We start from the raw sequence: 61263 nt of genomic DNA, 5'->3' as shown, positions 1-61263 counted from the left end.
AAAAGAAATATTATCTAATTTTTTTTCACCACCTTATTTGTCTGGAATAGATTCTAGACCCTGAAAAGAAAAACAGCATGTAAATAAATTTCGTTTCTATGAACAAAAACTTAATAACTTTTGTTAAAAATAGAACTACAATTTCCATTCATTTTTTCATTTTCATTCAATATCCTCCTTTTTTAGTTGATTAAGTATCCTATCTCCTAAGTGTAACAAGCACTTTTCTGAAATCTGCATTAAAATTGGTTCGGCGAAACACAAGATAATCACAGATAAATGTACACATACAGATATATACATATACATACAGCTCAAAGTGCCATATGGTTCCCGGCACCAATACAAAAAAGAATAGGACCGCTTCATCTCTTTCCCATGGATGTCGTTTATAGTATAAATTAACTGTTTCACAATTTATACAAGTGCAAAATACATACTGCCACTTTATATGTGTCTCCAGTAATTCTGTTGTCACGCTGGTAAGCTATGCGATCCCAGCGCTGAATTAATGAGCGCCTGTAGTGCTGAAATAAGGAATTTATATTTATTGCAAGATAGATTTAATCATATTAAATTATTATTACACAAAATTGCAATAAAATGTTGATTGACAATCTTAAATAAATTATTGTTTATCTCACACATATAGGAATTGGTATACTTAATTAAAGCCTCATATTTATTGTAGTGGGTAGACTAGTATAGGTAACTGTTAATTTCTAGAGTTATTTTGTTTACATTCTGGTTATGTAAAACTTTGAAAACATTAATCTGTGGTTCTATGACATAAAAAGTTCCACAGACTACGGCTTCTTTCACTTCCAGCGATTTCTAAGTGTTACCTAATAGGTTGTGGCTGTGTACTTACATTTCCCAGGGCTAAATTGTGAATGTGATATAGTGCCCATCCAGGCAAACCTACGCCTGCAGTAATAATGAAAAAACTTGGAAGAATTTCGTACCACATTTTATGTTTTCGAATAAATTACTACAATAATTTTACACAAAACAACCTCATAAAACGGATGACAGTAAACTGCGTATTGCCAGATGTCGATGTGAAATTACTACGAGAATTCAAAGACAATGAAGGTAAAGTAATTTTAGTACTGTATCTCCTGAGTAACTATTTGTTTACCACTTTTTTATGTAATATTTATTATTTATTTAATATATGTGTATTGTTATATGTGTATTTATATATGTATGTTTATTTAATACTTAAACGAAAATAACAAAGAAATTCATCTCGTTTTCATCAAAGCACGCAAAGTTATTAATATTAAAATTTTGCAAATCAAGCATAGCTATAACGGAGATATCACTAGACTTATTTTGATATAAATATAACTAACCATTATGAGGTCAAACAAACTACTTTTATCGGAAAATTCCCGGGCAAAAGGTTAGCATGAAATAAATGATCACAACGAATCGTAAAACAAAACTACTTTACTTACATTTCCTAAAACTAAGTAGTGTATCCAATAAAGACCAGCTCCAGGAACTCCCACTGCGGCTGTTATTATAACAATCGAAGGCAATATATTAAACCACATATTTTAAACTACTTTTGTCAGTTACAACTAAGTATGCATTTGATTTTTTAAACCAAAATCTGTTTAAAGGGTAATTACAAAAGTACTCTGTGGTGTGACAGTGTAGATTTTTATTGAATAAATTATTGGCCAGTATGTATCTGTGATATTAAAATAGAAAAGGAGGATTTGTTGCTTTTGCAAAGTTTTTGTGACATAAAAATATAATGTTTTTAAATCTGTGTGATAGACCTATCTCACTTAGTCAAGTAGTAGATTAAAAATTTTTCATTCTTGCAACATTAGGTATCAAATCATCAAAAATGGCAGACGTACCGATCGACTGTGATTTCCCCGTTTGGGGATTACTGCCGAAAAAAGAAACAGGAGTGGTTTCTTTTCTGAATAAAAATCCAAGTTATGATGGCAGAGATACTGTTATTGCGATTTTTGATTCGGGGGTGGACCCTGCAGCATCAGGACTTCAGGTAAAAAAATTTGTCTTGTCACCGTTTGTTTGGTTCATAATCTTTTGCTTTTTGTACAGATTCCAATGTCTTATTATGTTGTAGGTCACAAGTACGGGCGAGACGAAAGTAATCGAGAGATTTGATTGTAGCGGGTGTGGCGATGTGGATACCAGTACGGTCATAAAAAAATTGAATGATGGATGTATCACCGGCGTTACTGGACGCAAATTGAAGGTACATGTCATGATTTGTGACTCAATTCTATTTATTTGGTTTTATTGTTTACATTTTTATTGCCTCAATCATTTTCTGTTATCGCTACCACTTAGAAATCTAAAAGGTACGGCTTTGTTTTTGCCAGCTGATGGTTTGGGGTCGTTGACTTGGGATATGTCATTTGCTTACAGCTGATTTCGTTTTGTTACTTGCTCATTGCTTTTTTGAAAGTACTTTTTCCTATGTCATTGTTCGATGTAAAATTGTGATGAAACTATGAAAGTTTTTTGTAATTTTCATCCTTATTGTTTTTTTTAAATAAATAAAATCCATAGTTGTTACCTCTAGATGTAAATTTTTAGATTTCTTTTCACTTTTACCAATGGCTTATCACTCTGTTTGGACCTTTATTCACTTGGGGTAAAAATGTGGTATAAATGTATTATATTATCCACAAATCATTCCTATTGTTACTTACTATTATGTTTGACCTGTCTCTGTAAGCACACACAAATATATTTATTGTATTTATATTTATGATAGTATATTTTATGTACCTATCTTTTATTAGTAGGTACCTAGCTATATCTCTAAATATTCTCTTACCCACACCAAATTCTCTCTCACAAAATGTTCTTGTTGTAGTTATTATGTAATAGGGCTGCCTTTTGTACATTACCTTAACATAAGCTTAGGATAAACTATTGTTATAGTTTTATGAGCAATAAAAGATATTCAATCTTTCTATCTATTTTACCCACAGATACCAGAATCATGGACCAACCCCACGGGAACCTGGAGAGTGGGGGTGCTGTACCCGTTCAGCCTCTACCCCACCAAGCTGAAGGAGCGGGTGCAGGAACATCGTAAGGAGCATTTGTGGGACATTGGCCATAAACCCGCTTTGGCTGAGGCGACTAAACTTTTACAAGACTTTGAGTCTGAAGTTGGTAAGATTCGAATGAGAGAATATATATTAATTTTTGATTTACTTGACTTTTTCTTATAATCTTTTATCGAGATCTTATTATTTATTAGATTCTTAAAATCTTTTTTGTTAATTATGTAACATTGTGGCAAGTGGAAAGAGGTAGTCTCTGCCTACCCCTCCGGGAAAGAGGCGTGATTTATGTATGTATGTAACATTTTTAAACAAACTGTTAACATTGGATTCAACATAATAATATAGCTCCTTCATGAGAAAATAGACAGGCTACAATTTATACAGCTAAGCAAGGCCTTTCAGTCTTTTCCAGACTGTTCACTCCCAGCAAGGGAGACATGATTATAATTAGGTATAATTTTCAATTTATACCCCAGTGAAGCCGCCTGTTGAAGCAAAAAAATAACTAAACTATCTTATTGTATCAATATTTAAATGATTGTGATCCCTAAAAACTTACATTTGTTTCAGTATCAAAATCATCAAACCTTAGTTTTGATGATAAATTAACGAAAGAAGAATTAGAGGCAAGAGTTGAGGTGCTGCAGAATGCTGAGAAGAAATACACAGATCTTGGGCCGGCGTATGATTGTGTGCTGTTCCATGATGGTACTGTTTGGAGGTAAACATGGCTAAGTCTTTTCTGAGAAGTTTTTTTTAATAATATTTTGACAGGTATATTACTGATACTGGCCGCAAAACCGGTACCGGCCGTAGAGATACTACATCTGCTGTCAATCACACATCACGGTCGGTCAATGGTACCATTTCCAAAAAAAACTGATAAAACAAGCATTGGTCACACGACACTCTAAAAGCAATAAGTCTGAACAGTTGAAATTTATAGAATTTTAATTATCCACATATAATCTTCTTTCTTTTTCTAGAGCTTGCATCGACACCTCAGAAACTGGTGATCTAGCATCAGGTCCATTACTTGGAGAGTATAGTATAACACACGAGCATGTCCACCTCACACCGCTGGACGAGATGACAATCAGCATCAACGTGCACGATGACGGACAGACATTGGAAGTTGTGGGCATGTGCTGTGAGTAATCTTGTACTTCTGTATACTTAGACTTACTTTTTACAAGAAAAGAATTTTTGTTTGTTGTATGTTAAGCTTGTATTGATATTGCTGTGAAGTAGTTAAAATTGCTGTATAATTGCTAGCCATTTGATTAAATACCTCCTTCTACCATGCAACTACACAACTAGTTCTTTTGAACTAGTTGTGTAGTTTTCTTAGATTATAACAATTACAAAACAGCTTACTGAGCTGTTGGTTTCGTTTTGTTTACAAGATCCCTTCAACAGCTGATGGTGAATAAACATGGCCGCCCGCAAAACTTAGAGGTGGTTTCCGATTTCCGACATCTTTAAACTTTATTTATTAAAATATTTTCTAGCGACCCACGGCACCCATGTAGCAGCAATCGCATCAGGTTACTTCCCCGAGGAGCCTGACAAGAACGGAGTGGCACCCGGAGCTAAGATAATCTCGTTAACCATAGGAGACAGTCGTCTTGGGTCCATGGAGACAGGAACAGCTTTGGTTAGAGCCTGTATTAAGGTCATGGAACTCTCGAAGAAGATGAAAATTGATGTGATTAATATGAGTTACGGCGAGCATGCGCATTGGTCGAATGCTGGGTAAGTGAATAACTTGATAGATTTTAGCCATAGACGTAGATAAAAAGGCGGACGGAGTGTGGCTAAAAAAAAGTGAAGCATCGTAGTGGCGGCGTTGTACGCATGTATGAGTGACAGAAAACTCGCTATTTCCTGAGATTATCTACCGATTACCGGCTGACTGTCACACTTGGTGGGAGTGTGTGCGTGTATACAGTGGGCCGGCTACTATTGGTGCTTCATTCTGCCCTATAGTAAAAATTCTGTCTGTTTTTTTTTCTATGTCTATGATTTAGCATATGTTTAAGCATCTTCTTCCTCATTTTTTAGATTTCACATATTTTTAATTTTATAATGTTAGTGTGATTAGTATATTTCTAGAGCTACATCCAACAGCATTTATACATACATACATATAATCATCAAAAATAAAAATCAAATCAATCTCTTTATTGCGGAAAAAGAAAAAGCAAATTAGAAAAAGAAAACAGTAATTTGCTTTAGTGTTATATATATTTTTAATAAGTGCTATTTTAATGCTGGAATCGGAGTGTTATTTTCATTATCAGTTCTGGAAGAGATCGCTTTTAGTGATACGGTCGCCTTTCGCTGCTATGTTTTTAATGCATGATTGTTAATCTCCTGTAATTTATTGCAATGCAATAAAGAGTTATTGTATTGCATTTTACGACTATTCGGTTGGATATTTATGATTGTTTGTTGTGTATACAGTCGCATCGGCGATATAATCTGCTCGGTGGTGAACCGCTACGGCGTGTCGTGGGTGGTGTCGGCCGGGAACCACGGGCCCGCGCTCTGCACCGTGGGCGCTCCGCCGGACATCGCTCAACCCGTGCTCATTGGTACGTATTATATACATACATACATACATAAAATATTATTGGTACGTATTATATACATACATACATACATAAAATATTATTGGTACGTATTATATACATACATACGTAAAATATTATTGGTACGTATTATATACATACATACGTAAAATATTATTGGTACGTATTATATACATACATACATACATAAAATATTATTGGTACGTATTATATACATACATACATACATAAAATATTATTGGTACGTATTATATACATACATACGTAAAATATTATTGGTACGTATTATATACATACATACATAAAATATTATTGGTACGTATTATATACATACATACGTAAAATATTATTGGTACGTATTATATACATACATACGTAAAATATTATTGGTACGTATTATATACATACATACGTAAAATATTATTGGTACGTATTATATACATACATACGTAAAATATTATTGGTACGTATTATATACATACATACATAAAATATTATTGGTACGTATTATATACATACATACGTAAAATATTATTGGTACGTATTATATACATACATACGTAAAATATTATTGGTACGTATTATATACATACATACGTAAAATATTATTGGTACGTATTATATACATACATACGTAAAATATTATTGGTACGTATTATATACATACATACATACATAAAATATTATTGGTACGTATTATATACATACATACGTAAAATATTATTGGTACGTATTATATACATACATACATACATAAAATATTATTGGTACGTATTATATACATACATACATACATAAAATATTATTGGTACGTATTATATACATACATACATACATAATATATTATTGGTACGTATTATATACATGCATACATACATAAAATATTATTGGTACGTATTATATACATACATACATACATAAAATATTATTGGTACGTATTATATACATGCATACATACATAAAATATTATTGGTACGTATTATATACATACATACATACATAAAATATTATTGGTACGTATTATATACATACATAAATACGTATTATATACATAAATACTCTTTCCCGGAGGGGTAGGCAGAGACTACCACTTTCCACTTGCCACGATCTCTGCACACTTCCTTCGCTTCATACACATTCATAACTCTCTTCATGCAAGCTCGGCGGTTTCGAATACTTTTGACCTGAATATACGTATTATATTGAACTTTTAAATCATAATCATTTGTAGGAAGTAGTGTAGTTACAAAGTTAGTTATTCCTACAACTGGTGACCCCGACGTGATATGAACACGCAACCTTCTAATGTGGAGTCAGTCATTTATTTCTTGAATATTGTTACAATTGGTCTTTATTATCTAGATAAAGTTTGTGTGCGCACATATTCTATCACTCAAGGTGTTATATTATATTCATATTGGAGATGCAATGAATAGTGATTTCGCCGAATATCGAATATCCGGCCGTATCCCTGGCCGAAGCGCCGAATATCTGCGAGAGAAACACCCGTAACATTAAGCGATATGTCGCGGAACGGATATATATATATAGTTAAAATAATCAAGTTTGTTAATTTTGTTAAGTCATTTTCTCGTAAAACGTAAATGGGGTTTTATATCAAAGCAATAAGATGCTATGATTTTGGGTTATTGTGGGCAAGTGAGTGTGAGTTTTGGTAAAATAATGTAAAGATGCTTCACTTTTTACTAAGTAACAATCCGTCCGCCTTTTTTTCGACATCTATATTATAAAGCTTTGTTTGTTTGTTTTAATGCGTTAATCTCAAGAACTACTGGTTCGAATTGAAAAATTCTTTTTGTACTGAATAGACCCTTTTTCGAAGAAGGCTTTAGGCTATTTATCATTACGCTGCAACTATAAGGAGCGAAGCAACTATGAGGGCTTCAATGATGGTCAAAATAATTATTCCACGGGGAGGAAGTCGCGGGCACAGCTAGTGTATGATATATAGAGACAAGAGTAGGAATTGAGATTGTGTTGTGTCAGGCGTGGGCGCGTACGTGTCGCCGGAGATGATGTCGGCGGCGTACTCGATGCGCGCGCGGCTGGGCGGCGGCGCCTTCAGCTGGAGCTCGCGCGGGCCCGCCGCCGACGGCGCGCGCGGCGTCGCCGTGTGCGCGCCCGGCGGCGCCGTCGCCTCCGTCGCCAGGTACCTGTGCTATACTCATTTATAATTTTTTGATCATCCTACTACTATTATAAAGGCGAAAGTTTGTATGGATGTATGGATGTTTGTTACTCTTTCACGCAAAAACTACTGAACCGATTACCATGAAATTTGGTATGTAGGTAGCTGAAGACCCAGAATAACACATAGGCTACTTTTTATCCCAGAGTTCCCGCGGGATTGATAGGGTTTCCATGCGGACGAAGTCGCGGGCGGCCTCTAGTATGTATTATAATATATATTTAGCTTTTTATATCGATTTAAAAAATGACGAATTTCCATACAAACTTGCACCCCCTATTTCATCCCCTTGGAATAGAATTTCAGGATGAAAAGTAGCCTATATTCTAATTCAGGTTACTAACTATGTCTGTTACTAATTTCGGTCAGATCCGTTCGGTAGATTTTGCGTGATGCGCGTACAAACATGCAGACAGATTGACATACAAAAATTAAAAAAAAAATTGATTCTAAAAAGACCCCTTATAATTTTTTTTTCTTAAGTATCTTCAGATAAAGTTCAGTTACAGTTTTATTATATGTATGAATACTTTAAACACACTAGCAGCTCATTAAGCTGATGCGTGTAAATTTTGATGCTTGGAGATTTTTAAAGTTTGTCTAGCCAATTCTTAAAACAATTGGCTGTAGGAGCAGTTATGACACTCGTCAGAAGCTTGTTCCAGTCTGTAACAACACGATTAGGGAGAAAATTTTGGAGTGGATTCTAGCCCATCGCTTACAAGATGAATCCCAAGTTTATAAGTCTTTCCCTAAATCGCCTTTTACGACATCCACAGGTTAGATATGGAGTGGTCCTATTCTATAGTGACAGGAACCACTGCTTTAAAACTTTGTCGTATAAATGCGCAAGAGTTCTACAATCCTGTTGTTTATATATTTGGTCACATAAAAAATTTTTTTTTTTTCAGATTTACACTAAGGAATAGTCAACTTATGAATGGCACTTCCATGGCTGCCCCGCACGTGGCCGGAGTCGTTGGTGAGTGCCTCTCTTTCCGTCTCTTTTGCTTCTTATCTTTGTTCCTGGTTACACATTCATATCTAGTCTTAATTTTTAACTGCGTTCAAAAAATGGAGGTTGGTAGTTTGACCTGTATGTATGTTTGTTTGTTTGTGCGTACGTATGTATGTTTGTTTGTTTGTGCGTACGTATGTATGTTTGTTTGTCCGCGATTATCTCGCGTTTCGCGGTGCCGATTTTGATGTGGTTTTTAGGGAAGTGTTTGTTGACTTCAAAAAAAGGAGGATATTGATTGGAGGCGGTTCTCTTTTTACAAATGTTCTTATCATATGTCAGTTATCCGAAGTAGAATAGAATAAGATACGTTACGTGCGCGTTTAATACCTGTACTACTGCACTGTACTGTCTATATACCTTGCGGGGTAAACCGAGCAAATAGTTTTGAAAATACTGATAGGCCACGTTCAGCTGTTTGGCTTAATGATAGAATTCAGATTCAAATAGTGACAGGTTGCTAGCACATCGCCTAAAATAAGAATCCCAAGTTTATAAGCCTTATCTTTAGTCGCCTTTTACGACATTCATGCGAAAGATATGGAGTGTCCTATACTTTTTTCTATTGGTGCTGGGAACCACACGGTATCTGTTGTATGTATAAATAATATACATGACAATCTTAATTATGATACGAATTCGTTAAAAACTAATCTATACTAATATTATAAAGCTGAAGAGTTAGTTTGTTTGAATGCGCTAATCTCAGGAACTACTGGTTTGAAATGAAAAATTCTTTTTGTGTTGAATAGACCATTTATCGAGGAAGGCTTTAGGATATATAACATCACGCTGCAACTATTAGGAGCGAAGAAATAATAGAAAATGTGAAAAAAAACGGGGGAAATTATACATCCTTGAGGGCCAAAATAACTATTCCACGCGGACGAAGTCACGGGCACAGCTAGTGCTTAATATACAATTGCAGTCTCTATAAACATTAGTCAATATATTTTGTTGCATTTTCAGCGGCGCTCATATCCGGTATGAAGGCGAAGAATCTGTCTTACTCCCCCTACTCCGTCAAAAGGGCGCTTGAGAACTCAGCCACTTATCTCAGCCACGTGGAGCCCTGGGCGCAGGGCTGTGGGCTGGTGAACATTGAGAAGGTAATGTTTGTTCAAACTTTATCACATCATCACGTCCTTGAAGGGCAAGACAGAGCAAGAGTAATCGTAAGACTGAGACTAGCGAATTTTTATAAAAAAAAATTACGTTGTTTATGACATTTTAGGTGCCGTCTCAAGGTTGTTTTTGTTGTATAGTACCTGGGTGACCGACCGAGGTGACCGGATTTTTTTTGTTAACTGTTTTAATGCACGTAGTAATAATTTGCATCAGTTACAATTATAAATAATTTTTCAATGATGGCGTGTTAAAAATGGCGAAACTGGACCCTGGGCACAAGGTCGCAGTGGATGGCGTAAAAGGCGACTTAAGGATAGGATTATTAGCTTGGGATTCTTCTTTTAGGCGATGGGCTAGCGACCTGTCACTATTTAAATCTCAATTCAATCATTAAGCCAAACAGCTGAACGTGGCCTACCATTATTTTTAAGATAGACGTGATTATATGTGTGTATGTATCTATAAATTCTAACAAACACTTTTATCTTGAGTCCCATCAGACTTTTCAACAATTTTACAATTGATTTCTCGCTTTCATTATTTCATTCTTTTTTGTATTGGTTCCCGGCACCAATACAAAAAAAAAATAGGACCTCTCCATATATTTCCCATGGATGTCGTAAAAGGCGACTAAGTTATAGGCATACTTGTGATTCTTTTTTTAGGCGATGGGCTAGCAACCTGTCACTATTTGGATCTCAATTCCCTCATTAAGCCGAGCAGCTGAACGTGGCCATTCAGCCTTTTCGGGACTATTGGCTCTATCTACAGACGTGACTATATGTATGTATGTTCTTTGTTTCAGGCATTCGACATTTTAACCCTGTACCACGGGCAGCCCGACCGCGACGTGACGTTCAACATCCAGTGCGGGCCGAGTAACGCTAAGGGCATATTCCTGCGGCCGAGACTCGACGATGTGCCCAAAGACATCGGTATCACCGTTGAACCGCAGTTCCTGCAGAATCACCACGATGCTGAGAGTGAGTTTGTGTTGTTCACTAGTTTTGGTAGCGGATTAGAATTCCTGTTTTTCACAGTCATATCTGTTTATGCGTAGAAATTTTGACATACATAACAAAGTCATTAAACATACATACATACATAAAATCACGCCTCTTTCCCGGAGGGGTAGGTAGGGACTACCTCTTTCCACTTGCCACGATCTCTGCGTACTTCCTTCGCTTCATCCACATTCATAACTCTCTTCATGCAAGCTCGGCGGTTTCGGGTACTTTTGACCTGACCCTTTACCAGGACGTCCTTAATTTGATACATACATACTTAATTACATACATACATACATATAATCACGTCTATATCCCTTGCGGGGTAGACAGAGCTAACAGTCTTTTAAAGACTGATAGGCCACGTTCAGCTATTTGGCTTTAAGATAGAATTGACATTCTAGTTAGTTTATGTTTTTGTAGCGGTCTATAAATACTAGAGTTTTATTATCTGTTAGTGATTGTGTTTTATTTTTATTTTCATTATGTGCGAAAAAGTCAGGGCAAGAGTACCCGATACCTATGAGCTTGCATGAAGAGTTATGAAAGTGGAAGAAGCGAAAGACGTGTACAGGAATCGTGGCAAGGTGCAATGGTTCCCGGCAATGGTGCCGTGTGGCTCCCGGCACCAATACAAAAAGAATAGGACCACTCCATTTCTTTCCCATGGATGTCGTAAAAGGCGAATAAGGGAAAGGCTTACAAACTTGGGATTCTTTTCTAGGCGATGGGCTGGCAACCTGTCACTAGTTGAATCTCAATTCTATCGTTAAGCCAAATAGCTGAACGTGGCCATTCAGTCTTTCCAAGACTGTTGGCTCTGTCTACCCCGCAAGGGATAAAGACGTGACCGTATATATGTATGTTTGTATGTACGTATATAATCACTAGAGGCCGCCCGCGACTTCGTCCGCGTGGAATCAATCTCGCGGGAACTCTGGGATAAAAAGTAGCCTATATGTTAGTCTGGGTTTTCAGCTACCTACATAAAAAAATTCATCGTAATCAGTTTAGTAGTTTTTGCGTGAAAGAGTAACAAACATCCATACTTACATCCAGACATACAAACTTTCGCATTTATAATATTAGTACATATACATTTCACCAATCTTACAGTGAACAAACAGATACAAAAAAACCTATGTAGCGTTCTTACGTTACAGATAAGTCGGTGATACCCAAGCAGATATCGTTCTCCGTGAGACTAGCTCTGACTAGCGACGCCGCCTGGCTTTCTATACCACAACATTTGGATATGATGAACGCGGCTAGACCTATTGCCGTAAGAGCTGACACTACTAGTTTACCCCCCGGGGCACATTTTACCAGGTAAGTGTTATGTTTGATGTGATTGGCCGTGTGGTTCCCGGCGCCAGTGAAAAATAGAATAGGACCATTCTAACTCTTTGCTATGGATGTCGTAAAACGCGGCTTAAGGATAGACTTGTTAATTTGGGATTCTTCTTTTAGGTGATGGGTTAGCAACATTGAATCTCAATTCTATCGTTAAGTCAAATAGCTGAACAAGGCCATTCAGTCTTTTCAAGGCTATTGGCTCTGTCTACCTCGCAAGGGACATAGATGTGACCATATGTATGTATGTATGTATCTTTTAAGTTTATAAGACAGAGCCAAGTGTCTTGAAAAGTCTGAATGGCCACGTTCAGCTATTTGACTTAACGATAGAATTGAGACTCAAATAGTGACAGGTTTCTAGCCCATCCCCTAAAAAGAATCCCAAGTTTGTAAGCTTATCCCTTAGTCGCCTTTTACGACATCCATGGGAAAGAGACGGAGTGGTCCTATTCTTTTTTGTATTGGTGCCGGGAACCACACGGCATTATAATTCACATTTTACACAATTATTGTTTTGCCGAATTAAAACACATAAGTTCTATCTAATATTATTTACTAATATAAAAAAAAATGAAAACTATTCTTAATTATAGACTTAATTTTTTTTAAATGTATTTTTTTTTTCTTACAGTATAAACGCATACGACGTAGCGTGCCCGGACAAAGGGCCGGTGTTCCGCGTGGCCGTGTCGGTGTTGCAGCCGCAGCCTTTACAGTTATCAGCGCCATCTTGTGTGCAGCTGAGTGAAACTGATGTGCTGTTCAAACCTGCCACCATCAAGAGGCATTTTGTTATAGGTGACAAATACTTAACAACTACTACTGCTATACTAACGATTGATGCTAAGTAAACGATAGTGTGGCGAAATCTATACGCCACATGTCACAAGAATCTATACTAATATTATAAAGCTGAAGAGTTTGTTTGTTTGAACGCGCTAATCTCAGGAACTACTGGTTCGAATGGAAAAAATATTTTTGTGTTGAATAGACCATTTATCGAGGAAGGCTTTAGGCTATATAACATCACGCTGCAACTATTAGGAGCGAAGAAATAATGGAAAATGTGAGAAAAACGGGGAAAATTATTCATCCTTGAGGGTTTCAATGATGCCCAAAATAACTATTCCACGCGGACGAAGTTGCGGGCACAGCTAGTAAAAAATAAAATTACGCGACGTTATCAATCAAAAACAGCGAAAAACCTAAATCGCGCAAGCAAAGTTTTCACGGATTGGAGCTATATTCCCCAGGCGTCACACCAGCTTACAGAAAGATCTTCCCTTTGGTGGCGGTCGAGCCGAAACATCGCTTCCGCTACAATACTATATTTTATAATAAATACTTACATAGACAAACATCCATGACCCGGGCCAATCAGAAAAAGTTCAGTAATCCCATATTGTTGGGAATGGAAAATGTTATTGATATTAAAATACTGTTGCATTTGATTAAACATCATCTTTTCAAACACCTTGCTCAAAACTGGCAATATAGAAATAGGTCTATAATTGCCAACGACTGTTTTCTCCCCTTTTTTGAACAAAGGTATTAATTTGCTACATTTCATTAAATTTGGAAAAAAAATACCCTCATATATACATACATTCATTAAATATAAAAGCTAGATCTGATGCAATAATGTCTGCGCCACAGAGGCCGTGTACAATATATATAAACTAGAGGCCGCCCGCGACTTCGTCCGCATGGAAACCCTATCAATCCCGCGGGAACTCTGGGATAAAAAGTAGCCTATGTGTTATTCTGGGTCTTCAGCTACCTACATACCAAATTTCATGGTAATCGGTTCAGTAGTTTTTGCGTGAAAGAGTAACAAACATCCATACATCCATACAAACTTTCGCCTTTATAATAGTAGTAGGATAGTAGGATGTATATATGTTAGTAACCTTGAAAACTTTCATTCACAGTACCACCTGAAGCTACGTGGGGGGTACTCAAGATATCCACACAGGACAAAGAGAAGACTGGCCGGTTCCTGGTGCACGCCATGCAAATAGTACCGAGGAGGTCGTGTCGTAGTCATGAGATGCAAAAGATGATCAATGTCACAGCGGAAGCTCCCACTTCGTTACCATTCCAACTCTATGTAAGTATAACATACATACATAACTATATGTATAACATACATACATACATATGGTTACGCCTATATCCCTTGCGGGGTAGACAGAGCCAACAGTCCTGAAAAGACTGAATGGCCACGTTCAGCTATTTGGCTTAATGATAGAATTGAGATTCAAATAGTGACAGGTTGCTAACCCATCGTCTAAAACGAATCTCAATTTTGTAAGCCTATCCCTTAGTCGCCTTTTACTACATCCATGGGAAAGAGATGGAGTGGTATAAATCCATCAATATTGTTACAAGGTTGGTTTAGATAGTACGAGAGAAATGCCTAGTACTTAGTAGAGACTTTGTTGGTATCGTGTGGTTTTCGGCATAAATAAAAAAAAAAAGAAAAGGACCCCGTACTTATCTTACCTATGGATGCGACTAAGGGATAGGCCCATAAACTTGGGATTCTTCTTTTAGGCGATAGGCTAGCAACCTCAATTCTATCATCAAGCCAAAAAGCTGGCCTATCAGTCTTATCAAAACTGTTAGCTCTATCTACCTCGCAAGGAATATAGACGTGACGATATGTATGTATGTATGTTGACGGTGCCAACTCGTCAATTAATAATGGTACAGTGAACTCCTGAGTTCTTTTTCGTTACTTAGGTGGTTTAAGTTTTTACATGAATCGCTTCTTATCACTGTGATGATGAGTGAGATGATCGAGTTCAGAACTGATGACATGTTTCAGGTGTTGACGTGTCTGTGACACCGTAGGTTTCGGGTTCGAATCCCAGTCAGGGCATAATGACAAACGAACTTCCTATGATCCTTTAATCGCCTTACGTATTACCCTTACTTACTTTACGACATCCATTGGAAAGAGATGGAGTGGTCCTATTCCTTTTACAGAGTGGTCCTATTCTTTTTCTATGCCGTGTGGTTCCCGGCACCAACGGCTTTTCACCAAAATTCATGTTTATTCCCCAGGGCGGCGTGACCTTGGAAGTGGTATTGGCCAAGTACTGGGCCAACATCGGCGAGATGGTGGTGAACTACAGCATAGAGTTCCACGGCCTCAAGCCTGACTTCGGGCCGCGGCTGGTGGTCGGCGCGGCGGCCGGCGTACGCGCAGTCTCTGTCACCGCGCTGAGGCTGCAGGACGTGCAGCCTGTGGCTACCCTGAAGTACCAGGAACCGGTTGTTAGGTGAGTGCTGTAAAGTATCAAGAACTGTGGTTTAATTAGTCGAGATACATACATACATATAATCACGTCTATATCCCTTGTGGGGTAGACAGAGCCAACAGTCCTGAGCGGACTGATAGGCCACGTTCAGCTATTTGGCTTTAAGATAGAATTGAGATTCGAATAGTGACAAGTTGCTAGCCTATCGCCTAAAAAAAAAGAATCTCAAGTTTGTAAGCCTATCCCTTAGTCGCCTTTTACGACATCCATGGGAAAGAGATGGAGTGGTCCTATTCTTTTTTGTATTGGTGCCGGGAACCACACGGCATTAGTCGAGATCATTTAAAGTATCAAGAACTTTGCTCCAATTTGTCGTGATCGTGGTCTTCTTTAAAATTTTACAATCTTTATAAAGTGTCATGGATGAAGCGAAGAAAGTGTGCAGAGATCGTGGAAAGAGGTAGTTCCTACCTACCCCTCCGGGAAAGAGACGAGAGAGAGAGATGTATGAAGTGTCATAGCACGACGTATCAAGTATCAAGAATTATGTTCCTAGTGTTAGTTCACGTTGCGTCTGCCTGTGATCCTAGAGTAGGTAGATCAGGGTTTAAGGTTAAATCTGTTGTGATATTAACTCAACTGGAGAGGATGATTGAAAGCAGATTGACTAAGCAGATATACAAGGAGAGTGTGGAGGGAAAGGTCGGAGTGGGAAGACCTAGACGAACGTATCTTGATCAAATTAAGGACGTCCTGGTAAAGGGTCAGGTCAAAAGAACCCGAAACCGCCGAGCTTGCATGTAGGTAGAGAGTTATGAATGTGGATGAAGCGAAGGAAGTGTGCAGAGATCGTGACAAGTGGAAAGATGTAGCCTCTGCCTACCCCTCCGGGAAAGAGGCGTGATTTTATGTATGTATGTTATCACGCATCCGTTGGTTGTACTATAGTACAACGCGATCTTAAAGTATCAAGAAGGATATCTTCCTGGTTTTAGTCTACGCTGCATCTTGTAAAGAAGTCCTGATTCCGTTTGTGAGCGTGGAGTAGGTAAATCAGGGTTTAGGGTTACTTCTGTTGTAACATTACCTCAAACCTGACTTCAGACCCAAATAGGCTATTTGACTGTATTAAAAATATACATTTCTTTTATGTCATCAGTCTTAATATTATTTTTTTGGAGCGATTTGTAATAACGCGAGATAAAAATATTGCATTATTTAAACAAATTCCGTCTCAGAAAATTAGGTTTTTATATGCAGCTGTCACGTGACTAAAAACGAACGTGATTGGCTATTTCTATTATGACGTCAATTATCCATAAACAGACTGTGGATCGTACCGTTCCTTAGTGTTCGCTATTATTTTTCAAGATTTTATAAGTGTTTGATCGCTCAGGATTACTCAGATAACATAGGTATTTAATAATGGAAACCAATTCCGCGAAAGCTGACAGTCGAAACCTACCAAAAGTGGACGCAATAATGGTTGGAAGAAGAAATCTGGATTGTCTTCTTCAAAGACAATCCAGATTTCTATGCTGAGATACGAACTGAGGAATGTGAAAACATCAATGTAAGTATATCTTGGTAACCACTGATCTTAGATCATGATCTGAAACCACTTCTTGCGAATATTCAAATCCATCGGCATAGAAAAAAACAGTTTCGTAGGAGATTTTATTGTTGTATTAGTGCATTGAGGCACTGCACAACATTTATAGGAACTCATTTTAATAATTTTCAGACATATGACGTGGCACAAGTTAAATAAAACAAGAGAAAATCAAAACTTTTCGAAACACCAACAAGCTTTGTATGATATTTACACGAAATTTACGTCACTGCATGCCATGGCCGCCATATTGCTAAAAGTCGCGTTTTGGCGGCATATTTGAATATTTCATTTTCTTTTTCGATTTTTTAATAAAATAGCTGTAATAAAGGCAGAAAAGTATTTTTGTAGGGCTCCTTATAAACAAATAAATACCCTAAGATAGTTTTTAGAACTTTGTCAAATAGCCTATTAGTGGTTACTGTGCTGCATTGAGACTTTAAGATACACTACTACCTAACACTACGTTAAAGTATCAAGAACCGGTAGTTGGACAAATTATGATTTTCTATCGAAATATATCGAAATTCATCAATAACCACGTTATAACGTCGTCCATACTTAACGCACTTGGTTTGGCTGGACCGATTTGGATGCGGTTTTCAGGAATGATATATAACCGATTTAAAAAAATGAGGATAACTATTAGAGGCGGCTCTTTTTCTTTTACAAAAGTTATGCTCAATAAAAAATTTGGCATAATTATTTTTCCAGGCCTTCAGAATCGAAGTTGACCCCGCTGACCGCAAGAGACGTGATACCACCAAGCAGACAGATATATCAGTTGATCAACACATACAATTTTCATATTGCCAAAGCCACTGAGGTGAGTAATATATATTTTGTATTTATTTACCTTCGTGGATGAAGCGAAGGAAGTATGCAGAGATCGTGGCAAGTGGAAAGAGGTAGTCTCTGCCTACCCCTCCGGGAAAGAGGCGTGGTTTTATGTATGTATATATGTACCCAAACATTCAATCTTGAAAAGACCAAAAGGTCACCATCATTCGTAATTAACCCGACAAAAGTAGCATTCTAATCTAAATCCACACTATTTTAATAAAGAGAAAAGATTCGTATTTTTGTATGTTTGTAACGTGTAAACTCAAAAACTACTGGACTTTTTTCATGAACTTATATTTATTCACAGATATATAGAATAGACCATCGGGTCGGGACTGACAGACTTTTTTTTTCTATAATTTCCCACGAGAGCGAAGCCTCGCACTATAGCTAGTTGTAATTATAATCACGTCTATATCCCCCGCGGGTCAGATAGAGCCAACGGTCATCAAAAGACTGATAGGCCACTTTCAATGTGTTTTAAATAGTGACAGTTTGCTAGCCCATCGCCTAAAAGAGGAATCCCAAGTATATAGGCCTATCCCTTAGTCAGTCTTAGTCCCTTTTTTACGCTATCATGGGAAAGAGATGGAGTATTCTATTTTTTCTATCGGTGCCGGGAACCACACCATTAATTTAAATTTTTATTTAAGTTTATTAAAAGGCAACACAATAGCGCTACGCTGAGGAATAATATTACATGGTGTCATTATTAATTAATAGTATTCTAACTTAGCATCGTAAGGGTGTATGCACAATTGATTTAGCTAAGTATGCGAAAGAGACAATAAATAATACTTTCTAAAAGGAAATTTTGTATTAACAATAATTCAAAATTAAAATTAACAATTAATATTAATAATTAAAATTAATAATTAATAATTAAAATTAACAATTAATAATTAAAATTAAATTTTACACACTTGTGCATATGACGAGTGTAATGTTTAAAAAAATATAATTGTTTTGACTTTACACATCCAGGTGTCTCCGATAGTGTCGCTACTGTGCGACATGCTCTACGAGTCGGAGTTCGAATCCCAGATGTGGATGCTGTACAACAGCTGCAAACAGCTGATGGCCGTCGGCGATGCTTACCCTTCTAAGGTGAGTGTTTGCTAAGAATAAGCTTCGAGATACATATGGTCACGTCTATATCCCTTGCGGGGTAGACAGAGCCAACATTCCTGAAAAGACTGAATGGCCACGTTCAGCTATTTGGCTTTATGATAGAATTGAGTTTCAAATAGTGACAGGTTTCTAGCCCATCGCCTAAAAGGAATACCAAGTTTGTAAGCCTATCCCTTAGTCGCCTTTTACGACATCCATTGGGAAACAGATGGAGTGGTCCTATTCTTTTTTGTATTGGTGCCGGAGACCACACTGCACATCTTATATATAAAATTCTCGGCTAGACCGATTCTCATGAAATTTTGTGAGCACATTGAGTAGGTCAGAGAATCGGCGAACATATATTTTTCATACCCATTAGTGATAAGGGTTGTCCACCCTTAACATATTCTTTTAACTAGAAATTACTTAAAAATTATATATATATGGCAAAAAAATGTTTGCCGAGACAGCTAGTAAATACATAAAATCACGCCTTTTTCCCGGAGGGGTAGACAGAGACGACATTTTCCATTTGCAACGATCTCTGCCTGTGAAAGCAGCGTGTTGCGATTGATGAAAGTCGTGTGAGCATGTTATGTGTACGGTAAGACTATTCCTTGTCGTCTCAAATTAAAAAAATAATTTTTTTATTCATTATAGGATACTTCATATCGCTTAATAATTGTCAAATCTTTTCGATTCCCAAACTCTTTCTTCATTCAAACGACGAGTGAAAGATTATATCTCTCGAAATAGACTTATATTATATATATATATATATATTAGTATGTTTATGTAGTTTATTACTGTCATTTATTTAATTGTTCCATGTTTAATTATTTAAGTATTAGCATGTATCTTTAGTTTAATGTTATTTATGCACACGCCATACCGCTCCAAAATTCATTTATCTCCTCTCATGGGTCTACTGGAAGAGATTTCTTTTGAAATAAGTAGCACCTTTGTACTATAATAACTGTATTGTATGCTCCTGTATATCATTTTGTGTACATAAATAAATAAATAAATTGGTTGACGTCAAATAAATTACTTAAAACTATGTTTACTGCCGCTTCCAAGGCGTCAGCGCAAAAGAAGCGGTGACAAACTGCACTGCAGCATTTTCATATGAAACTGGCTTCCCTACGTATGAAATAGGCTATTTTACACCATGTAAAAAAAAATATAAAAATGCACGTATCTTATAGATTTTGTAAAAAATAAAAGAAAAACATCGATCATTATTCATAAAAGTGCAATATGGATTTTATAATTCAATTTAAAAAATCCTCTTTTTTAATCTGTTCTTCAAAAGTCGAAAACGCTATCCGCCATGTTGGGTACTGACGTGACGTCATACTTTTAGTAAACAAATATCGAATCGAAAACATATTGATGATGTCAGGCTCTGTTTATTTTGAAATTTTAAAATTTCTATCACGTTTTTGGGTTTTTACTCTTTAATAATTTAATAGAATCATGGAAGACGGTTTTGTGAAAGCAGACAATATAAATCTACCGAGGATTAATACGTTGATGGTGGCGAAATTGTTTCTCATTTTAATATCACTTGGCAGTGGAATCCACAATTTTTCTGGTGTTTTTATACTTGTATTCTTGCATTCAGGAACAAGACACCAACAATATGTATTGTAATTCATTATTACAAAAATCTTTTTACTTTAGTCTTACGTAGAGCCGTATTGTTTACTAAAAGTATGACGTCACGAGTCAAAACAGCATGGTGGATGGCGTTTTCGCGCGAAAATACAAAATCATAAATAATAAATCGTTTTTAGAGCACTTTTCGGCTTCAAAAAATTTTAATAAAAATTCTATAGGTATAACACAGTCTCAGGATTGATTTAAAACAGTTTTCAAAAAAGAGTGTAATAGCCTATTGGCGTTTTTCTTGTACTGGCCACTTTAATCACAAATATCTCCCCTTTTGTTAGGAGTTCCAAATTTAAATTTATACGGCTATTTACACATGTATTTGAATTTCGTTAACCGTCTTTTATTGGATTTTTTTTCTTCTGAATTTCCTGCTTGCGTCACCAAGTTTACAAAATGGAAATCTTGAAATATCGAGTTATTTACGAGTACGAGTTCCACTGTGGCTCCAGTGCTGCGGAAACGGCTCGAAGGGTAACACAAAATATTTTGTGTATGTGTTTTTTGAATTGTGAAAGATTTAGGATTACTATGTTTGCCATGCATTATACATATGCATTAAACGTTATCATAATAGATGATACGGAAAAAATATTTTTTTTTTTGCATTTTCTCAGCACCCTTAATATTTTTTATTTATTTAATAATTGTTTCTGAAGGTACACAAGAGGTAAAAGTAAAAAAAAGTAAAAGTAAAAAGAATTTATTCAAAGAACACCATGACAAAAAGACAAAAAAGGAAACAAAAATATGTACAAAAATAAACATGTAGGATGGTGCTCCCGAAAGGGTACCCCCTCAGCATAATGCTGGCTGTAAACAAAATACTAAATCTACATATATACAGTTTACTTACCTACATATGCTTACCAGAAATACACCCGCGGTCCTGACGTCAGGATGGCGGGTGTACATATTTTATTTAAAAATCTATAAGGAGGTACGCAGATTTTAGGATAGGTACACTGAGGTACATATCAAGTACGTTTTTAATCCAAAACAGATATTTAAATCCGTGAGGTACACTCGCGATTCTGACACTAATATTAATATTAGTTCCTACCTAACTCTCGGAAAATAAAAATAGGCTTGTGTCAACTAACAATGAAACCAATGGATGAATGTTTCTAGGTGTAAATTGTAATATTTAAACAAGGAAAACCGAAATAATTCCACATAAAAATTTAAGATTATTGTTATTTTTACAAATTAAAATCAAATAAATACCCCCCTGGCCCCTCCGCTGTGAACGCAAATCAGAACGTATTACGTCACATGGTGGTATGCGCCATTGTTGTTGTTGACGCTTGGTTAACTTTTTGATACAACAGCACGTTTACATTCCCTTGCGGGGTAGACATAGTCATCAGTGTTGAATTGAATGACCCGGCCACGACTTAATTAATCGACCGAACATCTCTTTCCCACAGTACACAGTGAAGTTGGAGAAAGGCGACTACGTCCTCCGACTGAATGTTCGTCACGAGAACCGCTCGCTGCTGGAGCGGCTGCAGGAGCTGCCCGTGCTCGTGCAGCAGAGGCTGCCGCAGCCCATCTCGCTGGACGTGTACTGCTCCCAGCCGCAGGTGGGTGTCTCTGTGATTGTAGCACCTGGGCGACCGAGCTGTGCTCGTGCAGCAGAGGCTGCCGCAGCCCATCTCGCTGGACGTGTACTGCTCCCAGCCGCAGGTGGGTGTCTCTGTGATTGTAGCACCTGGGCGACCGAGCTGTGCTCGTGCAGCAGAGGCTGCCGCAGCCCATCTCGCTGGACGTGTACTGCTCCCAGCCGCAGGTGGGTGTCTCTGTGATTGTAGCACCTGGGCGACCGAGCTGTGCTCGTGCAGCAGAGGCTGCCGCAGCCCATCTCGCTGGACGTGTACTGCTCCCAGCCGCAGGTGGGTGTCTCTGTGATTGTAGCACCTGGGCGACCGAGCTCTCTGCTCGGGGAACGTCACGAGAACCGGTCTTATTCGTTTCATGCGGCATGCGGAGCTTTGTCTGTCAATCGGGAGAGGATTATATAATTAAAAATAAATATACGTATATGACCATCTCAAAATATTTAAAAATGTGTTCATTTCAGGCGCTGACGGGTGGCAAGAAATTTGTGTCAGCTTCACTCCCCAGCGGCACTATACTGCCCTTGTATTTCACTCCGGTTACCACGGAAAAGTAAGTCAACGTATTGTTTGTTTGTCTGCAACCACTTATCGCTTATAATCTATAGCGGGAGCTGTGATTTAGGCTCGACCTCAAAGGGCTAGGTATGATGCCTGGGGAACCGCGAGACAGACGATATTGAGTCGGAGATTGTATTTATGCTCCCATCCGTGAAATCTTTGTAATCGCGATTTAGACTCTTGGCTGAGCGCTACATTTTCTTCGCTATGATTGACAGTTCTTGTGTGACATTAGTTATATCGCCACAAATCTTTACATAAATGTTTGTAAAATATTTGCCGTGTGATACCCCGCACCAATTGAGAAAAGCAAAGGACTATTCCATCTCTTTCCCATCGTGCACTGCACCCATGGAGGTCGTAGAAGGCGACTTTGGATCTTCTTGTAGGCGATGTGCTAGCAACCTTTCACTATTTGAATGTCAATCCATCATTAAGTTGAACTTGCCCTTTCAGTTTATCCTGACTAATTATGAAATGAGAAAACGAATAAGAAACAACTCTTTTATTATCATAGGAGTTCCTTGCCATAATTTTAGGTAAATAAGTTAAATAATAACATCACAACTTAATGAATACTTAAAATTAACCCGAACGTCGTCAAGATTAAATTTCAAATTTGCACAACTCATATTCAAATACTTTGCCAAATTAAAATCAAATGCGGACGTCGTAAGTAATTCACTTATTTCTCTATGGCAGGTAAAATGGACTCAAAAATCAATTAAAAATATTAAACAATCAATGTTGAAACAGCAAATGAACATAGGTCAAAATTAAAATGGAGCTTTGTATAAAGTAAGGTGTCATGAGAAGTTCAAAATAGACCAGAAAGAAATGCAAATTTGATAGTGTAGCTAGCTATCACACCTAGCTCTACTTGACTTTATTAATGTACAAATCTTCGTCGAACTTATGCTTTGCCTGTAAAAGACTATATAGGCAGCCTATCCCTTAGTCGCATTTTACGACATACATGATCACGAGATTGATTGGTCCAGTTCTTTTTTGGAACCACACGGCTGGCTTTCATCTACATATCAAACAATGATCAATAATAAATGACGGCCTCTGTGGCGCAGCGGTAGTACGCTTGTCTGCAACACCGGAGGTCCCGGGTTTGAATCCCGGCCAGGGCATGATGAGAAAAGAACTTTTTCTGATTGGCTTGGGTCTTGAATGTTCATCTATATAAGTTTTTTATTATAAAATATATAGTATCGTTGAGTTAATATCTCGTAACACAAGTCTCTTACTACTTTTCTTTTTACTTTACTTACTTCGAGGCCAACTCAATCAGTGTAATTTTTCCCGTTCATATTTATTTATTTTAATAATCTTTCTATCATAAAGCCAAACAGCTGTACGTGGTCTGTCAGCCAACAGTCCTGAACTGTTGGCTCTGTGTACCTCGCAAAGGATATAGACGTGACTATATGTATGTATATGTTCCGGATATTCGTATCCGTATACGCGGATATCCGAGGGACAATTATAGTCCGTATCTGTATCCGTTACTTTTCTCACGGATTTTTTACGGATCTTTTACATTATTCATTTTATTTTGTAATTGTATGTAGGGGATTAGGGGGTAGAATTAAAAAAAACTATTAAATTCCATAAACCATTAAAAATTTTATTTTATACAATCACTTTAATAACTATGAGATGATGAGAAAACTAAAAATTAATTCTAACTGAATGACTGTTCTAATAAAGTAAATTAATACTGCTTGCTATATAAAGTGTAAATATTAGATGACACAAGTGAATACAAGAAAAATTACAGGAACTCGAAAAAATATTAATCATAATCGAAATTAAGTAATGGTTAATTGTATTTCAAAAAGAGTAACTTGGCAGTTTTGTCCACCAAAAGTCTGTTACCATGAGGATCGTAAACAATTCCGTGCGCCGACACCGATTAAATAAAAAAATAAAGATCCGTATCTGTATCCGCGGATCTTGACACTAAATATCCGTATTCGCGGATATACATTTTTAACTATCCAGAACATCACTCACTAGTATGTATGTATGTATAATGAATGAATGAATTTTATTTATATAAGTAACAAGGTCTCATTTGTATTAGTAATGCTTACAAACTATGTTAGTACCTAGGGACAGCATGATTTCTAAAGTGGCCATTCTTGCACCACTCCCCCCGAAATGGCGCAAGAATGGTTGACACATAGGCAGTCTAGCCTGCCTGCAATCATATTCATAATTCATCATGTTTCCAGGATCAGTCGGTCAAACCTACGTGACTATATGTACTACTCTGTCAAGAAAGTAGCGGGAAAAGATCAATAATACACAAACTGTTTGTTATTCATCCAAATTTATTTTATCACCTTCAAAATATGCTCCTTTAGAAACGATACACGCCAACGAATAATCCAATCATCAAAACATTTTTTAAACGCTGTTTCCGGAATTGAGGTCAGTTCTCGCCGCGAATTCTCTACCGATTGAAAACGGGTGCCACGAAGTGGTAATTTGAGTTTAGGAAAAAGAAAAAAGTCGGCTGGAGCCATATCTGGTGAATATGGTGGTTGCTCGATGGTATTTGTTGAGTGTTTGGTTAAAAATTCGTTCACAATGATGGCCTTGTGCGAAGGTGCATTATCATGGTGCAAAATCCAAGAATTTTCTTTCCACAAATCTGGCCTTTTTCGTCGAATTTGCTCTCTTAAACGCCGCATAACACTCAAATAATATTCCTTATTTACCGTTTGACCTTCCGGCAAGAATTCCGAGTGCACAACACCGCGATAGTCAAAGAAAACAGTCAACATGACTTTGACTTTTGAACGACTTTGGCGTGGTTTTTTCGGTTTCGGTTCAGTTGGAAGGCGCCACTCCGAAGCTTGTTGACTAGTTTGCATGTCAAACTCGTAAACCCACGTCTCGTCACCAGTAACAATGCGTTTCATGAATGTTGGGTCGGAATTGACTCGTTCTAGCATGTCCTCAGCGACTCTCATGCGATTGAGTTTTTGAAAAAAATTCAGGTCTTTTAGGACTAGCCGAGCGGCAACATGTTTCATACCCAAATTATTAGTTAAAATGGTACGGATCGACTCGTGAGATACAGAAAGTTCGGTGGCTATCTCTCTCAAAGTTGAATGAGGATTTTCAGTCACTATTTCCTTCACTTTTGCGATGTTAACTTCAGTTGCAGACGTTGATGGCCTACCAGAGCGAGGCAAATCTTCCATCACATCTCGACCGCTTTTGAACGCTTTGTACCACTCATAAGCACGAGTTTTTGATAAAGTCGATTCACCGTAAGCCTTTTGTAACATTTTCAGTGACTCCGAACACGATATTCCATTGGCAATGCAAAATTTAAGACAAACTCTTTGTTCGATGTTTTTATCCATTATGAAATTAGCAATACACACTAGATATGATATAACTAAAAATAGCACTGTATTTAATGTAAACAACAGATGCAACTCAAACTCCGCGCCAAAATGGAAAACAGTTGTGCCAATCTAACAACAACAAAAAAAACAAAAATTTGAATTTGGAACCATAAATAAATAATCCATTCCCGATACTTTTCTGACAGAATGTATGTATGTATCTTTCCAGGATCAGTCGTTCCAACCTGACAATAGGTCACACGCTCACCGGCACGGTGACGTTCGCAAAGGACGAGCACGGGCGCAAAGTCGACTCTTACGCGCTGCAGTACGCGCCGTGCGAGCCGCCCAAGCGAGCCGCGCCCCCCAAAGACAAGGAGCGTCCTAAACACGAGGAGTATTTGGACGCTTACAAGGAGTTCGCGACCGGTTGGCTGTCCAAGTTGGGTGAGTGCACACATACATACATACGTCTATGTCCCTTGCGGGCTAGACAGAGCCCCGACAGTGTTGAAAAGACCGAATGGCCACGTTCGGCTGTTTGGCTTAATGATTGAATTGAGATTCATTTGGCTGTCCAAATTGGGTGAGTACATACATACATATGGTCACGTCTATGTCCCTTGCGGGGTAGACAGAGCCGACAGTCTTGAAAAGACTTAATGGCCACGTTCAAAAAAAGCGCATGTTTGAAACGTCTGACAGCCGCACGAGCTTGCACGAACGAAGCGGCCTCTAATAAAATAAATAACTCACCCAATTGCCGTGTGGTTCCCGGCACCAATACTAAAAAGAACAGGACCACTCTATCTCTCTCCAATGGATGTCGTAAAAAGCGACTAAGGGATACGCTGGTTAACTTAGGATTCTTTAAGGCGACGGGCTAGCAACCTGTCACATTATATGAATCTCAATCCTACTACTATTATAAAGGCGAAAGTTTGTATGGATGTATGGATGTTTGTTACTCTTTTACGCAAAAACTACTGAACCGATTACCATGAAATTTGGTATGTAGGTAGCTGAAGACCCAGAATAACACATAGGCTACTTTTTATTCCAGAGTTCCCGCGGGATTGATAGGGTTTCCATGCGGACGAAGTCGCGGGCGGCCTCTAGTTCTATCATAAAGCCAAACGGCTGATCGTGGCCTACCAGTTTTTACAAGACTGTTGTCTCTTTCTACTCTGTGATTATATGTATATGTGTGTATGTATGTATGTTTAAATATTTTTGTTACAGAGGGCGACAAACTGGAACAAGTATACGAAGAGTTGGTGGACAAATGCCCTGGGTATCTGGGTGCGCATATCGCGTATCTACACGGTATCGACTCACCCACTGACGCTAAAAAGTGAGTAAATTGTTATTTACTGTTTCTAAGATAACCCGCTTGCCTGGAAGTGATTGCATAATGCTACAAGGCCGCCTTTTGTACATAACCTTAACGTAAGTTTATGATAAATTTGTTAGTGTGCCGTATGGTTCCCGGCACCAATAAAAAAATAATAGGATAACTCCATTTCGTTCCCATGGATGTCGAATAGAATAGATTTATTTTCAAAGTGCCGTGTGGTCCCCGGCACCAATATAAAAAAGAACAGGACCACTCCGTCTCTTTCCCATGGATGTCGTAAAAGGCGACTAAGGGATAGGCTTACAAACTTGGGATTCTTTTTTAGGCGACAGGCTAGCAACCTGTCACTATTAAGCCAAATAGCTGAACGTGGCCTTTCAGTCTTTTCAAGACTGTTGGCTCTGTCTACCCCGTAAGGGATATAGACGTGATGATATGTATGTATGTATTTTCAAAATTGGATACAAGGTATCACTTATTGAGGTCACATCACTTAAATCTAATTATAACTACCACCGCTTCCAAAGCGCACGTGTAGAAGAAGCGGCGGAACAAACTACACTGCAGCATTTTCATCGGACGGCATTTTCATTTGTTTCAGATTACCACACGCCAAGGAGGAGCCCAACGTGACTACCGCGTGGTGTGAACAACTCGTTACGATATCTGATAAGGTAATCGCTATTATTTTTGTCTGTTACTCATCCTAATCGCATTTTGTCACGTCTATATCCCTTGCGAGGTAAAGAGAGCCAATACTCTTAAAAATACGTCTTGAAAGGATGATGAGAGATAATTTTAAACAATCATAGACTAACGACAATCTTTATTAGGTGCCGTGTGGTTCCCGGCACCAATAAAAATAGAATAGGACCACTCCATCTCGTTCCCATGGATGTCGTAAAAGGCGACTAAGGGACTAGGCTTATAAACTTGGGATTCTTCTTTTAGGTGATGGGCTAGCAACCTGTCACTATTTGAATCTCAATTCCTTCATAAAGCCAAACAACTGAACGTGGCCTATCAGTCTTCAAGACTATTGGCTCTGTCACCCCGCAAGGGATATAGACGTGATTATGTGTATGTATGTATTTATTAGGATTAGTTTTACAATATTTAAGAGAGCGTGGGTTTAGCTATAGACACGACATCTAGTAAGTAGCCGTCAGAGGATGGCGAGCTATTTAACTTGGTGAGCGCTGAAGTAGACTAAAGGAGAAAGGAGGAGATCTGCAGCGGCACGTTGGTACAATTTGACATCAGCCACAAAAATTATTTACAGACTATAAATAAATTGGTATTTTAGCACATAATTCAAAGATACAATTTGATGTCTCAATGACTGTTGGTAAATTGAAATAAAATGATTTGATGTCTCAATGACTAATGGTAAATTGTAAAAATCTTGCTCTATAAAGTAAAACGAGTAGTATATTACTTTCTTATAAATACATCTTTAATATAAAGTTATTTTATTTCTTTCAGTCTTTTCAAGACTGTTGGCTCCGTCTACCCCGCATGGGATATATACGTGATAATATGAATCAATGACTAATGAATTATATTTATCATTTTCATCAGGTTATCAATGCGATAGACCAGGAGAAATTGCTGGCGTATCTTGGCATCAAGAATGACACGCGAAGTGACGCCAACAAAATTAAGCAGTGAGTTTGTTTATTTGTTCGTTCAGGTGCCGTGTGGTTCCCGGCATCAAGAGAAAAAAGAAGAGGAGCACTCTGTTTCATTCCTATGGAACGTTAACGGTGATTAAGGGTAGTCCTTTAGGCGATGGGCAAGCAATCTGTCACTATTTGAATCTCAATTCTATCATTGAGCCGAGCAGTTGAGCGTGGTCTTTGATATGACTGTTGGCTCTGTCTTCTCCGCTGGAAATATAGACATGATTATTTGAATGTATGTATACAAAGTATGAGAAATGAATCACTGCTTACCATTCTGGGAAAGAGGCGTGATTTTATGTATGAAATTATGAATGACAATATATCTATATATATATTGATTGGCTGACGACAACATCTTTGAAATGACGTACGTGTTTTTCTTGATTTTGTTCTCATCTAGTGAATAGTTGTTTGAAGGTACAAAAGTACATACATACATACATAATATCACGCCTTTGTTCCGGAGCGTTAAGCAGAGACTACATCTTTCCACGATCTCTGCACACTTCCTTCGCTTCATCCACATTCATAACTCTCTTCATGCAAGCTCGGCGGTTTCATGTACTTTTAACCTGACCCTTTGCTAGGACGTCCTTAATTTGATCAAGACACGTTCGTCTAGGCCTTCCCACTCCGACTTTTCCCTCCACATAATGTGCATTCGTCCACGATTTAGATTTAAGAGATCTATATTTGTAAATTGACGTCCGGTGATAATACTGCAGTGTAGTTTGTTCCGCTGCTTCTTTTACACATGCGCTTCGGAAGCGGTAGTAGTTATAACTAGATTTAAGTGATGTGACGTCAATAAGTGATACTTTGTAGGTATCCGATTTTGAAAATAAATCTATTCTATTCCATTTTACTCCTTGTATGTTCAGATAAATAAATAATTAAATCCCATATATGGGACAAATTACACAGATTGAGTTAGCGTCGAAGTAAGTTCGAGACTTGTGTTACGAGATACTAACTCAACGATACTATATTATATAACAAATATTTATATAGATAAACATCCAAAACCCAGGTCAATTAGACAAAGTTCGTTTCTCATCATGCCCTGGCCGGGATTCGAACCCGGGACCTCCTATGTCACAGACAAGCGTACTACACAGGCCGTCAGATGTAAAGTACAATTTGTTTCTCACGTAGGGAACGTCACAGACAAGCGTACTACAGAGGCCGTCAGATACATACATACATACATAAAATCACGCCTCTCTCCCGGAGGGGTAGGCAGAGACTACCTCTTTCCAATTACCACGATCTCTGCATACTTCCTTCGCTTCATCAACATTCATAACTCTCTTCATACAAGCTCGGCGGTTTCGGGTACTTTTGAGCTGACCCTTTACCAGGACGTCAGATGTAAAGTATCTGTTTCTCTCACGTAGGGAACAAGAGAAACAACGCGGCTACCTCATCGAGGCGCTGAGCCACCGCGGCGTTGCTCTGTGCCGGCTGCGCGCGCGCGCACAGAGCGGCGCAGCCCGCGACTCGCTGGCGGCCGCGCTGCGAGCCAACCTCGCCGACCTGCTGAAGTTCACCGACCTCGCCGACGCTAAGGTCAGCCATTATATCTATACTTATACATATTATAAAGCTGAAGAGTTTGTTTTGTTTGAACGCGCTAATCCCAGGAACTACTGGTTCGAATTGAAAAATCCTTTTTTGTTTAATAGACCATTTATCGAGGAAGACTTTGGGCTATATTACATTACGCTGCAACCATTAGGAGCGAAGAAATAATGGAGAATATGAAAAAAATCTGGGAAAATTATCCATCCTTGAGGACTTCAATGATGCAAAAATAACTATCCACGCGGACGAAGTCGCGAGCACAGCTAGTTGTATATATTCATTTTCTAGATGTGCCCGCGACTTCGTCCGCGCGGAATAGTTATTTTGGGCATCATTGAAGCCCTCAAGGGTGAATAATTTACAGTAAAATGTTCCTACTTTGCTCCTTTAAGGTTAATTGTGCACCAATTTTCTGAAATGTTTTGTCGCTTGATGTGTCCGAAACGGTGCGCCATTGCGAAAGAATATAACATTACTTCACTTAAAAATATGGTTTATTTTGATTTTTACAAATTTTTCGACACTTGTTACTATAAAAAAAAGGGTAAACCATAACATAACTGGAGCATTTAAAAAGCAAAGCATAACTTTGCTCAAAAAACTTCTACAATGAAGATTGGTCGTGAAATATACCAGGAGCAAAGTTATGCATGACCATGGGTAACTGCTCCTTATTCGTAGTTTTATTATATATATCATAGAATACTTAATTACGCTGATTTAACTTCAAAAATGTGTTAGATAATATTATATTCTTTAAATAAATTCTTCAGTATATGTTTACCATTAATAATCAAAACAATATTAATAATTAATTTTTTTGGGAGCAAATATTAGAGTAAAGTAGGATCATTCTACGATACCACGTTTTTTTTTCACATTTTCCATTATTTCTTTTCCTCCTTAGCAAAGATTTTACACGAACCGACTCCTATTTGAACGCTGTAACTTTTGCAAGTAAAGCTAATCCGTATTGGATCCACGGTTACATCATCCAATTGCCTAAATGCCTTTTCTCACGATGTATCACCGTAAGAGCGTCGATTAGTAATCTAACTAATGTATAACTTTGAAAATAGTCATTGGTACATGGTCGAGGTGGGATTCGAACCTGATGATTCGAACCTGTGCCCTTCTGCGCATCACGCATTTTAACCGGGCACCTTACCAATTCGACCAACGACGCTCTTAAAACGACAGCTGTTATGATTACAATATGTGATAATAAATGTTAATTAAGGTTCTTACAGTTAGAGATACAATAATTTGAAATCGTGTTGCAATGATTTGTGGTCACCTAACATCATTGATATCGGATCATTGTATGTAACATGATTCGAAACAGATAAAGTTACGTTAAGTGCGCGTTTAATATTTGAATTATTTGTAAACAGTATAATGCAACGTGTTAAGTTTAAAAATTTATTTATTTATTTATTTATCTGGAAGATTATCGACTAAATTTACAACACAAACCAAAAAATAGCAATATGAAGCCATTTACAAATCTTCACTTATAGAAGTAAAATAAGCAATGTAAAAACCGACTTAATAGAAAAATATTAAAAGCTAACTTATGAGTAAATTAACGTATGTACCTACAATACATGCTAATTGAAAAAGTAAAACTCAAGAAACAGAGAAAAAAGAAATAATAAGTGAGAGAAGGTTGCGCTAAACTAAATCAGAAAAAAACTTATTCCTAATTGATGTCCTAAAAGATGTCAGTTTTTGTCCTAGAATATCCATGCCTAGCTCATGAGAAAGCTCATTGTACGCACGACATGCCCTATAAATAAAAGAATTTTGTCTGTAGTTAGTAGCTGCCACAGGCACTGAAAAAGTGGGGATGCTCCTGAACCTCCTTTGCGGAGCATATATTGCTACAGATTGAAGCAGTTCCGGACAGTCGACATGAGAACTCATGATACGATGCAAAAACGCGAGATCCGATAGCTCACGACGATTTACCAGAGGCAATATGTGATGTTTTTTGCAAGATAAAATGTAGTCAGATATACTTGATTTGGAACGATAATTAATGTGCTTTAAAAACCTTTTTTGTATATTCTCCAAACGATCAATATAGTCACACATAAAAATGAGTTAGTTTTGTTTGTGAGGGCCCTAAATAATGCTCCTTTTAAAAAGTCTCAATGAAAAAGAGATATACGAATCTTAAACCTATACTCAATAAGAATTATTTGAATTATTTAAAAAAAAAATCATCTAAAATATTTTTAACTTACCTATACATGCATACCGATATACCATTGACAAAATAGTACATTTTAATATAATTATACTACGGTGAATTCATTCATTTCATTCATTCACAACAGGCGATCCATTACGGCGTGTGGCACTGCTTCTCCAACGAGCACTGGGGGCGGGCCATCAAACTGCTCAACAAAATACAAGAGGAACGCCCCTCCAGGGAGGTTGAAGACCGCCTCATTGAATGCTACGAGCAACTAGGCTGGAAATATATGGCGAACGCCACGCTCATGATGATTCCCACGAAGTACCCCACCGGGTACAGGACCTTCTAATGTCCCTCGCGGGGTACAGACGTTTTTAATGTACCTTAAGAGGTACAACTGTTGAGGTACAGCTGTATGTGATGTGACGTTTCTTTTTGACAGTCGTAATCGATATGTGATTAATTATTTGGCATAATCATCGTTTCGCATAACTGTGTTCATTATGCCAAAAGTTACGCGTTCTTATGTATGTTTATGATAAACTGCTTGTATGCTTCGAATTATGCCATTAAATGTTATGCTCAAAATATTTTATTCTCCTCAAAATGGTTTTATATGTTATGTTCTTGATTTAAGTAAAGATTTGAAAATAATTTTTGGGGTCTCCAAGTCGCTTCTGACCGTTTGGATATAAATTAATACAATTTTGTGTCCCACAGATTATCTATGTTAAAACAAAAACCGAATTTGCGAACAAGTTTTTCTTGTGATATCCAATTATATTACATTCTTGGAAATGAATAAAGCTCAATGTGTTAATTTTCATTTCATACTCACCTATTCAGATAAAAACTGTCAAAAGAAAATGGAATATGGAATATAATAATGAAATGGAAATGAATAAACTGAAATATACTGCCTGTTAAAAGCAATAACTATTTTGTTCTTGAAACGATTTGTATTAAGAATTAGAAAATATATATTTTGAATTATATAGATAATATTATTTATTGCACCCAGAAAATTAATTTCACCGTAAAAATATATCAATAAGGTACAAATCCGACACTGTCGGTAAAGTAATCACTTAAAAAATCAGAGAAAGAAAGCGATCAGTTCGACCAATAATATCACGTTCACGTTTAGGATCAACCAATCAAATCGCTTAATTTTTCAATGGAGCGTTATGATTGGTTGATTAATTGGAATTGACGAATCACAATCGTTCTTCTCTACGCACAGTTCCTCAGTAGTTAATTTGAAAATTTAAATGCACAATGTTAGTTGAATATAATGTTAGTATATTAAAAAAATATTGCTATATGTCGACAACGAATCGTTTCAAGTTCAAGCAATCATTTTTAGCCTGCCACGCGTTTTGACATAATATATTTACATATATAAGAACATATACTATTTATACATTATATAAAATCATAATATACAAATATAGACCGCTTGACTGAATATAGTGATATATACGGCTTTCCAATGAAATATTTTTTACACATATCTGGAAAATTGGTACATAGAATATTGCACGTCGCTAAAAAAACATGTCAAGGCAAGTTTATACGACATTCGCTGTTCTGTTGTGAGCTGAAACCTTTTATGATATCAGTTCAAAGAAGATTTATCATTGGTTAATGATTGTTTTTATATATGTACTATTAAGATTTACTTGGATAACTAGTTGTTGCCCGTGACGTTGTTCGCCTTGAAAGTTCACTGACAATTTCAATTCAAAGAGTGACCCACCCTGTTTTTTACCCCTTGTTGTGGTAGAGGGTGAAATTTGACTAAGACTAATACATCTGAGGAAACCACATTCAAATCAGAATAATAGTATTCGCGTGATGCGATTACAAACATAAAGACAGACAGAATTATGAAAATCACTTTCTTCTGTTATTATTATAATATATTATATATTATTAATTATAATATAATATTTAATAACCAAAAAATAAATTTTTTTTTTGGGAATACCTTTCAAGAACAGGTATCGGTCGGTTACAAATTTCTTATGTATGGATTACTCGTATAAAGATAACAGTATGAATACCATTATTTTTTAAAGTTTTTAGAACGATACTTGTTTTGAAAACTCGTGCTATCTCTGTCTCGAACGTATTGTCCAGACAGGGATGGCAAGAGTGAAGTATTTGCATTGGATTTATTCGCACGAGTGACATTTATGATATTTTTTTTTTTTATTTCCTTTTCAATCAATCAATGAAATTTGTTTCTTCTGTACTTATAAATTCTCTATTCTCTCAATAATGTTTAAAGCTCTCGTGTGAATTAATCCTTTAAATACCTTTGAATATTCAATCGTAAGTAACGTTAAATGTAAGAAAACTTGAAATAAATATTTTTATTTCGTGATGAGGTGTGCCGAGATAGTCGTTTGTCTTTTGTTGAAGACCAAACGATGCAAATGGAATGTTTCAATTTATTACTAGAACCAAGCTTTATAAATATAAATATATATATAATATACCCTACACGTGTGACGTCACTTATGTCACTACATTATATTTGTCCCTTGAAGGTCATGTATAACTGATTGGCTTAATGATAGAATCGAGATAAGCGAGTGAGAGGTTGCGGGGATAACTACTTAATAAAGAAATAGTAACTTCTGTCCGAAAAACTATCGCCGTTTCGCTTTTTATTATGACGTGAAACGGCGACAGCGATATGTTTTTCGCGCGATAAAAACGGCGTCGCGCGTGCCGTACTACGAGCGCTGGGTGGGTTGTGTAGTATTTTTTTTTACAGTGACGTGTATGTAAACAATCACGGGTTAATAAATTACGAATGACCTCATTAGTATTATTGTCTAAGGTGCGTCGTGAAAGCCGACCGGCTTTAGTCAATTGTTTTTGTAACGTTAATCTATAATTTACTTAATTATCTAAGCCAACTGCGTCTGAATCGAATGTCTTGAAGCGTTTTAAGACTCGCTGGATGAGATTATTTTTAAAAATCTGTGTTAGTAGAGAACATATGAGAAAGTGCAATTTGTGTAATGTTTGTAAAATATATTTGAAGTAGTACTCCGGGCTCCTCTCCAGAGAGAGGTTATGATAATCAGGACTTATCACAGGAGAAGAATGTTTGCGAAATAGCTGTCGGAATGCTAACTGATGCTCTGAGGAAACTTGCACATTCAGGCGACTTCACGATGTTATCCCTCACCGTAGTACGAGCGCCGGTTGGTATTCAAACCAATGTAGGTACTTTGAAAATTGTCATTGGTACACGGCCGAGGTTGGTTTGAACCTGTATTAAGTAATTTATTTGACGTCAACCAATATTGTGAAACCAAAAGATTTGACAATTATTAAGCGATATGAAGTAATAATAGTAACAATGAAAAAAAAAATTGAATTTGAAAAAAATTGAATTTGAAAAAAATTGAATTTGAGTTTGTGAATTTTAACCGAGCACTTTACCGATTCAACCACCGTCTTATCAGTGCCATTTAGAGTTCATTATAATTTTGAAGTTTTTCTTTAATTTCACGCCACAAAATATAGGTATTTAAAAAAAAGGAATAATAATTTAAAGACATTTACCGTTCATTATAATTTTGAAGATTTGCTTTAATTTTTTACGCCCAATAGTTGATTACCGCAGTTGGCTTTGTGTTAAGATGCTAGTTTTAATTTGTAATTACACTGTCGTTCTACGTGATTATGATATAGGCAATGTCTAAGTGAATTGTTGATGACGAAATAAAAACTATTGATGAATTTTTGAAGTTTTATTTATGGACGTTTTAGCCACAGAGATCTCTGTTATTGATCAAGCCAGCGAAGCGAGTAACTGCTTATAATTCACTAGCTGTGCCCGCGACTTCGTCCGCGTGGAATAGTTATTTTGGGCATCATTGAAGGATCCCTCAAGGATGAATAATTTTCCCCGTTTTTTCACATTTTCCATTATTTCTTTGTTCCTTATAGTTGCGGCGTGATGTTATATAGCCTTAAGCCTTCCTCGATAAATGGTCTATTTAAAGCAAAAAGATTTTTTCTATTCGAACCAGTAGTTCCTGAGATTAGCGCGTTCAAACAAACAAACTCTTCAGCTTTATAATATTAGTATAGATTAACTTGGGGCGAAAATATATTTTTTGTGTGTATGTATGTTTGTAACGCGTGATCTGTAAATAGGGCATCAAAATCAGTCAAGGTCTACGAGAAAGTGCTATGTTACCTAGTTGAATTTATTCTTTGAAAGTTAGAAGTCCTAATAGGTTTAATCTGTGTCCTTTCCTATTAATCTAATTTCGGCCAAACATAAAAGTTTTCTGCGAAGACATGTGAGCCTTACAAGGGTACAAAATAAGAAATTCAAGAAATGTAAAATAAGAGTTTTGTAAGAACTTTAAATCATTTTTTTTAAAGTAAGTTCACGTCATTCATATAGGCACATCTATATCCCTTCAGTGGTAGACAGAGCCAACAGTCTTAAAAAGACTGAAAGATTCTTAAGAGTATCGACTAATATTATGTCAATGGAAAGACCACGTTCACCTATATGGCTAAATAATAGAATTGAGATTAAAAAATAGTGCCTAGCTAGTAAACTAGCCCATCGCCTACAAGATGAATCCCATTTATAGGCCTTTCCTTACGATATCCATGGGAAAGATATGGAGTTGTCCTATTATACATACATATGGTCACGTCTATATCCCTTGCGGGGTAGACAGAGCCATAGTCTTGAGAAGACTGAATGGCCACGCTCAGCTATTTGGCTTAATGATAGAATTGATATTAAAGTAGTGACAGGTTGCTAACCCATCGCCTAAAAAGAATCCCAAGTTTGTAAGCCTATCCCTTAGTCCTAGTCCTTTTATATAGCGCCGAGAACCACACGGCACGTTAAATAATAAACATTGTTTAAATCCATTGGAGTGACGTAAGCGTGTGATAAGGGCTCTCGTCGATTTCCAGTGTTCCCTTGTGATTGAGAGACACCCTATTATCTTTGACAATAGGTACACTGCAGACCTCTCACAAAATATCCAGATCTGCGTAAAATAATATCAACCAAAGGCATCTTATATTCGGATATAGATATTTGTAAGCTCGCATCTAAATGGTTGAGGCTTAATACCTAAAAAAAAAGGTAAAATGGCTCCCCATCCGTAATCTTAGAAATCTTCACATTTTATGTCAGCTCTATCTATACCATTCTCAATAATCAGTTTGCCCCAGACTATCTTTAAAAAGACTTCCAACTATTAAGTTCTAGTAATGGCGTAGTCCTATTCTAAAGAGCTGGGAACCTCACGGCACTGGGGTACCGTATATTTACACCAATTAGTATTTTAATACACAATTAGAAGGTATTATCTAGATGTCTTAAATAGACGTACTTGCATGTAAAATTGATGAATACGGATGTAACATAACTACTATAAATAAATATATACGGAACAATTTACACAGATTGAGTTAGCCTCGAAGTAAGTTTCAGACTCGTGTTACGAGATGCTAATTCAACGATACTATATTTTATAAAAAATACTTATAGAGATAAACATCCAATACCCAGGCCAATCGGAAAAAGTTCATTTCTCATCATGCCCTGGCCGGGATTCGAACCCGGGACCACCGGTGTCACAGACAAGCGCACTACCGCTGCGCCACAGAGGCCGTCAATCACTTACACAGAGATCGTGGCAGAGGAATAAAGATTTACTTATCGTCGGAACGCTGCCTACCTCTCCGGGAAAGAGGCGTGATTTTATACATATTGTATTCAGATCTCTACAAATGCAACCCACACATTTTTAAAACAAAGAAATTAGCAAAACGGTTGAACATAATATCCTATTCTGATCAATTTTTCATCTCATACCTTGTGCGAAGAAAGTGGGAAATCTTATTACCGTGTGAGGTGTACGCATACCTACCATTCTTCTTGCGATGAATAATTAAATTCTATAAAATCTGTACACCATATGCATGACCTCAAAATTCTACACGAATAATGTACTGAATAAATAAAATGAGCCGCCATCAGAAGTCATACATAAACGTCTGTGTATCATGACTAAAAGGAAGATTGGAATTCTTTATTGTCTCCTATTTTGTGTCCTTCATTTTACGAAATCTGTTGAGTTTTATCTTGGTAAGTATAAAATGATCTGATGACCGCATCAGCTGATCATTTCAGCCATCTAACTGAGATAACGTAAAAACCTTTGTCGCAATCCCAAAACTAAAATTTATCGTAGCCGTAAGTTGTAAGCTGTGTTTTAGCCTTAGAATTGCACAAAATTACAAGAATACATTCTTACAAAAAAGGTAAAACTTAAATTATAAGTCTTCCAAATAGTATGGTATTGACTATTTGGCGTAAGAAATAATTAGAAATGCAGTTCTGTTTACTGAAAGGCCACGTGCAGCTGTTTGGCTTAACGATGGAATTGAGATTCAAATAGTGACAGGTTGCTAGCCCATCGTCTACAAGAAGAATCCCAAGTTTATAAACCCATCCCTTAGTCGTCTTCTACGACAGACTCGTGTGATATGTTTTTGTAAACACTTATTGCAGCAATACATAACTGTTAGCGCTTTGTACGTGTTCACCCACAACTGAAATAGAATTTTATTGTTGACCCTTGCGTGACACCGGAAATTTTCTGTCGTACGTTTTAGGGCCCGTATGGGTCGGCGGCTGTGGGAGCGAGATAAAAATATAGTATCTATTTGTAACAGAGAAGGAAGGAAAACATAGGAATGTAACCGACAAATTGCTTTTTTTTGCCTTTTATGAAGAGACGTATCGTATCACAATACAATAAAGGAACGCCCTTTGTTCCAGGCGGAACGATGTGAAATGATAATTTGCAATGCGAATGTTAGCACTGATGCGCCATATTGTTGGTAAAAGAAGATTTATTTCTACTTTTGTCCTCTTCATGTGTTTTATGAGATTTTCGGGTTTGTTCTTGCCTTTATTGTAGCGGGAAAATTCATTATTTTATATTGATATAACATAATATATAAAGACGTTCCATGCGGGGTAGACAAAGCCAACAGTCTTGTAAAGACTGATAGCCAACGTTCAGCTGTTTGGCTTAATGATAGAATTGAGATTCAAATAGTGACAGGTTGCCAGCCACTCTGGAAAGGAGCCTGAGGTATGCCTTTGACGATGGATCCTGGATTGGGTGAGTCAGGTTTTTACACGAAATGACTCCCATCTGACCTCCGCTACCTTTGCAGGTAAACCTAACCCGTATTGGATCCATGGTTACACATCCAGTTGCCAGAATGTGCAGGTTTCCTCACGATGTTTTCCCTCACCGTAAAAGCATCGGTTAGCATTCAAACTAATGTACATAACTTTTAAAAGTAGTCATTGGTACATGGCCCAGGTAGGATTTGAACCTGTGCCTTTCTGCGCATCACGCATTTAAACCCTTTATTCGACCACAGAAGCTCAAAATAATCCCTTACACATTGGTCCAATGCATTGCATCCAATGCAAGACGCCTTTAAGAGAGAAAACAGATGATTCAAACTAACAATTTACGACCACTATCAAAGACCAAAGTCTAGACCACTAAACCTCGGCAGTTCCTTACAACATAGCTGCCAATTAAACCATACATACCATCACGCCTGTTCCCCATTGGGGTAGGCAGAGACTATGGAATTCCACTTGCTACCATCCTTACAGACCTCTCCCGCTTCCTCCACACTAATTACCCTTTTCATGCACATTCGACGATTGCGGGTACTCCTAGCATCTCCCTTTTTCAAGATATTCGAAATTGCGTCCTTGAAAGTTGGACGAGGCCGGCCCTGTACCACTTTTACAGTCAGCTCTGTCTCATAAATTCCTTTCGTTAGTCTATCCTCATCCATTCTCTCGACATGTCTAAAACCATCTCAACATACTCTTTTTATACATACATACATACATATGGTCACGTCTATGTCCCTTGTGGGGTAGAAAGAGCCAACTGTCTTGAAAAGACTGATAGGCCACGTTCAGCTATTTGGCTTAATGATAGAATTGAGATTCAAATAGTGACAGGTTGCTAACCCATCGTCTAAAAAAGAATCCCAAGTTTGTAAGCCTATCCTTTAGTCGCCTTTAACGACATCCATGGGAAAGAGATAGAGTGGTCCTATTCTTTTTTCTATTAGTGCCGGGAACCACACGGCACTTTTTTCAATTAAAGAACATTAAAAGCAATTTACATTCAAGCCAAAAAGTACAAATGGTACAGTCAACTCGAAAATGTGATTAATATAACACGACGCTCCAAAATGAAATCCGAATCGATATTCAAGCAATTGTGAGTCTGAAAGGCCGTCAGAATCTAATGAATTACACGATTTACCCTCTCGACCGGAGAAAGCAAGGGTCCAAAGTGGATTTGGGGGGGTGTCTAATTGATTTTCTGGTGACATCTAGTGATTTCGGATTTAATGAGGCGAAAATTACAATGTTCTCATTCGATCGACGTTGGGTTCCGTTTTAAGCGGTAATGGTTTTTCTGGTATTAGGTCGAGTTCGACAAATTTAAGTTCAAGTACTTAATTTAAAGTGAAGTAATAAAAGTAATTACTAAACGAGATATATTTTTAGTAGCTACATTCATTGGATACACATAGAAACTCACGCTCACATACATATACACATTATCACGTCTTGCGGGGCAGACAGAGCCAACAGTCTTGAAAAGACTGAAAGACCGCACTTTCAACTGTACAAATTGCTTTGCTAGCCCATCGCCCACAAGAAGAATCCCAAGTTTATTAGCCTATCCCTAAGTCGACTTTTACGACATTCATGGGAAAGATGGAGTGGTCCAATTTTTTAGTACCGGAAACCTGACAACGCTACAATATTTTTTTTTAAACGCCTCACTCATTTCTTTTATCTATTTTTGGAAAGATTTTTAAAAAAACGCTAAAAAGAAGATGGAAAAAGTGCCGTGTGGCTACCGGCACCAATAGAAACAAGAATAAGACCACTCCATCTCTTTTCCATGGATGTCGTAAAAGGCAACTAAGAGATAGACTTATAAATTTGGGATTCTTTTATCGATGGGCTACTTGTCATTATATGAATTTCAATTTCATTAAACCAAATGACTGTCAGCGGGTGCAATGTAAGCGCAAAAAATGTGTTTATTTACGACTTTATATTAGAAATCTTAAAATTATCAATGGTTCCCTAATATATTAAGGATGTTTATTATACATATAAATCACTCTATCTTTAAAAAAAAACCGCATCGAAATCCGTTGTATAGTTTTAAAGATATAAGCATACATACATACATATTCCATCGCGGGAATCGGGAAGCGACTTTGCTTAATACTATGTTGTGATAGTTAGATGTTTAAAGTCCAGAAACATTTATATCGAAACCGCCGAGCTTGAATGAAGATAGTTATGAATGTGGATGAAGCGAAGGAAGTATGCAGAGATCGTGGCAAGTGGAAAGAGGTAGTCTCTGCCTACCCCTCTGGGAAAGAGGCGTGATTTTATGTATGTATGTATTATCTATACTAATATTATAAAGCTGAAGAATTTGTTTGTTTGTTTGTTTGAACGCGCTAATCTCAGAAACTTCTGGTTCGAATTGAAATATTATTTTTATGTTGAATAGACCATTTATCGAGGAAGGCTTAAGGCTATATAACATCACGCTGCAACTATTAAGAGCGAAGAAATAATAGAAAATGTGAAAAAAAAAACGGGGGAAATCATTCATCCTTGAGGACTTCAATGATGCCCAAAATAACTATTACACGCGGACGAAGTCGCGGGCACAGCTAGTATTTTATGTCGCTTAAACCACGAAAGAACGGGAACTATTCACGTGGGCGGGAATGAACGCCTCCTCGCCTGGACAATAAAATTGTTAAGCTCCTTAAACGTGTACAAGTCTAATTTTACTTACCTAAGTTAGCTCAGCCTTCAGCATACCAAATAGTTGCCTCTGGTCAGGGTAAGACTGCCAAAAGCTGGCACTGTTGGCTAACTTTTAGTTATGTCTATACGGCGTCATTGTTTTGTTGCTTAAATAGAATGTTATGTTTTAGTTATTAACAAGTTAAAGCCCAATGTGTCAAGCAATTTAAATAACACAAACTTTTATATCTATACAAATATTATAAAGTGGAAGAGTTTGTTTGAACGCGCTAATCTCAGGAACTACTGGTTCGAAATGAAAAAATATTTTTGTGTTGAATAGACCATTTATCGAGGAAGGCTTTGGCTATAGGTATTACATTACGCTGCAACTATTAGGAGCAAAGAAATAATGGGAAATGTGAAAAAAAGGGGTAAATTATTCATCCTTGAGGGCTTCAATGATGCCCAAAAAACTATTCTACGCAGAAGAAGTCGCGGGCACAGCTTGTTTAAAAATAAAGTTAGTATGAAAGTAAATATAAAGTTTGTAATATAACAATATCGTTGCTTACAATAAAATAGGTACTCATACCTACCTCTACAGAATGTCCTAAAAAATCATAAAAAGAAATACAAGTCTATATCACCCAAAACCTCGAATACCAATTCAGGTTAATTTAATATCAAGATTGAACCCCAGCACCTGAATCACTTTAATGTATTAATTCAATCCGGAAACGACGCCCCGTGAATAAGAAGAGGGAATCGCTTTTAATGTAGGTAATTCAATTAACTTCTACACTCAATTAACGGTCTGAAATTCTAGATTCATGGAGCGCTGTCTAGGGATCTGGGGCTGTTCAGTATGTATTATACGTGTCATTACATATTTTTTAAGTTCCCATATGTTGTCTGTCTATGCATACATACATATAATCAGTTCTTGAGCTCTAGACAGAGCCAATAGTCTTAATAAGACTGAAATGCCTCGTTCAACTGTATGGCTTTATAATGGAATTGAGATTCAAAATAGTGATATGTTGGTAGCCCATCGCCTAAAAGAGCAGTCTCAAGTTTATACCTAAGCTTAACCCTTGGTCGCCTTTTACGACATCCATGTGAAGTGGATTTATTCCAAAACGAAAGCACACGGCGTAATGAAAGCAAAAGAAACTAATTTATCTCAATGTAGCAGTTTGCTAGGTCATCGCCTTAAAGAAAAATCCCAAGTTTATAAGCTTATCCCTAAGTCGCCTTTCATGACATCCATGGGAAAGAGATGGAGTGGTCCTACTTTTTGTATTGGGTGTCGGGAACCACACGGCGCGGCAAATAATATAAATCGCATTCTGAAAACCGATTACCAACTTGCTTTACCTACATAAAATAACCGCGAAATTCCTATACGCCGATTTTTCCCGGAAAATGTAATTGCTGTTCGTTATTTTACTACAGCTGCATGAACTTTGCATATACCAGTGAAATCTACGATATTTATTATACTTACTTAGTTCCATTACCCGACCCGAGTTGGCTAAGAAATGAAAATAAAATTTAGAACCTAACCTAACCTACCTAAATTCTAGATAAAATCTTGAACATTTCTAGTCCGTAGCTTCTTATCAGAACTTATTTATAAGGAGTTTTTGTCAAAGCCCAGTTTTATCCTTATACAATTTGGGATTCCCCGTATCTCTACAGATTAAAATCATCAGGTAATTTCGTCTCGTTTCGAGAGAAGTTGAATGTAAGAAATAAATATATAATTACAACATAAATTAGATTTCACAAACCCAATTGTTAATTTATCTTTACATACATATAGTCACGTCTGTATTCCTTGCGAGGCAGACAGAGCCAACAGCCTCAAAAGGACTGAAAGGCGACGTTCAGCTGTTCTCTCTAGCTCAAGTTGATAAGCCTATTCCACAATCGCCTTTTACGACATCCATGCGGAAGATATGGAGTGGTCCATTCTGAAGTGCTGAAAACCACACGGTTATCTATAATATATTAGGTACATACATACATAAAAAGGTAAATACTCCCAAATAGGTCTTTGACTTGAGGAAAACATTCTGCATTTTATTACGAATGAGGAAGGAAAAATTTACTGAAGCGCGCGGCTGAATTAGCTAATAAATCTATGTATATGTTTGCGGTTTGTTTGGGGTGGATTTTCTTATATATATAATATAATTAATCTTTCGCTTTTATATATAAAGACAGAGACATACATACATACATACATATGATCACGTCTTTATTTTTTATTGGTGCGTTTGTGCGTGACGTTTTTTTTTTTATTGGTGCCGGGAACCACACGGCACTAAAGACAGATAATTTTATATATGTATATATGCGCGGATGCTTTCTAGTTCAGTATATTTGTAAGTACCTTGATCAAAACTTTCTTGTTAAAGGTCTGGCCAAGAGTAGCCTAAACTAACGAGCGTGTATGAAAAGATTAATAAAAGTGAATGAAGCGAGGGAAATATGTATGTAGTAAAGGCGCGTGCCAAAAGATTGAGTCGCTGCCTACCGATGTAGGTATACTATATGTATGTATGTATGTAAGTAGTACATTTTTCTGTGTAAAACCATAAATTTTCTGTGTATTAACAAAATTTTATTATATATAATGTACCTACTTCCAATCATGTGCCGTGTGGTTCCCGGCACCAATACGAAAAAGAATAGGACCCCTCCATCTATTTCCCATGGATGTCGTAAAAGGCGACTAAGGAAGGCTTACAAACTTGGGATTCTTTCTTAGTCGATGGGCTAGCAACCTGTCACTAGTCGAATCTTAATTCTAGCGTTAAGCCAAATAGCTGAACGTGGCCATTCGGTCTTTTCAAGACTGTTGGCTCTGTCTACCCCGCAAGGGATATAGACGTGACCATATTTATGTATGTACTTCCAATCATTTTCCCTACTTAGAAATCGTCATAAAATTATTTAACTAGAAAAATATTGAAAAGTGCTTATCTACTTATTTAATCTCACTTAATGTAATGGATACGGCGAAGGAATATTTTTAATTAATTACGAGACAGTCAGATTGGCAACACTGGGTCGCCGTGGTCATCCGCCCTAAGGCATAGACGGACAGACAGACAAACATCTTGGATTTCGTACGTTTCTGACAAAAAAATATACATACATACATACATACAAACATAAAATCACGCCTCTTACAAAAAAATATAATTAAATTTTATCGGCGTCGGCGGCTCCATCCGAGTGAAATTACCATTTGTCCGTTTTAGTACTATGTGTATGGAGATTTTCATGAATATATGTTCAGTGATTTAATTATTTAGAGGTATCTAACTAATAAACAATAGTACTGTGAATTTTTATATACATAAATACATATGGTCACGTCTATATGCCTTGTGGGGTAGACAGAGTCTTGAAAAGACTGAATGGCCACGTTCAGCTATTTGGCTTAGTGATAGAATTGAGATTCAAATAGTGACAGGTAGCTAGCCCATCGCCTTAAAGAAGAATCTCAATTTAATAAGTCAATCTCTTAATCGCCTTTTACGACAATCATGGGCATGAGACACAATGGTCCTATTCTTTTTTTTTACGGGAACCAAACGGTACAATATAATAACAAACTTATTTTATCAAAATAAAAGTTTTTATTTTAATAAATAGTATGATGATAATATAAGACTACAAATCGATAATATTTGTATAGACGCAATACGAGTATTAAAAAAGTCAATGTCGCTAGTATAATATAACATTTTCTCATTTTGAAGGTAGCTATTTTTATAATTTTGTTTATTATTTTTTGTTAATAGTGAGAGGAGAATGTGGAGGGAAAGGTCGGAGTGGGAAGACCTAGACGAACGTATCTTGATCAAATTAAGTACGTCCCGACAAAGGGTCAGGTCAAGAGTACCCGAAACCGCCGAGCTCGCATGAAGAGAGTTATGAATGTGGATGAGGCGAAGGAAACATGCAGAAATCGTGGCAAGTGGAAAGATGTAGTCTCTGCCTACCCCTCCGGGAAAGAAGCGTGATTTTATGTATGTATGTATGTATGTATGTATGTTAATTACTTAGTAGGTACATGACTGAAGTCTGATTTGAACTTCTTACGACTGGTATACCTCGACCACTCATTCACCAAGGCAGAATGATCTATATCTGATAATCTCAGAATTTTTCACATTGGAAACATTCGCACGAATCTCATTTGTGTTTATCCGGCTCTAGGGAAAAACCGAGTTATTTTAATAGTCAGTTACCGGGTTATATTACGCGGAAAACCTCATAAAAGTATATCGCGTGGGAGAACGAAACGGAAAATGATTTCGAAATGAACGATAGCACTGTAAAAAGAAAAGTACGTTTCCTGCCTCTGTAATATGACACGCGCGACGTCGTTTTTATCGCGCGAAAAACTGTTCGCTTTTTATTATTGACGTGAGGCGGGACAAACCTGCACATTCAGGCAACTGGATGTGTAATCATGACTGATCTAATACGGGTTTAGTTCTCCTGCAAAGGCTGTCGAGATCAGACGGGAGTAGCTTCGTGTAAAACCTGACTCATCAGGATCTATGGTCAAAGGTATACCCCGGGCTCCTCTCCAAAACGTTGAGGATGCAACCGGGACTAAAGCCATGAGAAAGAGAAGGTATTGTTAAGTTGAGAGATAACATACATACATAAATAAAATCACGGCTCTTTCCCGGAGGGGTAGGCAGAGACTACCTCTTTCCACTTGCCACGATCTCTGCATACTTCCTTCGCTTCAACCCATTTATAACTCTCTTCATGCAAGCTCGGCGGTTTCGGGTACTTTTGACCTGACCCTTTATCAGGACGTCCTTAATTTGATAAGATCGTCCGTTACGTATACGTTTCCCTCCACACTCTCCTTGTATACCTATCTGCTTAGTCAACCTGCTTTCATTCATCCTCTCCAAAGGACCAAACCATCTTAACGTACCCTTTATAGGGACTACCCGAGAGATTCCCGAACGTTATTTATCAAAATCGCTGTGATCTCTACCTTTGGGCTTTGAACCGACGACGTAGCGGGCTGGGCGACACCGCACTCACTCGGCCACTCTGAAATTTAATTAAACTATTTAATTAATTCCCATACGGGGCCTTGGCTTTTTATGCAACTGTAATAAGGCTTATGGCGGGAACTTAGTATCTTTGGAACGCATTTTGTTGCTAGGAATGGTTTCTAACTACATACATACATATGGTCATGTCTATATCCCTTGCGGGGTAGACGGAGCCAAACTTGGGATTCTTTTTTAGGCGATGGGCTAGCAACCTGTCACTATTTGAATCTCAATTCTATCATTAAGCCAAATAGCTGAACGTGGCCTATCAGTCTTTTCAAGACTGTTGGCTTTATCTACCCCGCAAGGGATATAGACCTCATAATATGTATGTATGTTTTCAGCAACCTAAATGTGTAGGTTTCCTTACATTGTTCTTCATTTACGTAAGAGCTTAGGCCTTTTATCTTTTTAATTTTCCTATTAAATAGATGGACGGTGCCCCAAACTCTGCCCCAAATTTTGCCATGAAATTTTAAGCAGAAAACTTAAAAAAAAACCCGCCAAAACACTATTTTCTCTCGCCATTGTGCCAAGATGGATGATACGCCATTGTGTCTTAAAGACTGAATAGGTTGCAGACACAAAGTGACGAGAGAATAGAGGGGTAACCCCTTTATGATTTGTCTAGTAAAGCCGTGTCGTTTGTTTTTTATTTATTTCAGTAATAGCTTTTACTCACGACTTCGCGTTTACTAAAATTCACTGATTTAATAGGAAAAAAAAGAAAAAGTATCCTATTTAATGTAAGTATATTATATTCACGTATAACTACGCAAATGTTTACAAAATTAAAAATATGCCTTCTTATAAAATCCCCTGATAATATATTCTGATTAATTTTGTTTTCTATATTAAGTTCAATTCAATCGTTTATATCTTTCTTTAGTTTCTGAATATAGTATTTTAAATACATACATACATAAGAGTACCTACATATGGTCACGTGTGTATCGCTTGCGGGGTAGGGAATTTAACAATTTAATATAAATAAATACATACAAATTAAATAAATGCAATACTGTAGAATAAACTAGGTAGGATATAAGATTTCACTTATTGACGTCACATCACTAAAATCTAATTATATCTACTACGGTTTCCAAAGCGCATGTGTAGAAGAAGCGGCGGAACAAATAACACTGCAGCATTTTCACCGGACGTCAATTTATAAATATAGATGTCTACATCGCATTGTCTACATTAAAAAATATTAAATGATTGTAAAAGTAAATGATTTCAATATGAATCTCAAAACCGAATTCATAAAAACTACGAACAATGCGATGTATAACAAACAAGTTTAGTGTCACTTCTGGATCTTAATTAATTTGCTCAACAGTTTTTTTTCAGATTCGTGTACATAGATAAGTTTTCAGCCGATAGGGGCTTCCACAAAAGAAAATCGATACGCCATTAAGATTATTCAAATAGATTTTCATATTAAATACGTTGTTCCTGCCTTTTGTCCGCGACGCTCATTTTTATTCCGAGGAACAAGTAGAAAATCTGATTAGGCATTGCACGGGATCTAATTAGGTCGGGCTTTCTTTATATTTCTTGAAAATATTGTGGTTCTCACAAATTGTCTTATACGTAAGATATCATTGTCTTTCTCGGCGTCTGTCTGTGGTCATCCAGGTGAAAGGTCAGATTATCTGGTATTGTAAAAGACAATTTCATTTTCAAACATACATTCATATACATATTATCACGTCCCTCGCGGGGAAGACAGAGTCAGCTGCCATGAAAGACTGATAGGTCACGTTCAGCTGTTAGGTTTAATTATACAATTAAATTATACTTAAATAGCACTGTATATTATTTAAGATTTTTTTGTTAAAAAGATGATACTTATTATCATTTTCTACGTTAACTTCCGAAATAGCGGTCTATATTTAAAAAATAATCACATTTCTGACATTTTGATTATGCTATATTGAAAATACCCAATTTATGAAAACAAAGCAATAGTGTCACCCTTTTTAGGATAATATTTATTAAAAAATTTTGAAATGATTTTATTTAATTTGTTCTTAAACATATTTAATTTTAATATTCATATTGTGTTATGTATGGACTACATTTCCCTTAGCTAGAGTACACGCGCGACGCCGTTTTTATCGCGTTCAAAACTATCGTTGTCCCGTTTCACGTATATAAAAATCAAACAGCGATAGATTTTCGCGCGATAGGAAAACGGCGTCGCGCAGGTCCTGAATGGTTCAATGGTAGAGGGTGCAACTGGGAACACGCCAAGATGAGAAAAAGAGCGATTGTTTTGTTCGGCTACTTTTCTCAAAGAAATTAAATACTCCGATGACATATTCTGGGCCCAAAATTACTCGTATCTAACTGGCCTCGGAGAGTCCGATATGACCACCGAATTTTTCTGTTAAAATTATAATAAAAACCCGTCGAAAATGGTCGAGTAATTTCGTTGAGCAACTCGACCGAACGTAGTTGAAGTGAATCTCAGCACATTCGGCTGTACGCCTGTAGAATTTGTAAGAGCAAAATAAAAGTACGTGCGCGGAAAATTTGTCTACACCACTACCATTTGTATACATACATACACACATATGGTCACGTCTATATCCCTTGCAGACAGTCAGAGCCAACAGTCTTGAAAAGACTGAATGGCCACGTTCAGCTATTTGGCTTAATGATAGAAATTAAGATTCAAATAGTGACAGGTTGCTAGCTCATCGCCTAAAAAAGAATCCCAAGTTTGTAAGCCTATCCCTCAGTCGCCTTTTACGAAATCCATGGGAAAGAGACGGAGTGGTCCTATTCTTTTTTCTATTGGTGCCGGGAACACGGCAAAAAAAAAATCTATAAAAAAAATTTAATTTGGAACCACACGGCAGAAAAATCTACAAAAAAAAAAAAAATTTAATTAATTCCCGTTCGAGAACCCAAAGTACGGTAACAATTCGGTGAGTTCTCCATATTCTTGACTAGCTGACCCGGCAAACGCTGTTTTGCCAATTATTTTTATATATTATTACGGAACCCTATTTTTTTCCAAAATAAAATATAGTCTATGTTACTCGTGAATAAAGTAGCTTTCGAATGGTGAAAGAATTTTTAAAATCGGTCCAGTAGTTTTTGAGCCTATTCATTACAAGCAAACAAACAAAGTTTTCCTCTTTATAATATTAGTGTAGATACACGGCCACCGCTCATAGTAAATAATGTCGAAATGCCACGCCTCCCTAACTTCGCATATTACTCGTAAGTAGTTCCTGTTCAACATGTCCAGAAGTTTTCCCCACGTCCAGGAAAAACATCATGGTTGTTTTGAAAATTTAATTTTTAAACTGCATAACTAGCTCCCGTTGAAAGTGAGGTGTGCGGTTCCCGGCACCAATTCAAAAAAGAATAGGACCACTCCATCTCATTCCCATGGATGTCGTAAAAGGGGATTAAGGGATAGGCTTACAAACTTGGGATTCTTTTTTAAGGCGATGAGCAGACAGAGACAGATAACAATCTTAAAATTGCGATACAATTATGAAAAAAAAAATGCAGTACGTAACCCATATTCGATCACTTTACAATGTTTTCCCTCACTTAAATCTTCGGTTAGCAATCTAACTAATGTACATAACTCATAAAAGAGCATAAAAATCGAAATATAAAATTAGCTATTATTTCGATTTATACACAAACGAGTAATTGCCGTGAGGTTCTGGGCACCAAAAAAAAAATAGGACAAGCATCTTGTTCCCATGTACGTCGTAAAAGCGACTAAGGGATAGACTTATAAACTTGTGATTCTACTTTTAGGCGACCTGTCACTATTTGAATCAATTCTATCAGTCTTTCAAGACTGCTGGCTCTGTCCACCCCCAAGGGATATAGACATGATTATATAAATGAAGGAAAAGAGTCATTGCGGTACATGGCCGCAGTAGCATATGAAGCATTACATCACGCATTTTTTGGTCACCTCATCAAAATCAATCAAAAATTTTTAAATGATACTTCATATCGCTTAATAATTGTCAAATCTTTTGGTTTCACAACATTGGTTGACGTCAAATAAATAACTTAAAACTAAGTTTACTGCCGCTTCCAAGGCGTCAGTGCAGAAGAAGCATCCTTTCGACTTTCAACGCTTTTACATTCCCGCTACACCCATTAAGTTAACTACGGAACCACACGACATAATTTCCTCTATATAGACTTGCAACAAGTTGCTTAATATATTATGATACATGCGCCATCGCAGCTACGCCGCCCGCATTAAAAATGTGGTACATTTGTCACAGAAATCTTTGACAGAAAAATGAAAAAGACCGCCCCGATTCACTTTACAACGCGATTGTATTTGTCACGTACAGTCGGGGAGAAAATCTGCTCACGTACGCTATAGGCCTTGGTTGTACGTTAGTGTACAGTGTGCTGTTTGTGTTATATGTGTGGCATACAACACGTCTTTATACCATGCGGGAAGATAGAGCTAACTGTCTCTAAAGGACTCGAAGACAACGTTCACCTAGAGTTAAAATGTTATAAGTTTTTTCTTCCTCCTGGCTTTAGTCCCGGTTGTACCCTGGTCTCCTCTGGAGAGGAGTCCAGGGTATGCCTTCAACCATGGATCCGGGATTGGGTGAGTCAGGTTTTTACACGAAGCGACTCCCATCTGACCTCCGCAACCTTTGCAGGTAAACTTGACCCGTATTGGATTGATCATGGTTACGCATACAGATGCCTGAATGTGCAGGTTTCCTCACGATGTTTTCCCTTAGCGTAAGAGGTTCGGTGTGTTTGGCGTGTGTTATTAGTATCAGACAAGACGTCTTTATCCCTTGCGGGGTAGATAGAGCCAACAGTTTATAGAAGACTCGAAGGTCACGTTCACCTTGGCCTAAAATGTTATTAATTATGATTTGGTAATGGGTGACCTCCTTTCTCTGTCTCAGATTTTCCTTAGTCGTTTTCTTAACTATTAGTGCTGTGTGGTTCCTGGCAACAATACAAAAAAGAATAGGACCATTCCGTCTCTTTCCCATGGATGTCGTAAAAGGCGACCAAGGGACAGGCTTGCAAACTTGGGATTATTTTTTTAGGCGAAGGGCTAGCAACCAGTCACTATTTGAATCTCAATTCTATCATTAAGCCAAATAGCTGAAGGTGGCCGATCAGTCTTTTCAAGACCGTTGGCACTGTCTACTCCGCAAGGGATAAAGACGTGACCATATGTATGTATGTTCCTTTTATATGCAATAAAGATTTTACAAACAAACAAACATATAACAGTGGCTTCAGTTTTCAACATACACGTAATGCCACAACAAAATCCAGTGAAAGTGTCTTATGTAAATGCAATAACAAAATATTTTACGCACTTTCGAATAACAATTTTCACCATTGTCAAGTTCAGTGTAACTTGATTAGTACCATTTTGAACGGACTTGAAATACCTTAGTATAGACTCGGGTGACTTTCGTTTCATTAGCATATGTATTTAGCATACATTTATTTCGTGCTATACCAATACATATTGTTCATAACATTTTTATCAATGACACTAAACGCACAGCTGCAATTTGAGAAACAATAGAATTTTGTAAATTGTTACGCTCTACGAAATTTATAAATAGAACAATTAATTTAAAAAAAGAATTCGTTTAAGAAAAAAATATACCCAGTATAAAGCAGACGTTTATAAATTAAAAAAAACCTACTACAAAAAAATGAAGATGCGGTCTACAGTGTTAATAATGTTTATTTTATCTGTGACAATATGTTTTGTTGCTGGCCAGAATATCGAGGAGACTAGAGGAAAGAAAAAGAAAATTGCATTGTTTGGTAAGTAACAAATTTACAAAGATCGATTTATTATTATAAATTTAAAAGTGTTAGTCTTACGTCAAATCCACTGAACCGATTTTCGTGAAATTTTACATAGAAGAAACATAATAGTTTATTACGACAATTACTACTTATAGTAAAATTTATCATTTAGCCTGATAACAGCTGAATGAGGCATATCAAGGCTGCTGGTTCTGTGTACCCCGCCAGGGATAAAGACGTGATTATATGGAAATACGTACACTCAATGTTGGATTGGGATACCAATTTGGTTCCTACTATTCAGCAAGTTACCTTTATTTTAAACTTGGTTTTACCAAAAGATAACCTTGAAAATTATACAACGCTACCTATAATACTGTGTAAAGTTCATTTATAACTCTTATTTTATACTCTTTTAATTTATTTTATACTGAAAATTTCCTATAAATAATTTTCGTAAAAAGAAAACCTCAACTGATATTCTCCTTTTTTCAAGTCGGTAATTTCTAAAACGTTCTCCTAAATGTCACAAATACCATCCTGAAAACCGCATCAAAATCGGTCGAGCGAAACGTAACCAATCGTGGACAAACACACACACATACGTACAGGTCAAACTGATAACCACCTTTTTTTAAGCCGGTTAAAATCTAGTATCAATCATTTCGAAAATTACCTCATATCAAGCGTACATAATTGGAACATCCCATTCTTCCAAATGAACAAACACATTGCAGCATCACTTTTCTAGAAAGCCCACATCTATTTACACTCGAATTAGTGTCAGTTCGTTTGTTAGTTAGTTACGCACAAACATACTCAAAAGGATTTCACACTTGATCAGAATTGGGGGTAGACATAAAAGGGGATAGGTAAAATCAGTTAGAAACTTTACCAACTCCATACAAATTTGATGAACCATGAAAAAAATAGGGACAAAATTTTATATTGAACTAGAAATACATATGTATATGTATAGGCATTATTTGAGCTTACGAGCCGACTAAGGGATAGGCTTATAAAGTAGGGATTCTCCTTTTAATCGATGGGCCTAGCAACCTGTCAATATTTTAATTATTCTATCACCCGCTGTGTGTTGTGCCCGCGACTTCGTCCGCGTGGAATAGTTATTTTGGGCATAACTGAATCCCTTAAGGATGAATAATTTTCATACGAGTGGTTGCAGCGTGATGTTATATAGCCTAAATCTTTCCTCGATAAATGGTCTTTTCATCACAAAAATATTTTTTCAATTCGAACCAGTAGTTCCTGAGATTAGCGCGTTTAAACAAACAAACAAACTCTTCAGCTTTATAATATTAGTAGGTATAGATTAAGCCAAACAGCTGGACGTGGCCTATCAGTCTTTTCAAGACTGTTGGCTCTGTCTACCCCGCAAGGGATATCCACAGAGCTGATGCAGTGGTCCAATATTGCGTTCATATCAGAATATTTATTGCGTTAATAAATTTTTTTCGTAGCCGTGTATTTGGCCGATATGGTGCAGGTGTTAAAATTCGAATAACATATTAAAGTTGCCGGGTTTATTGTTTTTTCAAAACCTCTGAAATATTTCCGGTCAGCAGCAGTGCAGATAAAAAATAATAAATTACGAACAGATTTTTTTGGGTATGATTTGCTATCAACCCTAGGTATGGAGAAATGTAAATTTGTTTGTCCTCAAATTCTCTTGTTCGAATTGTCATGGCATTTTTACTACGCTTTTATTAGCTTGGGTTGTATGTATGTATGTATGTATGTATGTAACGGAATCTTTGAGCTTAATTTTCACTGATTTCTAAACGTCTGATCAACTTGAAACTTTGCACACGTATCAAGGACCGATGACAATGCAATATTTTGATAAGAGTTTCTCATTATCCTTATTAAAACTGCCAGGATTAATAAATTCATTTTTAGATCCTTCGTATGAGAGTAAGAGAGACAGAGATAGCACCAGTGCCAATAATCTCCATACAAGAAACCAAGAAGTTCTGACGTATAATGAGTCAAAAAGAGATGTAATATATTTCCATATAATGTTACTATTAACCTGAGGCTTCTTTATTTCATCGCATTGCTCCATTTAGAATTACCATTAGAAACCATAGTAGAATTAGTAGAATATTTTAAAACAATAAAAAATATATAAGTAATAAAACAAAAGTAATAAATGAAAATTGAACAACTAAATTTACAAAAATACAAGAATAAAGTTACTACCTACAGAACTTTGCGATATTTAATACGTATTTAACATATTAATGCAATTCTTGAATTAACATTAGGTATCTTTTGCCTATTTATAATAGCAACACTGTAATACTCGTTTGGAAAATGAGTGACAGTTTTTTATGTCAAATAAGTTTTGCAGTAAGTTTTGATTGAATTCGATTCGAACACCTGTAAACTTTCTTTCTGTTGTTTTTTACCGGTGCCTGTGTATTTACCTATTTGCACTTTGTTTTGTGCTGATAACTTGTCGTTATTTGGAGTTTGGAATCTTCCGTTGAGTCGAGCTTTGTTCTTCCGGATATTCGTGTGATTTTATCATCTGAGATTGGACTCTGACTGTGTTTACTGTGTTGTGCAGATATTTTGAGATAGGACTCCTGTAAAAAATACCTTATTATTTGAGATAGGAGTCCCAAGTTTGTGTTTGTTTTTGTGAAAGACAGATTTTACAACAAAAGTGCCACGATGTCTTCAGATAAACTTTGTTGCGTTCCTGGTTGTAAAGGCAGTGGAGGTATGTTTGAAATATTTTTGTTCCTGTATCAATCTGCCTCTTAATCTTGTGGTTTGATTCCTGGCAAGGCCACAATCGAAAATTATTACGTTTGCTGGATAGTCAAAAATATTATTAACAGTGATTTATCACTATAAAATTCTTTTCAACTGGGTTTAACAATCATCATACATACATATAATCACGTCTATATCCCTTGCGGGGTAGACAGAGCCAACAGTCTTGTAAAGACTGATAGGCCACGTTCAGCTATTTGGCTTTAAGATAGAATTGAGATTCAAATAGTGACAAGTTGCAAGCCCATCGCCTTAAAAAGAATCATGATGATGAGAATATTATGAGATTTAATCCAATCAGGCCACATATAACTTTAAGAAAGTTAGTTGTGAAAACCTCCGGCGATGGGCGCATGGTTGCGAAAGTCTTTTCTAGTAAGATAGTTATACCAGAAGTGTTAACTTCCAAAAAATAATTGTATAAAAAAACTAGAAAACTACCTGTTTTATTGCAAATCGAACTAAAAAATAGAAAATAAATAATAGTTTAAAAAAAACTAAAAAACTACGCTTTTATTGCTAATCAAACTAAATAATAAAAAAAAAAAAATTAATGACAAAGGAATTCAGTAGTAGCAAGTCGAACAATCAGTTATAGTCAGTTGTAGTAGTAATTACCTCGGATTAAAATTATAACAAAATTAAATTTATAAACAAAACAATTTAAATCAGAGTAAAAAGCGTGGGGTGCATTTTACTTCATTTTCATAACTCTCTTGTCATAAATATATGCTAATAGAATGATTTTAATATTTACTACATCAGGCACCCCACGCTTTTTACTCTGATTTAAATTGTTTTGTTTATAAATTTAATTTTGTTATAATTTTAATCCGAGGTAATTACTACTACAACTGACTATAACTGATTGTTCGACTTGCTACTACTGAATTCCTTTGTCATTAATTTTTATTTTCTATTTTTTAGTTTGATTATTTAGTTTGATTAGCAATAAAAGCGTAGTTTTTTAGTTTTTTTTAAACTATTATTTTTTTATTTACATACATTTGTACATGTGTCGCGGTCTTAATCGCTTACGAGGTAGGCAGAGCCTACAATCTCGAAAGGCCACATTCAGCTGAAATTGACAGGTAAAAATAGTGAAAGATGAGGTAGAGGTATAAGGGTTGTAAGAAAATGAAAAAACAAATAGTATTTGACCACTCCATATGGATCACATTGAGAAAAAGGCTTATACAGGGTGACTTTTAATTCAACTGCATAAATTTAACTGTTAAGTGTACTCATCTAAAGGATATTTAAAAACGTTGAAAGAAAAATATCGGTTCATATTTCAGAAAGTAGGAAAAAAATATAAGTATCAAAATCCACGATCCTAAATACGTCATATCACCCCGGGCGGTGGAAAAGCGACGCGTATAGGTCGCGCGGTGGTTTAAGAACGCTCGGCAAAAGTAGAAGGGGCATGCGCAGTGATCAATTTTTAGGTCTATTAGGTGGGACGAGGAGAGAGGGGGGGCGGGTGTGCGCCGACGGCGACACGTATTGGTGGATTAGTCACTCTTTACTTCCCGCGTTGAGTTCGCGCGTCCCGTGTCTCTTGGGTACTGTTGCACACAAATTGTTTTATCGTATTTGTACGCGACAACTTAAAATAATATATCAATTCTCAAACAGTACAAGTCGCCCCTACCCTATGTCCGTCCACGGTTGAATATAACTATGTCAAATTTCATCAAAATTGGTTCAGCCAGGTCAGGTTAAGTGTGAAAACTGAACATGCATACACACATACACATTTTCGCATTTATAATATAAGTAGGGATTATAAGTATTTATAAGGCACAAAATCCATACTAACATTATAAGTATATTATAAGATATGGATATACATAGTTAAATAACCGAGTTAAAACATAGGCTACTTTTTTTTGGAAAATCACGCGGGCGAAGTTGCGGGACAACAGCTAGTATTAAATAAATAAAAAAAAAACATTTCCCTTAGCATTTTTGAGCGCGAATGTACACATGCGCCGTTTGCCCCCACTATTTTTTCCGAGCGTTCTTTAACCACCGCGCGACCTATAATATTCAGAGGTCAACGACACAATTCATTCAGAGCTGAGCGATCACGACAACTCTGTACTTTACTTGATCTTGATACTAGAAAAATAATTTATTGTTCAGACATTTTTTTACATGTTTAGTTTTAGGGTTTTTTAATGTGAAAATGATGACGTTTAATTTAAATAAAAATAGGCTCAAACGGCCCAGAAGCATGGGCATAGTCTATGTTTAAAAGGATGCAGTTGTTTTAAATGTCACCCTGTATACCTGTCAATCTTTGAATCTCAATTCCATCATTTAGTCATACGGCTGATAGTTGCTTTTCATTTTTATCAAGACTGTTGGCTCTGTCTAGGGATATAGACGTCCCTCACTGTAAAAATCAAAATTCAAAATTTTTATTCATTATTATCTATAGGATACTTCATATCGCTTAATAATTGTCAAAACGATTGGTTTCACAACATTAAATAAACTACTTAAAACTAAGTTTACTGCCGCTTCCAAGGCGTCAGTGCAGAAGAAGCGGTAACAAACTGCACTGCAGCATTTTCTTCATACATATATATATACATATGTTTCTCTATCTTTCCAGTATACTTCGCCGACCTGATAGTAAAGAAGATTTTCATTTTGAAGCTGATCTATGCGTTCGTGTTTTGGGTGGTGATACACAAGGCTGGCTACTTCCTGGCCTGGTTCACCAGCTACCTGAAGGAACAGAAGGTCCATGATCATCATCCCACCTATCACTATGACCAGCATGATCACAGACAGCCGGCGTATATAGCGTATGGAAAGTCTTATAGAGTGATGTAGACTGATTCTGTTTATTATTAAATAAAATTTAATTTATTTTATAAATTAATGTTAAGTTTTTTAAGGCTGACTTTTTTTTATTTTTGTTGGTGTCTCTTAACAATATCTTTTCAAAATTGTCGAAGAAGCTTGTAATTCTTCTTGTAGGCGATGGGCTAGCAACCTGTCACTATTTTAATCTCAATTCTATCATCAAGCCAAAAAGCTGAACGTGGCCTATCAGTCTTCTCAAGACTGTTGGCTCTGCCTACCCAGCAAGCGATATAAACGTGACTATATGTATGTATGACGTAAATTTTGAGAATTTCCGTCACTATTTGAATCTCAATTCTATCATCAAGCCAAAAAGCTGAACGTGGCCTATCAGTCTTCTCAAGACTGTTGGCTCTGTCTACCCCGCAAGCGATATAAACGTGTCTATATGTATGTATGACGTAAATTTTGAGAATTTCCAAACATAATGAAAGATTTTTATGGTAAATAAAATTTACGGTGTAACTTTTAGTTATCGCCTTAACGTCTTTTATGAAAAAGTGTCACCATCCTTATGGCATTGCCCAAGGCGAGGTTAAGTATGTATAATCTTTATACACAAAAATCTCGAGGCAAACGCTTTGAAAAAGCCTTAAGAAAACTTTTCAAACGCACTCAGATGATGAACATTTGGTAAAATATGCTGACTTGTGTTGTGAAAAATGTTAACAAAACATTGATTTATTATTACCTATTTGTGTAAAATTATCAAGGAGTTTGTAATATATCAGCTGAACGTGGCCGTTCAGTCTTTTTTCACGGATATAGACGTGACTTTATGTATGTAACAGTATGTATGTATGTAAGTATATAAGTACATATATATTTATGTAAGTATATATGTATGTAAGTATGTTTGTTAAGGAGCTCAGACATCTCTTCGTGTAAAAACCTAAAGCATTAACTACTTCTAAGACAACTTACTATTTCATTTGATTTTTGGGAATATCAAGATAATAAAGTTTTGCTCTGAAGCTAATTATAACATACTGCAACTTGTCTCATAATATAATTTAGTTTTAGTAGATAAATGTATTTTAATTTTTGTTTTATGCCCCCGCTGTCTTCCACACTATTAATAAAGAGAAAAGATCTGTATATTTGTATGTTTGTAACGCCTAAACTCAAAAAGTACTGAACTGATTTTCACGAAATTTAACACATATATAGAATAAACCTCTGGGAGTGACATAGGCTTGTTTTTTTTTTCTATAATTCCCCACGGAAGCGAAGCCCCACGCCAAAGCCAATAACTAATAAGACAACTAACTATTTACTTTAATTTTTGGAATTACCAACGGAACAGAGAACAGTTTGAAGCCAGTTTTGACATAAACTATACAATATTTTTCATATATGTTACATATATTTTTAGTATGCCACAGCTAACATTCTTCCCAGTCAGTTGGAATTCGTGTATTAGAAATACGTTCGTGGAGTCAGCACGTGATTATAGTTGTAAGGTATTTCTCATATAGTTTCTGAGAGTGTAC

General features: G+C 36.7%; 2 protein-coding genes across 2 annotated transcripts; both read left to right on the top strand.

Moving 5' to 3' along the window:
- The first annotated feature begins 840 nt into the window (after positions 1 to 840).
- LOC106133004 (tripeptidyl-peptidase 2) lies at positions 841 to 37019 on the top strand. The gene is made up of 26 exons (XM_060948492.1): positions 841 to 1095; positions 1848 to 2029; positions 2114 to 2245; positions 2991 to 3177; positions 3642 to 3792; positions 4058 to 4221; positions 4583 to 4826; positions 5538 to 5668; positions 7673 to 7835; positions 8786 to 8856; positions 9862 to 10001; positions 10826 to 11003; positions 12191 to 12356; positions 13015 to 13181; positions 14315 to 14493; positions 15453 to 15670; positions 17976 to 18087; positions 19089 to 19211; positions 22322 to 22477; positions 22975 to 23063; positions 26675 to 26892; positions 27688 to 27799; positions 28404 to 28476; positions 29384 to 29469; positions 30885 to 31056; positions 33414 to 37019. The coding sequence occupies exons 1-26, from the start codon at positions 939 to 941 to the stop codon at positions 33621 to 33623; spliced, it is 3981 nt and encodes a 1326-aa protein (XP_060804475.1). The 5' UTR covers positions 841 to 938; the 3' UTR covers positions 33624 to 37019.
- Positions 37020 to 53969: 16950 nt separating this feature from the next.
- Positions 53970 to 59737, top strand: LOC106132970 (uncharacterized). The gene is made up of 2 exons (XM_013332550.2): positions 53970 to 54100; positions 59514 to 59737. Exons 1-2 carry the CDS (start codon positions 53986 to 53988, stop codon positions 59735 to 59737), a joined length of 339 nt encoding a protein of 112 aa, XP_013188004.2. The 5' UTR covers positions 53970 to 53985.
- Positions 59738 to 61263: the final 1526 nt, after the last annotated feature.

This window comes from Amyelois transitella, chromosome 3 (genome assembly GCF_032362555.1).
Source record: "Amyelois transitella isolate CPQ chromosome 3, ilAmyTran1.1, whole genome shotgun sequence".
In the NCBI taxonomy this organism is placed as follows: Eukaryota; Metazoa; Arthropoda; class Insecta; order Lepidoptera; family Pyralidae; genus Amyelois; species Amyelois transitella.
Note: the sequence above shows the minus strand (reverse complement) of the source record. Positions and strands in the feature narration are given on the sequence as shown.

Excerpts from the sequence above, each read along its gene's own strand:
- LOC106133004 (XM_060948492.1), top strand. The coding sequence starts at position 939 with ATGAAAAAACTTGGAAGAATTTCGTACCACATTTTATGTTTTCGAATA. Across the intron at positions 5,669-7,672 it reads CGCTCAACCCGTGCTCATTG|GCGTGGGCGCGTACGTGTCG; the intron begins GTACGTATTATA and ends GTGTTGTGTCAG. Across the intron at positions 28,477-29,383 it reads TCGTTACGATATCTGATAAG|GTTATCAATGCGATAGACCA; the intron begins GTAATCGCTATT and ends CATTTTCATCAG.
- LOC106132970 (XM_013332550.2), top strand. The coding sequence starts at position 53,986 with ATGAAGATGCGGTCTACAGTGTTAATAATGTTTATTTTATCTGTGACA. Across the intron at positions 54,101-59,513 it reads AAAGAAAATTGCATTGTTTG|TATACTTCGCCGACCTGATA; the intron begins GTAAGTAACAAA and ends CTATCTTTCCAG.